Consider the following 72,089-nt stretch of genomic DNA (forward strand, 5'->3'; position numbering starts at 1 on the left):
GACGGGTGAGATGGAGACGTTTTGGAACCCGACGCCGGACCTGAGGCAGACCCGTCTGATCCGCTGCATCGTCCCTCCTGAAGAACAGGGCGAGTTTGAGTCCGAGAGGTAACCATGCTTGTCACCTCATTTACGCAGTGTAGAAAACGTAAAATGTCATGGGAATTGGGTCATTTCTGATGAATAAATCAAAAGTAGGGCTGTAGAATGAACCAACTTGTGAAATGGACTAGTGTCTGTGAATATTAATCCACAAAAAGACTATTAAACTGCAAAATACTACTACTAAAAATAATAATAAAATTATTCAAACTTAAAATTTTCATCCATGCTTTAATTCTAAAAATGAAAGGAAATAAAAGGATTTTTTATTAATTAAATTGTTCATGGTTTTATGCATTAATTTGTTTACTACAGTTTTATTACATTTGTATTAAATTATAAATAAATTAATAAATTGTTTGAGCTTTATGAATTCACTTGATTAGACATGATTTTGATTATTAATATTTTATTAAACCATTAATAATGGTTTAATAAAATCCAGAAAAATAAAAACACAGAATTTGGGACAATTTTAATTAATTAGACATGCTTTTTAAATACTAACCTTTCATATAACCATTAAAAAAGGAATCTAGAAATATGATTTTATATTTTTTTTAAATTATAATTCAAATGGAATCCAGAAACATTAAACCATTAGGGGGGGAAAAAATCCTTAAATTATTTTAATATTTTTTCATTATTAAATATTTAATTGTTGTTTTAAATTAATAAATGTATTATTATATAATTAAATTAAAAATGGAATCCAGAAAAAAATTAAACTGAAAAAAGGTGTCGTGAAAATGTATTTTATGTTCAAGAAAAAAAATAATTTTAAATCATATCTACTAAAACTAAAACAGATTACAAACAACCTAGGAAAAATTTTTACAAATTGAAAAAAAAACCCAAATAGATTTAATAGGGCTCTGCATGATCACTAACGCACAGTAACATGAGAAATAACCCCTAATTAGGAAAATGAACACATTTTCAGAAGTGTTTCTGTGTCATCTTTAGGCTGTGGCAACATGTGACACGGGCCATCAATAACAGGGACCAGACAGAGGCGACCAATGAGAAGTTCATCCTGGAGGAGGCTCAGAGGAAGGCGGCACGCGAGCGCAAGGCCAAGTGTGAGGAGTGGATGCCCGCTCTGTTCGAGCAGGACCCGGCCACCGGAGAGTGGCATTACCGCTACGCCGAGTAAGTCACACCTGCCTGCTCGTTTCCGAACGCCCGTTTCACAATACTCCTTCTGCAGTGCGTATGCAGTCCGTGTGTGTTATGTATGCTGTGCAGAAGCAGCACGGATTCATCGTGCTTTCACGCAGAACCGCAGTCCGCTCCTGATCCACAGCTGTTTGCACAAACACAACATTTGTGACCCTGGAGCACAAAACCAGTCATAAGAAGCACAGGTATATTTGTAGCAATAGCCAACAATACATTGTATGGGTCAAAATTATCGGATCATTAAATCATTAGGATATTAAGTAAAGATCATGTTCTATGAAGATATTTTGTCAATTTCCTACCGTAAATTTATCAAAACTTAATTTTTGATTAGTAATATGCATTGCTAAGAACTTCATTTGGACAACTTTAAAGGCGATTTTCTCAATATTTAGATTTTTTTGCACCCTCAGATTCCAGATTTTCAAATAGTTGTATCTTGGCCAAATATTGTCCGATCCTAACAAACCATACATCAATGGAAAGCTTATTTATATATGATGTATAAATCTCAATTTCACAAAATTCACCCTTATGACTGGTTTTGTGGTCCAGGGTCACATTTATCCATTATTTCAATTTTATCCATTTATCCATTATTCTCTTTTTATACAGTACAGAAATACAGTGTTTCATAGCTTCATTCACGTTTAAGCGCAATAAATATAAGCAACGTTTTATTCAATGCGTTTTACTTCTATTTATAAAAAAAGTTGCTCAAGCAAGTGGCAAAACATTTAAACAGTCTACTTTCCTTGTTTAAAAGTAGCAGGCTATCAAAAACTGTTAAATTAAAACTTACCACTGACTCTCGTGCCTTTTCCTTTGCATTTAAATTTTTAATAAAAGCAATTCTGCAGTTCATAAATAACTTTGTTTTTCGACCTCTACAAATGCCATATTGCCTTGTTCATCTAAAAGTGCACTTTTCCTTGTTTTAAAGCTAGCCAAAAAGCCAAATGTGTTGACTGTGAAACATAGTAGGCTTTAGTTAATTTTAATAATGCGGAAAAAAATATGCACCGCATATGCACTGCTGACGGAGTATGTGTGAAACAAGCTTAACACCTGCTGCCCCCTGCTGGATAGAAAGTTCATTGTTTACTGTGAGGACTGTGTGTTTCTCTGTGTCCTAGCACTCGTCCTTGGGATCCGCTCAACGATCTGATTCAGTTCGAGAAAGACGGCTGTGTTCAGACCAAAGTGCGCCACAGGACGCCTATGGTACGTTCAGCCAGTGTAGTTAGTCTCAGTACCCAGCAGGGCTCCCGGAGGGACAATTACCTGAGCCAGGTACGTCCTTCTGTCCCCACCCCTCCCTCGTTCTACCCACAATCCCTCTCCCTGCTTCCATCTCATCACCGTCTGCTGCCGCCTGCGCTCTCTGTCCATTCTTCAACCAACCAATTACCATTCTGCAAAGCAACCAATCATCTGCTGCCTGACCTGGTCACATGACCGCGGTCTCATTTTCAGCTTTTGTTTTTTCTTTGTGCTCTTTGGCATTTGCAAGTGACTTTTGCATGCTTGCCTGTGTGATCTTTATTTGTTTTTTTGGTTCCATCAGGCATGCGTCTTTGCAGCTAGGGTCCAAAATTAACATTGGTTTGTGAATCTTTGTATGGAAATGCTGCTTTATTCACAATATTTTTAGTGGTATTGTGAAAGATTTTAATAAATAATAATAATAATAAAAAAGGATTAGAAATTATATTTGCATTTCAATAACAAATGTAAAAGATAAATAAATGATTAGAAATTAAATTTGCATTTGCATAGTAAATGTAGTAATAAATAAAAATAAATAGAAATTTAACTTTCAATTACATACTAAATATAGTAATAAATAAATGATTAGAAATTAAATATGCATTTAAAAACACATGTTAAGGTAAATAAATTATACAATTAAATTTGCATTTACATAAATAATAAATGCAGTAATAAATAATTAGTAATTACATTTTTATACAAATAAATTTAATAAAAATGATTAGAAATTATTTTATCGTAGGATATCATATAAAAAGTAAATACATGGAATGATAAAAATAGAAATTAAATATGCAGTTAAATAAAAATGTAAACACAAAAATGATTAGAAATAATAATAATAAATAATAAATGTAATAAAAAGATCAGAAATTAAGTTTATATTTAAATAAATGCAATAATAAAAAACAATTAGAGATTGAATATGCATCTAAATAACAAATTTAAAAATAAATACAAATAATTAGAAATTAAATTTAGATAAATAACAATTAAAATTACACTTTCATTTAAATAATAAATGTAATATTTAAATAAATCTAATAATAGAAATAACAAAAATTTATTTAGCTTTTAAATAAATAATAAATCTAATAATAAAAAAATATATAAATCAAATACGCAACTTGGATGAAAAAAATATCAGTGGCAAAAATATATCAGAGGAAAAACTAATCAATAATCCTATTATTGTAGGGATAATAGTATCTTTTTTTAACCCAAAATACAGCTTCATGACCAGTATTACATATTTATGGCTGGTAAAATAGTTCTTGCCTCATTGCCGTTGGCAGATGTGGAAAAAAGTTCATTTTGGACCCTGTTTGAAGCCTTTCAAAAATTCCAGTGAATCATATACACAATGCAGACTGTCATAACCATAACATAAAGACTGAATCATGTGAATGTCCTGCTCTTGTCGGTGTGTGTGTTTGATTAGGTGACGGGACCAAAGCGGAAACATAAGAGCGACAAACCTAAAAGTCCAGAAAGTGGCTGCTCGTCTCCGGAGCCGGACCGCCAGGACTCTTCAGGCAGCGAGAGTACGTCAAACACACACACAAACATGCGAACAATAATCCAAAAACTCATCATGATCTTTCATTCAGGACACAAGAGCAAACACAACAGCCGCCTCAGAAAGAAAGGAACAGATCTGAGTGAAATCCAAAGTGCCATTGAGTCGATCAGACAAACCCAGGAAGACATTAACAGGTGAAACGGCTTCTCATACTTAATAAATGAATTATTTTTCGGGATGTAACGATATTATCGTGGTCACATGATGATATGAAACGATAGGTCTTCAGGGCAAAAAGCGTAGTTTTTAAAATATATTTAAACTTCTTATTCTAACATAAAAGGTCTTTAAAGTTGTGTTTTGGGCCATTATGCTTTGGCACAGTCTCTGTCAAATGAACTAAAACTTTTTTTCCAATTCTTCATTTGCCTTTTTTTAAATATTGCATCGTGGACTTCATATCACAATATTTTGAGATTTTGATATCGTTGCATTCCTAATTATTATATTAAAAAATGATCAATAAATACTTGAAAAACGACAATATTAACTTTGGTTTGTCTGGTCACGGGTTTCCAGGAACGTCAACGCTTTGAGGAGTCGAGTGGCGAGTCAGTCGTCGACGGAAAGTTCATTCCTGACGCAGAGAGACGTGGCCATCATCCTCTTCCTCATCTTCCTCCAGGTCCTTCTGAACTTCATCTTTAAGTAACGGTCGAGATTGACCCAGAAACCTCACTCCATCCCTTCAGCACTCCATCCTTCAGTCAGTATCGCCTCGTGACACAGACAGTTTCGTTTTTTATGGATTTGTGTTGCGATCGCTGCGAAAGGACAGCCAATATTGGACTGAAGTGCATTGTGGGATGTTTTAGAAATGGCTGTTTACTTTTATTCTTCAAAATGAGGAACTGTCATCAGCCTCATAACCTTTTAGGCCATTGTTTTAATTGATTTTAATAATATTTTTACCCATCATCAGCGCCCCCTGCTGTCGCGGAGGACTTCAGTTGACGTACTAATGAAATATTATCAAACTATTTTTCCCCCTAAAATTAGAAAATAAATATAAATATTTTGCTTAACAAAAACCCTATTCTACACATTTGGTTTCTACTAGTTTTGTTTTTTATGAATTTGTGTTGCGATTGCTGCGAAAGGATGGCCAATATCGGGCTGAAGTGCATTGTGGGATGTTTTAGAAATGACTGTTTACTTCTTTTCTTCAAAACGAGGAAATCTCATCAGCTTCTTAACCATTTAAACCATTGATTTATTTATTTTTATTAAAATGTTTATCCTCCATCAGCGCCCCCTGCTGTAGTGGAGGACATCAGTCGATATACAAACTAAATATGATCAGATCTAGGTCACCCCCCCCCCCCTAAAATTAGGAAAAATATGTATTTTACTTAACAAAAACCCTGTTCTACATATTTTGCATTGTGCTATTATTTTCATGACAAATAAGCACATTTCTCCCCAGACTGTCATGACTAAAGTGCAAACAAAAAAAATCTTGTTCTCTTCACTGTTATCCAAAAAAATATGAATTTTTATTAGTATTTGTACGTAATAGTATTCATTGCACTGCCTGATTTAAATACAATTTTACTGACACGTTACAGCAATGAAAATATGGAAATGCTCTCCTAAAACAAAAATATTTTGATTTCTTAAAATTTTTCGAGGGCTGAAACACAACCAGGACTTTTCTCCCAAGTTTCACTCGCATATAAAACTTAAAAGGGTTCAAGTCTTCTGATGTTACTTGTATTTTATGACATTTTTATTAAACGAATGAAGGATGTTGCGAGTTGAGGTCAAATTTTGTATTATTTAAAACCGTTTCCGGGAACAATTTCACTATAAATCTTAATTTGAACAGCACAGTGTGTGGATCCTGCATTTCATACGTTCCTAAATCGTGTTTGAAGGTAATAATGTTTAATTTATTTGAACGATACCGAAGCGTGTACAGTATAGCGAGCGTCACATTTAATATTACTCTGAGGAAACCGTAGATCTAGGCGTAGTAAACCTGTAGCAGGAAATACTGTTGCGTACTTTTGTAGTTGCTTGACTCTCGTCTGCCACTGTTACATCAGACTAGATGTACGATTAACAAGCCAAATAGTCTGAGAGTAGATTAGCGTGTAAACGTCACTTCTGTATATAGTCAAGAACCGATTTCCTTTTGTACTTCTAGAGAAACGCCGTCACCCATAGCCCACGTGTCTTTGTTCTGCGGGCGTTCGTTTGTTCGCTCGCACAGCGTCCAATCAGATGTTTGAATGTGCTCACGTCGACAATAACTATTAAAAAACCACGTGCCTTTCCAAGCGGGTCTTGCAGCTGGAGTTTGAGGGATTTTGAGCCCGACTGTTGAATTCCTACCATGGTTTGTCTTTCTTTCTCACTTCGAGTGAATGTGCCATATTCAGACGTTTGCGGCTCGGCGTTTTAGATTCGTCCCGGAGCTCGACGCTGCCATAGATCTGCGTGTCTTTAGCCATGCGTCTGCCTCCGAACCAGGGATCAAACTCCACGTGCATCGCGTTCAGTGTTCATGCTTCTAGACCGTGTTCTTTGTCTTTTTTTTTTTTTGCCCAGGCTCTTTTTAAAAAGCGTTTTTACTCCAGTTGATCTTTGTTGGTTTTGTTTTTGTTCTGGATTATTTCCTGCAGCTGTTTCTATGTACAGATGATGCTTTATTTGTAATACAAAAATAACTTCCTGTACGTTTATTGTCACCTGTGACATATCACCAAATAAATGAAAAAGCCCGAACTCCTGCTTCTCCTTTCTTTGCACGCGTCAGTATTGATTTATGTTATTGTGTCAGGGTTATTCTAGTTTTTATTTTTTTATTTTCACACTATTTTTTGTTTATTTCAGTTTCAGTGTATTTCTTTTTTATTTTAGTTTATATTTTATTTGTTTTACTTTTTATTGTGTTTATATTTAGTTTTATTGTTATTTTTCATTAACTTTATTTAACTTTTTTTTTTAAAGTTTATTTCTTTGTTAATTTTTACACTATCCTTGTTTCCGAGTTTATTTTTCAGACTATTATTTTATTTCGTTTGTTTTTTATTTTAATTTTTTTATTATTAATAATGATTTTTAATATTTATTTCATAGTTGATGTGCTAACTAGCATCATTTAAACATTTACAAATATTGAAATTGTGTTAAATATCTTAGCACAGTCTAATAATTGTGTTCAGTTGTAAGGTTTTAAGTTTTATAACAATTTATTAAAAACTAAAATTAGTTGTGTACCTTTTAAGTTACAGAGACATAAAATATTTTAATAATATACCTTCTATTATAATAGGCCATTTATTGAAAACATAAAGTAATTTGTGTTGCTTTTAAGTTACAGAGCCATGAAAATATTTTAATATTTTTTTCTACTATAAAAGACCATTTATTGAAAACATAAATTAACTTGTGGCACTTTTAAGTTGGAGTCATACATTTTAAGTTTTTTATATATATATATTTTTTGGTAACACTTTACAATAAGGTTCATTAGTTAACTACATTAGTTAACATTAACTAATAATAAACTGCACTTATACAGCGTTTATTAATCTTTGTTAATGTTAATTTCAACATTTACTAATACATTATTAAAATCTTGTTAACATTAGTTAATGCACTGTGAACTAACATGAACTAACCATGAACATCTGTATTTTTATTAACTAACGTTAGAGAAGATTAGTAAATACAGTAACAAATGTATTGCTCATGGTTAGTTCATGTTAGTTAATACATTAAGTAATGTTTAACTAATGAACCTCATTGTAAAGTGTTACCATTTTTTTTTTTTATTATAGACCACGTATCAAAATTTAATTTGTGGCCATTTCAAGTTAGTATGAGGGTCATGAAAATATTTTGAATATTTATTATTTAATTTTCTTATGTTTTATTTATTTATTTTATTTTAACTAAAGGCTTTCATTAATGAAACAGTTTTGTGTTCACTCTATCTGTGATGATTTCAGGAATGTGCTAGAAAATTCCTCCTGCTGTCATTTTAGATGCATTTACTCTAATAACCAGCAGAGGGCGCTCAAAGACTTCACATCAATTGAGCTAACATTACGAAAACATTTAAATTACTTACGTCAAACAGCAATATTGGAGAAAATATTTAATAGTAACAAATCAAATAGGACAATATTGTAATAAATAATAATTTATAAATATATATAATTTAAATATAATATAAATATGTAAAAGTGTAATTTATACAACATTAATTTCTAGTCCCCAAATTTGGATCCTATTAAACTAATACAATGTAATTATGCCTTTATGCAAAATCTGGTAACACTTTATTTTAAGGTGTCCTTGTTACACATATTACATGCACATGCACTTGTTACACACATAATTGCATGCAAGTAACCCTAATCCTAACCCTAACCATATAGTAAGTAGGCTACATGTAGTTAATTAATATTACTCAGTACTTAAATGTATAATTACACTGAAACAAGGGCACCTTAAAATAAAGTGTAACCCAAAATCTTCTCTATTTAAGGCATTATGGTTGATGGTAAAGTCAGATTTAGTTGTTTTTGGTAGGTTGGCCTGCTGTAGTTACACAGCACTAGTTTGGTTTTATTCGCACTGGTTGTTGGAGGAGTCTCGGTTGAAGCCCGATGCATGCTGGGACAGCTGCGGGAGCCTGTCATCGGGATGACGTCACAACCCTGGTGAGCTGCATGAGAGTCTCACCGTGTGCATCTGCAGAGAGCATCCAGACATCAGTCAGACCAAGACCTCAGTGCTTTTGTAGCAGGCCTGTGCATTAGAACATCATTCTAATTGAACTTCAAGTATGTAAACTGATATTTTAAAATCCTTTAGTTTAGGCTACAAATCTTTAGTTTATGACCAGATGCTAAACACAATCACATGACGCTGTGGTGGTTTTCAAGGTGCTGCTATGCAGTTGCAGGGTACTATTATTGATATACTAATAGGCCTATAGTTTCAGGTGATATTTTGAATGCAATTTTATTTTTAATTAATTTTTAATTTTTTTTGTTTATTAGTTTTAGCCATTTTATTGCTTATTTTTGCTGCAGGATAAAATAATATATAAATAGTTCATTTGCAAAAACAGATAACTGTAATAATAAAACAGATAATAAAATGTTCAAAAATCATGTTTTTTTTCATTTTAATTTTTTTATCCTGCATTCAGGGGTGCAAACTTGTCACCTTTCGGCGAAATTCGCCGTTTTCACCTTGAAATAGGTCATTCACGTGAATCGTGTAGATCTGTAAAAAAAAAAAAAAATTAATTGGGGGTCGTATCTGCGTGTCATCTGTGTCACGTCACCTGTAGCGTTTTTTCCCCTGTTGGCAAAGGAATGGACCCGCCCTACTCTGCCTCTGATTGGCTTACCTTAATGTCCTTTCCCTCAACCAACCAATCTCACTCCTGAAGCCTAACTTTTAGACGCTGCAGGCATGCTATCCATATTTCCAGAGGCTACGTAAAACGTGTAGGAACAAATGAAGAATGTGCATCAGTGTGTTTTTTCTTTTTTCCGTTTTATTTCATTTATGAAGGTGATGTAAACTGATATGAATTATATATTCTATTATAAGTATATAATAATATTGTGTGTAGGCTATGTAACTTATATAGTTTTCATTTTATTAATTTCGACAACTTTACCGACACTGCATATAATCTTTGGCTGCGTCCATTGCATCCGACACGTTTTTTCACGGACACGCCGCCAAATCGGAAACTCGGGGCTTAAAGAAAATTTCAAGTTTCCCACTCGTAATAACGACTTTGTGGTGGCGTTCATGTGCGTTCAACTCGTACATGTATCTGACATGACTGTAACAGCCTATTTCAAGACGGAGAAACACCTCGCGTTTAGCCCGGCAGCTGCTTCAATAATTCGAGTGCTGAAATAAAGATTTACAGTGGTTTATTTGCCCTGACTAAGTTCATGTATCTTAACAACAGTCCTTGTTGAGTTGTCGCTCAAACGTCTTTTAATCATATAAAGGTGTTTATCCTTGAATGGTGCACTGCAAAAAATGATTTGAGAATTTTTTTGTCTTGTTTCTAGTCCAAATATCTAAAAATTCTTAAATCAAAAAGCATTTTCTAGACAAGTAAAAATTGTCTTGTTTTCAGAAAAAAAATTTGTCAAAATTAAGTTATTTCAAACCGAAAACAAGATCATTTTGACTTTTGACTTATTTTTTTTCTGGAAAAAAACATTATTTGATTTGGGGGGGGTTATATGGTTTTGCAAATAAACTCTTCATATGTTTCAGGTAACTTTTATTTTGAGGTATATGCACCTTATTTTTCCTGTAAGAGAAGGCGTTTGTAAATTTTATGGGTCTGTCTTCCGGTCTCCATCTGCATCGAGCTATTTTTAGCTTGATATTGCAAATCGCTGTGTCTTACCATATTATTTTAATGTATTATTTTAATTATGAACACACTGGTTTGTAGTACGAACAGTTTTACCGTTTACTGCACCTTGTTGCTCTTTTCGTTATTTCTCTATAGCACATGATTATGCAATTATGTATTTCATATTTATTAAGAGGTTTGTTTGAATCATTAAATTGAGCAATGCACTCTTAAAAATAAAGGTGCTTCACGATGCCATAGAAGAACCTTTTTTGTCTAAATGGTTCCATAAAGAACCTTTAACATCTGAAGAACCTTTCTGCTTCACAAAAGCTTCTTTGTGGTGAAAGAAGGTTCTTCAGATTATAAAAAGCTAAGGAAGAGATGGTTCTTTAAAGAACCTTTGACTGAATGGTTCTTCTAATCTATAGAATCGCTGTGAAGAACCTTTTGAAGCACCTTTGTTTTTAAGAGTGTGTGCTTGACATAACATGGTCTATTCATGCAGTTTTTTATGAATAATCAAAAGAACAATTACTGGGTTAGGACATGTTCTGAAGTGTAAGTGTTGCTTTGATAAATGTGCGCAGAGAGAGTGAATCATGTAGTTGATTCTGACTGTATTGTTTACGTGAGGACTGTTGAAGTGCGTGAAGTGGATCCTGATTTAGAGCTGAATACTGAACGATGCTGTTGTTTACTGAACGTGTGAAAGACAAGAAGGTGATTGTCTGAATTTGGCCACTTTGGGTAGACATTTGAAATTTGAAGGGTATTTAGCCTTGCCAGGTGGTTGCTAGGGTGTTGTTAGGTGGTCTAGACAGAGCTGGGTAACTGATTACATGTAATCTGGATTACATAATGAGATTCCAAAAATGAAGTACTCTAATTACAGTAATACTCTAATTAATACTCGCTCAGTCGGTTATTTTACCATGTATTACTTTGGAAGGTGTTAGTCTTTAAAACACATTAAAATGCACAAATTGACCAACTTTTTTTGTACCCCTGGGATTTTAAAATAAATATTTTAATAGTGAATGTTCACGGTTCTCTGAGGTTACGGTGGCATGTGGGTAAATACATAAAATATTTCATTTTTTCAATAAGTGTTTTATTTTGATTATTTTAAAATTATCTGTTTTAATAAAAAAAAAAATAATGATTTAATTAAGTATTAGCTTTTGGTTAAACTCATCCTGCACAAACCCAGTTTGGGAAACCTTGATGTAATATATAAGCACAATATGCATTGTTTAATGCACTTCATGTTGTTGATAACAACAAATAGAATACATTTTCTGACTCTTTGCATTTTTATATCAATGTGGTACAAAATTATGAAAATTTACGTCAATGTGATAAACAAGTTAGGTCAAAAGTGATCTAAAAGTAGTCTGATTAGGCTATATTACCTGTAATGTGTAATGTAATGGATTACGTTACTAACTACAGTTTTTGTCATGCAATTTGGAATCAGTATTTGCTCTGGGTCTAGATGGCTTGGATCCAGTGCAGTCAGAACAGGCAGGTCTGTGCAAAATCAGTGTGTTTTTCTTTATCAGGAAGACAGAAATGTGAAATAAGAGCGCTGAATGTGGAGTCCTCAGAGCTGAAAGATAATCTGCACTCAATTATTAATAGCGAGGCGAGAGACAGATCTAATGCTATGGTCGAATACGTGGGTTTCCTTCAGGTCCGGTGTTCAGAGCGCTCGACTCGTTGTCTCAGTGTTGCTAAGAAACCGTCTCCGCCAGCATCTCAAGACGTTGGGGCTTTTGTCTGATCCTGCAGGACATACGGAGACACGAAACAGGAGAAACAGAGCCAAGCGTGCCGAGGAGAGCGACGCAGACGCGTTATTACGTAATCACGTCATCACACATGCAGCTCCAGTCCTATGCTTTACATAACAGAGCAAAATACACCAGTTATTTTTACCAGAGTTTATTTGGAGCACAAAAAGGCTTAGCCTGATCATCTCATTTGGGTTTCAAATAGACATTTTATGCTTATAAAAGCATCTTATTGCTCTGATTTCAAATGCACAGGATAGGGAGGGATTCTCCAACACCTTTTAAAGTTATGTAATCACTACCACACACACACTCACACACACACACACACACACAAGAATAGGAAAACATGCTCTCACCAGCACAGAACACACTTTGGTTGCTAGATAAGTGTTTGGAAACTAGATAAGTTTCCTCTTCTTTTGATGCATGATGCATGTCTGATCAAAACCCTTAGAATACTTTAGAATATTTGATGCACATCTTTCTGATCAAAATTTTGCCGAATAACCATGATCTACTACATGCCTTCTGTCATCTGATTGATAGTTTAGAGGTTTTTTTGTGTGTAATTGTACAAACGTCCTTCAGCTCATGCTTCACGTGTCTTTTTGCTGTCAAATCTGATTTTTATAAAGTAAATGTAAGAATAACTAGTAATATTTCAAGTTAAACACTTACTGGACTGAAGCGGCTCGGCTTTTCTTGATTGAATCATTTTGTAGAAAAATCAGTGCGTCTCAAATCAGATCATCAGGATCTTTTGAGGAGCGTTTGTTTCCAGAAGCTTTACTTTCACCGTTTCTCAGCGGAGGAATGATCTTCACAAGCCTCCAAAACACCTCACATCTTCTCAATCATCATTGGATTGCATTGCATTATATGTTTGGATCATTCCAATCTCATCTTACTAAGATGTATTATTGGAGATATAGAGTGACCACTGATATTTATACACTCTAAAAAAAAATGGTGCTATATAGCACTAAAAGTGGTTCTTTGGCTCGTAATCATAGGGGCTTGGTGCTTCAGTGGTTCTTTGGGGTGATTAAGGTGCTATATAGCACCACTGCCGTACAAAGAACCTGTTAAGCCCCTTTAAAGGTTCTTTACGAGCCAAAGAACCACTGTCGGTGCTGTTTAGCACCATTTTTGTTGAAGAAATACAGTGCAATATGGCACCTGTTATGGTTCTACATAGCACCATTTGACAAAGATGCTGTATAGCACCTTTAAAGATATGGTGCTATATAGCACCAAAAGTGGTTCCCCTATGATTACATGCCAAGAACCACTTTTAGTGCTATAGCACCGTTTTTTTTTTTTTAGAGTGTAGCTTTTTATGCAAGTATCTGCTGTATACTGTTATAAAGGTCTCACTGATTTACATTACAAGCAGCAGAATTTCATCACTTTTTGGCCATGTTAATATTAGCATCTGCACCAAATTGCATATTTTTGCTCAGTTTGGGCCTCTGAATAAAACTGTGCTGTTTTTTCCTCCATATTCCCACTATATCAGACTACACTGTAAAAAAAAAAAAAAAGTTGAGCCAACTTAAAATTTTAAGGCAACCAGCTTCAGCAGATTTTTGAGTTTGCTCAACTTATTTTTGTGGGAGATTCTCAAATTTGTGTTGTATAAACTTAAAATGACAAGTTGAGAAAACTCAAAAATCTGCTGAAGCTGGTTGCCTTAAAATTTTTTTTTTTTTTCAGTGTATAGGAGCCATAAAAGCTTCTAATTGCTCAACAATAACACACATGCAAACTTTAATTATTTTTTGTTTTTATATATATTTTAATTTAAAAATGTATAATACATTTGTTTTCTATTTAATTGTTTTTTTTTCAAATTATTATTTTTATTCATTTTTTAAATTTATTCATTTTATTTTTTTTGTGTTGCTGTTTAAAGGTTCAATAAGCTGTTCCATTTAAAAAAAAAAAAAAGAGAGAGAGAGAGATTTTTTTTCTGACTATTATTTATTAATGTCAGCCTTTAGAGGATTAATATTGCACTTTTATCACTATTTTTTTTCTAGCTATCTGTGATCAGATCAGACCTGCTGACATTTCTCTTATACAGTCTGCACCAGTAGAGGTTCAGGTCATCGGGTTTGACCTCTTCTGTTTCTTCTCTTTTATCGGACACTGAATGCACTTTAGCAGGGATTCTCCCTCCCTGAACACACACACACACACACACACACACGTCTCTTTAAAAAGCAGGAATGGCCCCGGCCGTCATGAGAGCGCTGCCTCAGCAGAGGCTTTATCCTCGCTGGAATCGCAGCAGATAAAAGAAGTGCTGTGGCCGAGCTCTCTTTCAGCTCAGGGATTTACACAGCATTAGCACAGACGTCTGTCACAATAGCACACGTTTGACCGCTACGCAGTGTGTGCACGAACACATCTGCTTCAGCCTCTGATTATCAAACATATATTCAGACTGTTTGCTTTCACAGCGCTGGGCTCTTGTGATGGTTATAAATAGCGGATGAGTTGCTAAATGAGGTCATTATTAGCTGCCAACTGCGCTTTCCGACTCTCCGTGGCCCAAGTTGAAACGAGCAGGATGTGCTTCAGTCGTCCATTTGCTGTGTTTAATAGAATGTGTAAGTGACTAAAGCATTTGGATTCAGTCGTCCTGATTCAGCCTCATGTCATTTTCCATGTCAAAACTTTTTTTTTTTTTTTTTTAATATAAATACTTTCGGATCATTCAGAGAACATTCAAAAGTAACATTCCCATAATGTTTGCAAAAGCATAAAATGTAATGTTCTCTCTCAGTACTTTGGCTAACGTTCTGACAACGTTCTGAACAATAGTTATCTCCCAATAGTTCAAAGTTATCTCCCAAAAATGTTCTATGCATGTTTTATGAATGAACATTCACATCAAGTTATGAAAAGGTTACACTCTTAAAAATAAAGGTGCTTCACGATGCCATAGAAGAACCTTTTTTTGTCTAAATGGTTCCATAAAGAACCTTTAACATCTGAAGAACCTTTCTGCTTCACAAAAGCTTCTTTTAGGTTCTTCAGATTCTAAAAAGCTAAGGAAGAGATGGTTCTTTAAAGAACCTTTGACTGAATGGTTCTTTGTGGAACCAAAAATGGTTCTTCTATGGCATCGCTGTGAAGAACCTTTTAAGCACCTTTAGTTTTAAGAGCGTGTTTCCGAATGTTCTCTAGACATTCAAAACTTCCAGTTTTTTAAATGTTTTAAAGTCGTTTTTTCTTGGTTATGCGAATGTTAAGGGAAAACTCCATTTTATAATTTTGCAAACGATTAAGTAACGTTAACATTTAACATTCAGAAATGTTTAGTCCAACTAAAAAAATTCAGAAATAAACTGTTCCATGAATGCTACTGTGCTAATGTTTTGAGAACGTTATTAAAGACCAGATAACGCTGGACAAACGTCCTATTAATGTTTGTGGAAGGACGTTTGTTCGTAACTTGGAGAACCTTGCCAGAACATTCAGAGAACATCTTTAATAATGTCATCAAAACTTTAGCACAATAATGTCATTATAATTTTTTATAATCTAATGTTTTTTGAATGTTACTACTTCAGATAACATTCAAAACTAATGTTCGTATAATGGCTGCAAAATTCTAAAATGGAATGTTCATGTAACATTCACATTAAGCTTTTTGATGTTCACAGAACATTCCGAAATAATGTTTCTGAAATAACTTAATAGGAATGTTAGCAAAACGTTCTTTTGTTAGCTGAGAAGTATTCAACTTTTTAAAGGAAATCTGAGTGATATCTAGAGCCCAGAACATCATGTAAAGATGATAAACTGCTCTAAAAAGCGTATTCGCCTCATGAAGGCAGCTTGTACATGGGCGAGCAACACTCATGCGTTCATATTTATATTTCAACGTGACAAAAAATTACTCAAGACATCTTTTGGATCCAAAAAAAGGTGGTTCCTGGTCTTGTGAATCAGTTGTAGTCATGTTGCTAATCTCTCTCTCTTCAAGGTGCATGCTGGGCTTCATTGTGAGTGAATTAGTGTGACCGAACAACCTGGTTTGTTCATTTCTCTGCTGGACAGTGACTCTCTGTACCTTCAGCTCTTCAAACGACACGGAGCGAAGCGTTCTCCAGTGTCACTTCACATTTGTCTCTCCCCCGCCTTTCGCTTAGGAATAGAGAGAGAGAGTGGGTGAGCCACAAAGACTGAAAGAGATAAAGAGAAATCTTCAGAAGAGCCAGATTCTGGCTGGCACAGACAAGATGGCAAGAGAGAGCGAATCTCCACGGGCAGCTCGGATGAAACGCACAATATTGCACATTCTGCCCACCTAAAACAAAAAAGAAACTCTGAATGTGAATGCATTAATTCTTCAGCGTGTTCAAGCTCTTACGGCCTGTTGAAGTCGAGAGCAGATCTCTGGAAGACCTCATGATATCAAAATGACGTTTAATATATTTGAGCTCGTATATACGCTAGTGTAAATGTTTTTAATATAGGCCTATGTTTTAAACTTTTATAGTTATTTTTAGCAGAAAAGTAAGCCATTTAATTTAGTTTATTTTGCAATTGGCCTATGCTCCATTCTTTTGCTCCAAATGCCCATTAATACCTCCACAAACGACTTGCAGTCAACCTAAACATGATTTTCATTCACAATAAACAATAGGCCTAAAAAATTTGATGTTTGTAACTTACTTTCAGCTCCATTAATCAAATCATCTGATTTCTCAGCTTGAGTCAAACCAAACCAATTCAATGACTCACTGAATCAGTAAGCTGTTGACCAACTCGCAAATGAACCGTTGTGTGAATCCAACAGGTTCGTAACTCATAAGAATGATTCATTCGCGATCAGTTCAGAATAATGAGGAAACGATTCATAGGTTTATTTCGCTTGTTTTCTTGCAATTTTATATATGCTCCATCCTTCAACTCAAAATACCAATTAATTGACCAGATTTACTTCACAAACTACAGTACAGTCAACCTGATTTCATTCACAATAAACGATGCTAAAAGCATATTCAGTCTAATCGTTCAAATATTCAAGCGTTTTGATCAAATCAAATCAATTCAGAGACTCGCTTTGAATGGATCACTGAATTAGTTCATTGTATTGACTCGATAACATCCGCAATAGATCAGTCCAGCTTGCAAATGCATCTTTCAGAGCCTTGTGTGAACCAATCCAGCAGATTCATGAAAAAGAATCAGCTCAGAAAAATGATTCGTTTGTGAATTGGAAATCGCGCCACGCTCGATTTGTTCAGTTTAAAATTAGGAGGAAACGATTCATGTTAATTCTGCTTGTTTTCTTGCAATTTTATAGCCTGTGCTCCAACCTTCAGCTCAAAATAGCCTACACACCTCAGATTTAGTTCACAAACAACGTACAGTGCTGTAGACATAAATATGATTTTCATTCACAATGATTATTCATTCACAATACTAAAATTTGACATTAGTGATTCATTTTAACTCCATCAGTCAAATTGTCTGATATGCGTTGTGTTTCGGATCAGTCCGATTCGCGAATTAATCGCTTGTGTGAACCGATTCAACAGTTTCTCAGAAGATTCATCTCTTAAGAATGATTCATTCAAGAGTCAATTTTCCAGTTGAAAATAACGAAAAAGCGATTTTTAAAAATGTAAAAAGTCATTTTTTATTAAATGTAAAAAGTAAATTATTATACTTTACTTCAAATCTTTTTTATTGGTATTTTGTGTGACAATACTACGACGGCGTTTTAGTGCCACTTTAAAAATAAAAAATCTGAGATTAAAGTCGTAATATTTCGAGAATAAAGTCGAAATATTTCGAGGTTAAAGTCTAAATGTTTTAAGAATAAATTCGAAATGTTTCGAGAATAAAGATTATTATAATATTTTGAGATAGGCTATTCTAGTCTTTTGCTCATGTAAATGGCCCGGATTTAGACCACCGGGAGATATTCCAAACCTCAGTTTTCCAAATCTGTCAGTTTTATAGTGAAATACAAACAATATGTAGGCTATACTGCAATAATGTGTTTGTCAAGCGGCATGTGAGTCGATCATCTTTCCGATTACAATAACGAACGAGACATTATTTTCATTATAAATTAGGCTAAACTGTTTTTTTTTTTCATGCCTTATGATGTTCATTCACTTTATATGAATGAATGAATGAATGAGGCATTTATATAGCGCTTTATTATGTATTGCAATACACCCATATCCTAAGGCACCCACATATACCTATATGCAATACACATTGCTATAAACTTGAAATAAAGAGCACAAAACACATTTATAATTTGTATTTTGTTATAAAACTGACAGAATTTGAAAGCTGAGCTGTGTGTAAAAGCAACAAAGCACAAAATTGTTGTGATTACTGGTTGGGTGGCGCGCTACAAATAATGACGTTAAATATTATGTCCTCATTTACAGTATACCATGAATAAAACAGTTTGTGAATAGTCACTTAACGTTTACAGCAGAAAAGACAACAATATAACGTATGTTAACAAATTTGAGTCTACTTCAACCTTTAAAACGTTTTATTGCTGTTTAATTAAACAGGCTGTGTGAGGAATGAAGGTTTGGACGCCACAGATGTTTCTGCGGAGCAGGTGGAATTTTCACAATAATTTAATGAATTGATTCACATAAATACAGCGATCTGTCACGCCACATTAAAGAGCTTGAAAATCACATTATTGTTAGACACATCATTTGTGTTTCGCTATGAAACTGATTTTGAAAGCTGAGACTTTGTTTTATATTAAAAGCACTAAAAGCACAAAGCTTAAGCTATTGCTATTGTGTGGCTGGCGCACTACAAATAACGACATGAAATATTATTTCCAAGCATACTGTCCCCACGGGTATGACACATGGCATGATTTCTGCTAATAATCCCACATATATAGAGTGGTGGAACTATGATGTCACTTTGTAGGCAAAAACATAGCATTTTAGCGCTTCCGGTTCCATCGTCCCAGAGTCAATGGGTTTTTTGAATGGGATTTTGGTTAAATCCCTTAAATAAGGTCCGTGGTTCACACAAGCTCAAGATACTTTCAAGTTTTATTCTACAACATAAAACACACCAGTTACACCACACTTGTGATTTTTTTTTTAAAACTGTTATGTTTCTTTAAAAAGACAGTTGCTAACAATTTGCTAAACGGGACTACAGGCGTTGTCGGAGACATTCAACGTCATCACGCCGAACAGTTTATCAATTTACAGTATTTTCCAATCGTAGTATAATTTGTAATTCAATTAATTGTAGAAGAACCAATGAATAGTTTCCCGCATTTTATATTGTTGCTCGACAATGTTTTTTTGCTTTGCCCTGAAATGCGACACAAGTCTTCGGATGGAAGATGCTCGAGTTTATCGCTTTCCTACTGATTCGGAGACTCTGAGTTCAGACCATAAAGTAAACTCATATTACGATTAATCCATGTAAACACCACATTTACCGGCTTTACGTGGTGAAAGTGAAACTTTAATGAGGCATAGTGCTTACAGCCACCTTAAAATTAAATGTTTACGGCCACAAGAAGCTTTTCAGCAAGGATAAAATAACGTTTTGTGTACCATTCCTAACAAAACGATAGCTGAAATGTAGTACTTTGTTCACTAAAATAAGTTTAATCTTACCATATCCAAAAACTCGCTCACTCTGCTGTTATTTAATAGATTAAATGTGCTAGAATTTTATTGAATAGTACATGGAGACACGTTTTTAGTTCAAATATTCATATTAATCAAGGATTTATTGACTTTTAATGCACCTAATTTCGAAATGTACAGAAACACGTGCTTTCAAATGTCCTTTAGTTATGATTATTTCATTTATTCACTATACTATTTATTACTAATGTCTCATTTCAGTTTTAGTTTGTCTCTAATTTTGTATTTATTCCAGTTTATATGAAAAGGTTCATGTAGCGTGGATTAACATTCATATACAGAGTAAATCCTTCACTGAACATGTTAAAAATAAGTTATCGGGAGCGCGGCGGTGGTGCTGTAGTTCGTTTATAGCCTAAATTTAGCTTTTCAGTTCTGGCGCTTTTATTTAGGCTTCAAAATTCATAGAAGTTATATTATTTTGTGAAGATTAGCTTGATGGACAAAATGTGTAAGTTTCATGAACTATGATTGAACACAAGAGCTTATTTATTCAAAAGCCTATGGAAAAATCCCATTGGTTTTTTGTCGAGGAACCAGTTTCATGCTAACCGCCCATCCGCATACAAAGTGACGTCAAAGTGACTTTATTCTCGAAATATTACGACTTTAATCTCGTAATCTTAGATTTTTTTTTATTTTTAACGTGGCACTAAAACACCGTCGTACTAATGATAACAAGGTGAGTAAATGATTATGCTTTGAAAAGTAGCAACGAGTAAAAGCATCCCAAAATGAAAAATAGCCTATAGGCCTACTGAAAATATCACAACATCTTCAAAACAAAAAACTCCTCCCAAGCAATAAAAGACTCAGGCTATTAATAAATTGCTTGTCTTTAAGATGATTTTTGTTTGATGGTTTGAAAAGAATCTGGTATGTTTGTGTTAAAAACCTAAAAATTGGTTTCTGAAGCAAAACCAGCTGAGATCCATTGAATCATAAGACAACTGTTCTTCACCAGCCATCCAACATTGTGACATTAACATGCTGTGCAGAAAAGAACTATTTGTCCATTAATTAGTCCATAATTAACACCACAGAAATGTGTTGATTCATGTGGCATATGGACTGCAGACTCCGAGTTAAATGAATTATTCATGGAAAACAGAAAACACTCCGGTGTGAAGGACTCTTTGAATGGTGATGCAGCGTTCAAGCTGCTCTTTCATGCTGATGCTGACAGCTATTTTCAGCCCAGGGTTCATGAGCAAACGCTCTGTACGCTGCTGAGCCGCTTCATCAGACAGATCTGTGTTTGTCAAGCATATTTAACCCTATATACAGAGGAAGGAAGGAGGTCAGTTTCTAGACGTGACTCCTACCTGCAGCCAGAGAGAGATGCGTGTGAGAGTGCAAAAAACAAATCTGCATGAATAAGTCATGAGGTGCTGGCCGGTGACATCTCACGGCATCTACAGGGGAAACACCTTCTGATACAGCAGAAATACCACCAGAAATATCAACACCCACCCCGAACCCTCATCTGTGCTGCTCACCCACACTACTAACACGCTTCTGCTCCAGCCCACACTGAACTCCAGCAGCCGAAGTCTGTTTACCAAACACTGAAGTCCATTTATCCACCTGAGAAAGCTGAGGAGTGAAGGTTTGGCCAGAACCAATACATCCCTGCTGGCCAATGTCATAGCTATACCACCTGTCTAAAAAATGCCAAAAAAAAAATGATTTCAAGCAACATAATATTTAAATGTATATGTTTTTATTTTAATGTTTTGTTTTATTTGTTGTTTTAATTTATGTTAGCACTTGAAAGCTCATTACATATTTTTGATTTCTTATTATATCTTATTTTAATTTAATTTATTATAGCACTTGAATGCTTTTATTTTATTTTATTTTATTTTATTTTATTTTATTTTATTTTATTTTATTTTATTTTATTTTATTTTATTTTATTTTATTTTATTTTATTTTATTTTATTTTATTTTATTTTATTTTATTTTATTTTATTTTATTTTATTTTATTTTAGCTAATTCCCATGTATTCTCAGGTAACTTGTGCTTGAATGCTCACTATTTAAATTTGATTTTAATTTAATTTAATGCTGGCCCAGCTAATGCCCATGTGTGTTCTCAGGTAACTTATGCTTGAATGCTCATTATTTTATTTTGTTTTGTTTTATTTTTTATTTTTTAAAAGTCTGATCCAACTAATGACCCATTGCACTCTTCGTATTTTTTGTAACACATCCACAGTAGACAAAAATGCCGCACTGTGCAAGTTATATTCTGGTGGTGTATCCAAAAGGAGAAATACTTAAACAAAACTGCCATCTCTTCCTCTTGAGTCAGTAGTGAGTTGCAGTGAGAACAGCTGCTGCTATACTCACACTGATGATGCAAACACAATACAATTATATGCAAATAATACAATGGGAAAAGAAACCGGCATAACCATTGAAAAGAAAATGCATTTCACATGCAAAAGGTTTGATCTCTCAAAATAACAATATTTTAGCCTCACTGATTGGCTATCTTAAGCTCCTGTAACAGTGATGTCATATTTCCTCATCTCGGCCGGGCGTGTTGCCATGGGGACGGTGCAGTACCACTCCGCCATGTCCTCCAAATGCTCTAAGATTATCCCATCATCCCGTCTGGCGGGGGAATCCTGTTTACACTCTAACTCTTTTTCAGAGGGCCGTCGATATTTGAACACATGCCATCTTGCTCATTCTGCTTTGCAGACGTGCAGATACACAAAGGTGTGATGTTTCCACGCCTCCCACCTGCAGAGCATTAAAATCCCCTGGAAGTGCTTCAGGAGGGGGTGGATGGAGACCTTCCTGTTGTGTTTGCGCAGTGGGCGCTCTGTGAATGTCCTGTGCCGCTGGATTATGTTGCACTGAGGGCCGTGTAACATTGACAAATCAAACAAGGCTTCTGCTGAGTCTGTTATTATTGGACCTCATCTGTTCTATCCTGACAAACACCTTGTGGTCAAATCTTTGAGCCACAAACAGATCAGTGATTCCAGTGAAAAACATGTAGGGGTCGTGTTGGGTCATAGATACTCTAACAGGCATCAGTGGTATCAAGAGAATAGTACTGCTGCTTGTTTATGTAATGTATAATATATATTGTTTGTACAATATATAATGCATGCATTCCTTTCATTTCAAATTTATTTCACCAAATGTTTTTTTTTTAATTATTATAATTTTTGCATTTTTTAAAATTAATTTATTTTATTAGGCTGTTTGTATAATATATTACTCATGCATTCTGTTTTTAATTCATGCTAACAATGATTTTACATTTTCTGAAAAAACATGAGTGGCGGCTGAAATTGCAACATGCCTCAGTGAATTCGGTTTTATTTCTATTTTGAGTGTTTATTTCATTTTTATTATGTTGTGTTCATTTTATTTTTTGTTTTGTTTTAGTAATTTTGTTGTGTGTTTTTGTCATTATTATTATTATTTTTAACATGTTTATACAGTTTTTATTTATTTTTATTTCAGTTTTAGTTTTATATATTTTACTACATCAAGTTAACTTATGAAAATCGAAATTTTTCTTTTGGCAACTAGATTAAATAAAATAAGAATTTCTAAAATTTACATAAACTTATTAAAAATATAAATTATTATTATTAGATTTTATAAATATTTACATAAATATTTTATTAATGTTTTATGAATATTTTATTATCTCAGTTAATCTTTAAGTAAGAGCATTGAGTAACCTGAAAGCAGTAATTAGATCTAAATCATGAAGGCCTGTTTTGCTCACATTGATCAGGTGTTTTGCATCTATTTCTGTATGTCTATGAAGCATGTGTTTGGATGAACACCTGTCCTCTTCTCTTATGTAACCCTGTCACTAAGTGACAGTGTGAGTGTTACAGATACAGCCGCTGATGGGTTAACTGTGTCTCTGTCACTGCATTAATTTTTAAAAACTGTGGGCATCTATATGTCAGCTCCTCTTACTGTCAGCAGGATATCGAGTGGGCAGGGTTGAAGTCTCAGCGCTAGATGATAGTTACAGAGGAACAATAAAGGGTGAGAGGGCGACACGCGCTTTCATTCCCCGAGTCACAGATGCTATTAGCTGAAATATTCAGTTTAAATAAGAGTTCAGCGCACAAGTCATGCTTCAATAGAATGCCTGAATCCCATCTGATTTTAGAAATTCCTTTAAAGGGATAGTTCACCAAAAAAACGAATATTCTGTCATTTACTCACCCTGACGTTGTTTCAAACCTGTATGAGTTTCTTTCTTCTGTTGAACACAAAAAAAGGTGTTTTAAAGAATGCTGGTAACCAAACAGTTGACGGTAGCCATCGACCTCCATTGTATTTTTTGTCTATACTATGGAAGTCAGTGGCTACCGTCAACTGTTTGGTCAGCAAAAGAAAGAAACACAGGTTTGGAACAACTAAGTAAATGATGACAGAATTCTCATTTTTGGGTGAACTATCCCTTCGAAAGATTTTGTTACCAGCTAACAGAGAATGTTCTCAGAACATTCTGGCAAGGTTCTCTCAACAAAGGTTATGAACAAACATTCTTTCAGTAACTTTAATAGAATCTTCATTCAAAGTTATTTAATAATGTTCTAATAAAAGGTATTTATTACATCATTCATGGGACGTTTCTCACGTTGTATGTTCGTCTAACGTTTTTTAAATGTTACCACTTGTTTCAGAATGTTCAGGGAACATTCAAATGTAACGTTCCCATAATATGTGCAAAATTATCAAATGGAATGTTCTTATAAGAAAAAAAATATTTTTAAAATATTCAAAATACTGGACATTTTGAACATTCAGAGAACATTCAAAAATAATGTTTTCATAACTCACTGGGACCGTAGCTAATATTTTTGTTGGCTGTGAGTCAGTCTCTGCTACCTGTGTCTGCAGTAAACTGTGGATGCTGATTAAAAGGTCATGTGTAGGTTATTAAATATCAGCTGTCTCACTATGAATGTCCTCCCTTGAAGTAATGAAACAGCCTGTTTTTCTCCAGATGATGTGATCCCAGCTAACAAAAATATGCTCTAACATTTTGCTAACATTCGGGTTAACATTATTTTTAAATGTTCTCTGAACAGCAGTAACATTTAAACTAGGCGCTTTTGAGAACGCTATAAAAGACCAGATAACTTGGAACGAACGTTGATATCTCTGCATTAAGAATACTTAGTTATGCAATTATGTGTCTTAATGAAGGATATCATGCATGTCTCTTCAGGTTTAAATAATAATTTCTAAGCCTCAATATTCAGGCAACCATTTTTGTCTCTGATCTAAGATTCTAGGCTCATTTGCATATCATAAGCTGATTAAAAGGCTAACGAGAATGTGCTAAATAAATAAAACATTATAAGTAAATAAATAAATAGGTGTGCACTGACGTCATCTCTCCTGATCTTTAATATTATTTCTTCTGTTGCATGGTGGTTTTTTGCAGTCTGTTTGGTGCGAGTCTCTTTCCTCAGAGCATTTATAATATTTAAGGATGCTTTTAAACTCAACATTTCTTTCTGTTGCCTGTTTTGTTTTTTTCTTCTTCTTTTTTTTTGTTTTCCCCAGTTTCACGCCTCTTAGAGCAACAATCGATGAGTGTCAGAAATCGCTGTGGCTCAATGAAGTCAAGTCAGAGGTCTTTAGGTTTTATAGAAACTCTACCAAAACCAGTTGTTTCAAAAGATCAAGGCTTATTAATATTAAGTTTAATACTGCACTTTCTGCCATGTATTTTAGTTTTTCTAAGTGAAATCAGTGCCATTTAGTGCAAAATAACCTTAATTTCTAAGCGGAGTAGTTTTTTGCTCCAGGTTTCTGGCATTCCAGTCTTATTTCTTCTAAGCGCACAGAACAATGACTCTATTTATAATCTTACAAATTTGATAGTGCCCAGGAATGCTTTAACACATTGCCTTCCAAGAATAAGTGTTATCAAATTTTCACAGAATTAGTTTCTTTCAACAAAATGTTTCCAAGTTTGTTTTGCCAGATAGATTGATAGATAGATAGATATAGATATTTTAGTTTGAAAATATTTCGTAGCAAACGCTTTGGCGGGAACCTCCACCCCATCCCGCTCTGGAACAATGGCATTCCCCCCTAAACCATTTCCGGCAGCCCCTCCCTTTGCGCTCGCCGTTGTCCTAGTGGCATATTTCCAAATCCTACTATGGCCAAGGCTACGCTTATGAATATTAATTAGCTAACGTGCAAGACCCTTGCGTGCCAACGTCTTCCTTTCAACCAATGAGATTAGCGCTAGCGGCCGAACATCGCGGTGCGTAATTAATATTCATGAGCCTAGCCTTCGCCGTAGTAGGATTAGTAAAAGCGCGACCTGTGTTACGTGGTGACGCCAGATGTATATGAGCGCACGCGGCGGGATCTCTTTCCCTTTTAGCGCCATCAGAGCGGGAGTCTCGCGCTGTTCACTGCGCAGCAGCACCGCCTCAGACAGACCTCTGCACATCGGGCTCTCGGTAAGAACACATACCGCCGAGGGACTGTTTATAAACCTCTTTTTGTACATTTAGAAGATAAATCAGTACTTGAGTCGAGATTTAACACGAATCGAGATGTTTACGTTAGCTCGCGAGCTAAGCGCTCAGTCCGTCAGTCAGCAGCCATTGAGACAGACTCCTCCATGATGGAGATGAAAATGGCTGTTCGTCTTTTAAATATCGAATAAATTCGGGTTTAGCCGTTAAACGGACAAACCAAATTGGGGTTTTAATGTTTAAAGGTTTGTTTGATTGGTTACAATAGTTGGAAATGTTGTCTTGAGCGTATTTTTTTTTGTTGGGAGGAGGATGATGATGATAGTTGGTCTGATCTGGCGGGTAAGTTTTTTTTTTTTTTTTTTTTTTTTTTTTTTTTTGGGAGGGGTGGGGAGGAGGTCTGATCACGTTGTCGGAAAAAATTGAAATATCCGGTTTATTTAACTAATTAATCTATTTTTAATGAGAATTGGATGTGGAGATGTAAGTATGGCACATGTTCGAGCATGATTAGGATGAAATTATCCGATGTCTGTAACGTTACACATGCTAGTTCAAGTTCCGACGTTTTTCTGATAAGCTAGTCTTTAGCGCTTTGGTAAGTTAATGTTATTAGTCTTCTCTAGTTGAGATGGGTTGGTTATAAGGATGCTGTGTTGCTAGCAGCTTTAGCCGGTGGATCTGTGGAGGAAACACGTGGTGATGTGGCCTGGTGGGAACTGACCACTGCACTGACCCGTGGATCAAATCCAAGATCATTAACCCAGTTAGTTAAACAGCTGTTTTAGATAGTAGCTTCAGGAATGCCTGGACAGAGTTGGTTAGTTTGATGTTTAATTCCTCACATCTGTATGAAATGTGGTTGGTGGGTTGCCAGAGGCTCTTATTGAATAGAATAATGCTGTGTAATTGAAGTCAGTCAGTATTACCATGTTTCATCTGCTATTTATTTTATTGTATATTTCTGAGTGGCTTATTTTTGTGAGTCTCTTGTTACGATTGTTGACGCGGTTTTTTTTTTGCATTAGAGTTTGATCAATTATATTGTTTTGAAAATGTATAAATAAGAAAAAATAAAGAATTGTTTAAAATATTTACGTAAATAATAAACAAATATATTTAGAAGTAAATATAAATTAAATGCATTTTATCTGATAACAAATAATAATAATTGTTTGTTTTCCTTCCAGTCATTTCTGTGTTGGAAAGGCATTGTTTTGTGTTTGGTTTTGTTGCTGCAAATTTTTTTATTATTTATAAAATTAGTTAATTTTATGGTAACTTAGTAAATTTTATTGTGTAAATTTTGCACAATTCATGGAGCGGACCTGACTTACATTTCACTGCTGGTTATGTATCTCATATAACTACGTATGTGACAAATGAAATCTTGAATCTTGTTTTATCACAGATAATGCGTTATTTTCCCCAGAGCTGAAATTGAGAGCGACTGGTTATGTAGAAAAATGTAAATATCAGTCAAACTGATTTTATGTTGATCTCTAGTTTGGTTGAATGCGTCTTATTTGCTTCTGCTTTCTTTTAAATTTGTGCATGAATTAGTGACAAGATGGGCTTCTTACGACACTGAAAAACCAGTGAATTTTTAAAGTTGTGATCTGTAGGTGTGGGAAAAGTCGTGCACATCTAGTCTAAATTGTAGACCTGAAATTGCTATTGACTGCAATCTAAGTCACGACTGACTGGAGTGAATCATGGCGGAGTTTTGGAAATGTGTTGGTCATAAGGTTTGGGAAGCCTAAAGAGGTTTTAACAAGTACGTTGAACCTTTGCTCCCGGGTTGGCTAGATTTTGCAAGGTTTAAAGGCTTGCCGTCAGCTTTCATTGCTGAAGAATGGTTATCAGAGTCTGAAGGATATGTGCCAGGAACTTTGTCCCGGTATTGTGACGTCTTGTTGTGAAATAAGGTGATCTGTTGCTGCTATGGTTTGGGAAACTCTTATGTGTGTGTATTGACGGGTTTCAGCTGTCTGATCTTGACGTAGACAGAAAGAGGAAGAGATTAACCTTCAAATCTGTCAAGAATGGATGCTGCCAGGGTGGTGTCAGGTGTTCATGTTATTGATCTTCTACAGGCGAAGAGCAGAGGAGGCTGAGAATATTCTGTCTGTAGCAATCAGCTCGAGAATGAATGAAGTTGCTCGCTCTTGCCGCTGGAGGTCTGGATGTGGGCGTCTGAGCCCGTGTTTGATCTAACTGTGCGTTGGAGTTGGCTCGTATGCAGGTCGGGCTCTGACAAATGGATCCAGTCAGATTCGGAGCTGAAGATAGTGGTTCACACCTTTGAAGTTTCAAGCTAATCTATCCCATAAACCCCCAGGGGTTGAATCTCTACCACTGAAGTTTTCTATCACGAGGATGGCAGCGTGATGGCGTTTCAATACATTTACACCATCATTGGACATTTTGACACATCTGGATACTACTGTTATGCATCTAAATGGTTAAACTTGTGCATATTGGCTGTCCGAGTCATCCTAATACAGTCACCTGACCGACAAGGCCATTAGCGACCCGAATTTAGCTTGAGGCTGTTGAACATAATGGACAGCATTAACATTTTCCTTTCTGTTTTTTCCCTCTAGGAAACAAAACGGTGAAACAACATGGCAGATCTTGACAAGTAAGTGCTTGTTTGCCTATTAAAGAGCTTTTATTTCTCACTCTGTCATCTCGTTTCCCAGTTTGACAGCTTTATTGTATTGGCGGCCCTTCACATTCTCTGCTTAAATCCTTTTATGTCTGTTGTTTCTGTGGGAAATGGTGCATAAACACCCCTCTTGGCTGATATTTGATTAGCCCTCACATGACCAGTAAAGTAATCTAAACACCCCATCCAGTCCTAACCTCTTTCCTCTCTGTTAGAAACTGTCTAGGGGCAGCAACACATCGTCTGCATGCTTTCACGCTCCATGTGGTGTCCCAAGCGTAGGACCCTATGAAATCGTTTTATTTTTTCCCAAATTCCGTTTTTCATTTACATTTTTCTGGACTCGTTTTTAATGGTTAAATTTTATTAATCAAAAAGCATGTCTAATTAATCATGAAACTTAAACAATTTAACAATTTATTAAAAGTTTAACAAAAATTGTGTTTAGGGCCCTATGAAACGTTTTATTTCTTTCCCACTTTTTGTGACAATTCTACATTTTTAGCATGTCTAATTATTTGAATGCATAAAACACATTTGAATTATTCTTACAATAGCCTTATCTAATTTTTTTTTCTTGTCAGAAATTCTGTTTTTTTTTTTTTTGGTTATCAAATGAAGGCGCAAAATATTAATTTATCTTTTAGTTAATGAAAATTAAACTTTATTTTTTTGGCAAATAAGGTGATTTACTATTTCAATTAAAACATGGAAGAAATATTGTATGATTATTCCTTTAAAAAACAAGGTTTTAATAATGAATTTCTGCCGCAATGTCTTCTACTCATATAAAATTGCAAAATGCCCATGAAGTACTCTCAGAGCAGTTCTGGTGATGTTCTTCATGTGTTTGTCCTCATTTAGTGAGATGGCAGACACTGGAAGTGTAATCACCTACTTTTGATTAATTCATCCAAACTTTGACGAATTCCGTGACATTCCGCATTAAACTGTAAATTCCGTTTTTAAAACTGGATTCCGCAATTCCGTCTGCGTTTTCCACATTGCAAAAATCCTAAGGCCCCTACAAACGTCGATGCTATGCTAAACACGTGTTTGCAACCCTACAACCAGGGGTTCAGTCACTCGACACTTCTGTGACACGAGCAATACACCTGTTACTCACCACAGGAACTTCCTGTGTGCTGTAGATGTGATGCTATTTCACACGCACCTGCATTTTGATTTCAGCCAAGATAACAATTGGATATGCTCAGTGCTTCAGACCCTGCCTAACGTTTAACACTGAAGATATAGGTTTAAATGCATGATGATGAACATACTCTAAGAGAAAATGTTGTTTTCTATGCCGAGCTCTTATCAAGTAGGAAATGCTGATTGCTCATGATATGACTTCTCTTAGTCACATTAGCTCTCTCGGGTCTCTTAGTCGCATTAACATTGATGGAACGGAAACGTAAGACCCGCAAAGCTAGTTGGGTAAATGTTTAATCCCTGATTGTGTGTTTTCACAGTAAAGACCAGACTGAAATGGACCCAGCAGATATGGAGGATGTTGAAGAGGTGGAGGAAGAGGAAACTGGGGAAGACAACAGTAAAGGTATGACCTTTTGACTATTTCATGCATTTTTTTTCCCCTTCTCATTTCCTGTGTGAACAAGAGGTTGACCAGTAGTTGGTTTTGCTGATACGAAAATCGGAAAATACAGCCGATGGCTAGCAAATCGCTGTGATATGAATGAAAACCTTTCACTTGTAATGTAAAATAGTACTGAACTTTATTACAAAATTAACAGTAATGACTTAACCATGATGATATTTTGTAATTAAAATACAAAAATTAGCTAAGCTTCATCACTTTATACTTTTTTTTAATTTTATTTTTTTAAACTAAATATTTAAATGTACAAGAAATAATAAGGGATAAATGGGACAAAATCAACTCACCGTCTCTTATTATAAATGTCTACTATGCTCACGTTTTAGATGTGTATACATTTTAACTAGCTTTTGTTTCTTTTGCACATAACTACTTCATAAGTTATTTGTAGGAACACAGAAACATTTGGAAAACTATAAAACAAAGTATCCTTTATTGGCGGTGCATTGCGTATCACTGAGTAAATAAAAACTATTGCTATTGATTTTTACATTAAGTGATAGTTCAGCAAAGCAACTATTTGTGCTGATTAATTGGTAATAACGACCTCTTGTGTAAACCATCGATTATTGCTCCTATTTGAGAGGACGGTTTGATCAGTCAACTTTTGCTATTTGCATTGCAAATCATCACAACCAGGTCAGGTTTGTGTCGCAAGTTGCAGTGACTTCTGATACTTGAAACTATACAGCTTAATTGAAAGCATTGATAAAACCGCAGTGTCTGATCACTTAATGTCAAATGCTAAGTAGATACGCATGGAGCGACAGTCCGAATGCAAATTTCTTTCAGGAAGTTTCTAGAGATGATCCGATTGGCTAAAATGAATCAGATTTCTCATCACTCTCCATCAGTGAGTTCATGGTGTGTTTTTATCGTCTAGACTCCAGAGTCTCTTTGCTCTGGTTTTCTTCACTAGGCCGCTGTGGAGGAAAAGTAAATGCCGTCTGTCATGGATTCCTATTGCTGACTCATATTAGGAAAAGGCCATGCACACTTTTTTTTTTGTTTTTTTGTGTTTAGTAACAGGATATCAGTCCGTAACCTCAGTGACCTTAGCTGTGTTTAGCAATTGGACCGACCCGTTGGGCAGGACCATGAGTATTAGAGGGTTTAATACTAAATAATATAGGGCAGGGCTATTCAATTGGCGGCCTGCGGGCCCAATCCGGCCCGCTAATCATCTTCATCCGGCCCGAGGAAGAGTACGCACATTCGCCTTGAATTGTTCTTGCACGAATTAGTTTGTCCACAAGGTGGCAACACTGGCCCGGGCCAGCCAAAAAGAAAAGGGAGAGACGCAATAACAATAATCTACCGGAGACTAAACATCAATAGATCACAGCGTTGACAAACGCTCATGTGAGGGAGTTATGAGATATCCACAATTCTAACGTTAGTTTAAACAAGTTTAAAGACCGTGTTATCTGTCATAACTTCTGGCGAGAAATAGAGCCGACACTGGACGAAGATTTTTATCAAAGCAGGAAGTATAGTTTGAAAATCTGCGCGTTTGTCTGTACTCATAAACTGAGCCGCTTTAGACAAGCGCGCCAGCGCTTCAATGGACAAAACCACACACAATTATGTAAAAATACGTGGTTTTGGCGAGTTGCCTCTTAAACACAGTCTTATTTAGGATTTTATAACTGATATGACTGTAAAGAGTTTGGAGAAAATTGGATATGCGTCACATCCGTGTCATGTTGTATCAGGTTTTATTAAAGAAACGGTGCTGCTTTTAAAGTGAAACCTGCTGCAGTCTGTGATTGATGTGAATCAAAGAACTAAAGAAAAAGAGAAATCACTCGACTGCTCTGCTCGCTGATTAGCTTTTGTAGCTTCAATAAAGAATAATCAATATAGCTTATGCATACAATTTATAGTTTGTGAAGATTGTTTTAAGTTCACATCAAAAAGTTGTAATATTTTTCAAAGCCCATTACATGTTAAAAATAATATAACATTTCAATAATACTGTAATATTAAATGGCTATAATTAATGGCTAAAATTAAAGGAAAAAATGGATTTAGTAGAGACACAGTAACATTATTTGTATCAATGATACTTCATTAATAAGCTAATAAATTATGCCATTAAACACATTTAAAATATACCATCTTTATGTTGTTTCTATATTAATTTGGAAGTTCAGTGTGAAAATGACAACACAAATACATTAATGTTTAGTCACATTTTTTAAATGAATTACAGAAAAATGTGATTATTTTAATTGAATGTCAGACAGCACTAATGTTAACCTTTTATAGATGTTACTGTTGGTAATATTAGTTAATCTTACTGCTGAATATGCATTTAAATTTAATTTCCAATTTGATAGATGTCTGATGAAGGCCTTGGTAATGGCCGAAACGTCATTTTAATTAAAGTTTTCATCTCGTCAAGAGTGAGTGCTGCACCTTTTTCAGTTGATACAATTTTATCAACCTTTTTCAGTTGATACAATTTTATAGGTCCCCCCAGAAAAAGATCGGGACAACCCCCCCCCCACCCCCACCCCCCTTGGCCCCTTTCAAATGTTCAATTCGATAATCCGGCCCTCAAATGAAGTTCATTGAATAGCCCTGATATAGGGACTGGGGGCACGCTTGCTCATTAAAGATAGCTTCAGTCCCGTTGACCTCGCCTCTGTTTGCTGCTGTTTATTTTTGGGATGAAAAGAGCATCATTTTTTTTTGACCCTTGGTGAAGAAGGTGCCCTAGATCTGAGAGACGTATTACAGGATTGTGGATTTTATTTATTTTATTTTTTTAAATAGATTTAAAATGTCTTTTATTATTAATATTCTTCTTTTTAATTTCTTTGGATTACTTGGCACCTCATTTGCTTTTTTTGTTATTGGATATTTATTTTTCAGATACACCTTATTTTAAGATGTCCTCGTTACAGTGGGGTTTTTTTCATTAAAAAGTATGTGGTGATATTAACTACATGTACTTGCTATATGGTTTGGGTTTGAGTTGGGCTACTTGCATGTAATCATGCAAGTAAGTACATAATAGTAAGTACATGTAACGTGTGTAACAAGGACACCTTAAAGTGTATTTTTCTTTTAATTTTGTATATGAGTTGTCAATATTGTATGTAAACCTGATTCAATTTCAAGTACTTTACTGGCATGGTTAATAGAGATCGACCGATTTACCGATGTTTTCCCTGATATTTAAGCATTTTACCATAATCGGATATCGGTTTTGTAATATCGGATTCACTGATAAACGCCGCCATCTTGTGGGTGTTTTGAGAATTGCGTGCCAGATAGCTATTGCAGCGCGTCTGAGGGGAGACGAGACAACGGCGTGCAGGTACTTGATTTGCTGTAGTTAGTAAACTTTATTTAACATAACAGCCATCAATGCACAAATTAGATGTATTACATAAATTCCTGATGTGCAGTTTATGCAGCTTGGCTCTAAGAAATCGAGACAAACTCATGGAGTCATGTAAGATAAGCTGTCAGTCTGTCCCAATAAAGACGTAACTTTGCCTGAATTAAATAATATGCAGCCATGAATGAGCGCATGTTGGAAATAAATAAAATTATATTAACATTTACTATATAACCATTATTTCATTAATAAACATCTAAAATACATCTATGGAAATTATTTATCTCCGCGAGTGATCGCAATTTGAGTATAGTTCTGTGTAAATGCATAGATAAACCGCACCGTCTGCTGGTATTTCATAATCTAGAATGACAAAAGCATATTAATAATTCTGATATAACATACCAGTTGAGAAATGCGATTAAAATACGGCGTTTTGTTTGTTTTATTTCAATATTCCAGAGAATATTATTCAGTGAATTAACACTATCCAGTGAATTATTCTGCACTCTCTAACCTATTAAACAGCTTATAAACCTAAAACTGTAGTTTAAAAGTGTAGTTTGAAATTATGACTCCTGTTCATTTATTTTCTCCATTTGAAAACATTAGACATTCTACATTTATTTTGCTTATTGTTAATATCAGTGTTGACACTGATGCTTTTTTAAATATTTTTATTGTTGTAATATGAAGATTAAATTTAACATGAAAGACTGTTAATTTTCAACCTTTTTTTAAGATGACTGAAAGGAGGAAAAACCAAAGTGAAGTATGGATTGACTTCACTCAGTTATTTATTTACTTTATAACCGTAAATATCGGTTCTGAATATCGGTTATCGGGCACATAAACATGCAAATAATTGGTATCGGTTATATATAAAAGAAAAAAAAAATAGCGGTCGATCACTAATGGTTAATATAAATGTCAGTCTCCGCCCTTCGTTATTCTTTGGTGCTTCTGTGATGCTGAGCGTGATTTGTAATGGCTTCCTGCTGTGAGCGTCAGTTGATGGGTGTTCGCTCTGATTTTAGCACGTCAGCTGACGATGCAGATGATGCAGAACCCTCAGATTCTTGCGGCGCTGCAGGAGAGATTGGATGGGCTCGTGGGATCTCCCTCAGGGTACATGGAGAGGTACGTGCCCACGCAGAGCACAACTTCAAATAGCTCCTTTGTTTCCCATTGGCTGCATCTAATTTCCCTACTTTGCCAACACCGACTGAATTAAATGTTTCTAATTTTGGCTCGATCCTGTTCCCTGAATCCTTTCTGGAAGGTGCCAACCAAATGTCAAGCATCTCTTTTTACTCACTCCATACAAAACAATGGTCCTGAGTCATTCATGAATCATCAGCAGTGTGTCATTTGTACCGTGTGACATTGTTTGTGGTGTCTGCGCAGCTTACCAAAGGTGGTGAAGAGACGTGTTAATGCCCTTAAGAACCTCCAGGTCAAATGCGCTCACATCGAAGCAAAGTTCTACGAAGAAGTGCACGAACTGGAGCGAAAATATGCCGCATTGTATCAGCCTCTCTTCGACAAGGTGAGATTTAAAAACCAATGCATTTCTGCTGCCCATCCTCCAAAATGAAAAACTGTGGCTTTGTTCTTGGAAGAGGTGCGATTTAAGATGTGTGCCAGAAGGCTGACGGTACAGTACGGTAAAGCAGTTATATTGACCTGCTGTTTCAGCGTTTCCAACTGCAGCAAACACCAAGTGGTCAATCAAGGACACTAGAGACAAACGGCAGCCAGAGAGATGTCTTACAGAAAATAAAACCTGAGCTATAGCTGTTTATCCTCTCTTGTAGCTCTCGCTCACACTCCCAGTGGAATAGTGATGTCTGAGAGGCTCAATTAAAAGATGGCCTCCTTCAAAATAAAATTTAAAACAAGTTTACTGACTTTAAGTCTTACAGTACAAGTGTATTTTTGTGTCAGCATAAAGTCTAGTTCATGTGGCGGTTTATTCTTATGCATGTATATAAATTTATTTTCTGCTGTTATTTTAGTTTTAGTAATTTGTTGTTTTTGCAGTTTATTTTTTATAATTGAACTTTTTTTTTATTATTATTAGGAGTGAATGTTTATTTATTTTTTTTTCCCCAAGTAATATTTTTGTATATATGTGACCCTGGACCACAAAACCAGTCATAAATGTCAATTTTTCAAAATTGAGATTTATAAATTATCTGAAAGCTGAATAAATAAGCTTTCCATTGATGTATGGTTTGTTAGGATCGGACAATATTTGGTCAAGATACGATTATTTGAAAATCTGGAATCTGAGGGTGCAAAAAAAAATCTAAATATTGAGAAAATTGCTTTTAAAGTTGTCCAAATGAAGCTCTTAGCAATGCATATTACTAATCAAAAATTATGTTTTGATATTTACAGAAGGAAATTTACAAAATATCTTCATGGAACATGATCTTTACTTAATGTCCTAATGATTTTTGGCATGAAAGAAAAATCAATAATTTTGACCCACACAATGTATTTTTGGCTATTGCTACAAATATACCCCAGCGACTTGAGACTGGTTTTGTGGTCCAGGGTCACACATTTTTTTAGTTCATATTCATTTAATTGTTTTAGGTTTATTTATTGAATATGAGTTCATGTTTGTGAAGGGCCAGTAATATTCTTTTGAGTTTATTTTTGTTAGTAAAGCAAATTTTATTATGACAATAACCCTGCTTGGACATAAACCGTACAGCGACGTCGGTTTATTTTTTGTGTAGTTGATTTAAATAGTTTAATTCACTACATTTTAAATAGTTTAGTTTTAACTTCTAGAAAAGCCTCATTAATGTTTAAAAACTGTCTTTAGCGGAGTGATATCGTGAGAGCAGCATACGAACCCACAGATGAGGAGTGTGAGTGGAAACCAGATGAAGAGGAAGAGCTGACAGTAAGTAAGCAGGTACAGGTGATCCATACCTGCATGCTTTCAAATACCACCTCATTTACGTAATACTGTATAATATGCTGTGTTGTTCAGTCATAGCTTGACTCTATATATTGGTCTTTGTCCTCATCAGGAGGAAATGAAGGAAAAGGCCAAAGTGGAGGAAGAGAAGAAAGATGAGGAGAAGGAAGACCCGAAAGGAATCCCAGAATTCTGGCTCACAGTTTTCAAGAACGTTGACCTTCTCAGCGAAATGTTGCAGGTAGGGGAGAACGGGCAAACGCGGGCACATGAGGGAGAGATTGTGAGTGTAGTAGTGTTCAAAAGCAGGTCATGCATCATGGGTATTTACAGTGGGAGATTTCTCTTTGGAAAATGTCCTTGCTGCCATCTTGTGGTGCAAAAGTGCACCATGCATCCTTTTTAGCTGAAGATACAGACATGGTGAAGCTGTTTGCCTCTAATGATGCAACTGTGTTCTGTTTCACTCAATTTAATGTTTAATTTAATTTTGGCTGGTTAATGTCACTTACATTTTTGTTAAATATCGTTTTCTTTAGAACAGTTGTGTCCAAACTTTAATACAAATGGTCATATATCAAACTTGATTAAAGGCCGTAGGCCAAAAGTAAATGTTATATCAACTGTATTATAATATATAGTCTGTAATATATATGTTGTGTATATATTTTTAAATTATATTTAATATTTATATAGTTTAAAAAAAAAAAAAAAATTATATTTAAATGCAAAGATATTAATTAGAAATGAATATATTTTTCACAAATATCAAAGACCAAAAGTAAATATTGTAGTAATCAATCATAATGTTATATAGCTGAAAGTTTTATTTTTTTTTATGTGTGAGGGATGTGTAAGGGATGTGTGCTACGACTAATTTGACTGTCGTTTAAATGGAAGTTTTTTTATCCGACTAGTCTAAAAGCTAGAAACCCCCAAAAAATGGCAAAAGAAAAAAACTGAGTGTCTATATAACAGCTTACACTTGAAATACTTCATCTTTGAATCACGCTGTCAAATCCCTCAATGAATTCTGCTAAAAATAGGTCACGATTATGCCGTATGTTTGCCTCGTGTTATTTAATTTTAGGCGGTCGTTCAACAGAAAAGGGAAGAGCATACACTCAACATAAACCAGTGCATAGCTTATTTATTCAGATCGGCTGGAGCAATGCAGAAATGGCAAATCAGTCAATAGACTGACAGAATTCATTTTCATATAACGTTAGCCAACACATTAAAACACAAGTCAAAAACAATAGGAAAGTTTATAAAGGAATAGCATTAAAACGGCTTTTAAAAATGTACTTCATGTTGGCTATATTGTCTAAAAACAAAACAATGCTCGTCTTACTCGGACCATGTGCATTTGTTCAGTGAATTTAACGTGGTCTGGCGAAAGACGGGACTAGAGGCGATTCTGCACTTGGAAAAAAAACAAAAAACACGCTTGGCAGGAACTGAAGTCACAGGCACGCAGAGAGATAACTACAAGCAAGCAGACAGTTTCGAAAAGAGCCTGGAAATCCCACACCAGCACCGACGTGGGTCTTCGTTTAGAGGAATAGACGGCGCGGATGGGATCGTGGACCGCAGCGGCGGGTTGTAGTGTATGACATGATTGACATTTGCTGGCTTTGGCTGCCTCCAAGCTAACACATACGTGCCTGTATTGAATATGATTACGCAATCATAGTTATTGTAAGCCAATTTGACATTACAGTTTACACAACTTTTCCCTTTCCATCTAATTCAAAATAATCCCACACCTTGCTGGTTCTTCGCTGGTCATTTCGTGCTTGCCGCAACTGACATGAAGAGAACGAGTTTCCGCCCAGATACGCTTTTAAAGAGATTTGTTTAAATATTTTGATATGTATTTTTCAAAAGTTTAACTTATTTAAAATGTTTTAAATGTAACGTTAAAATGATGGTAATTTGATAAGATCATTTTTTTTTAGTTTATTTTTTTTTCTCTCTCTCGTGAAATCGACTTGTTTTCAGTGTCGACTAGTAGGAGCTGTACCGTCTAGTCGACTAGACCCGCACTCTCTCTCTCTCTCTCTCTATCTCTCTCCCTATCTCTCTCTCTATCTCTATCTCTCTCTGCACTGATTGACTCTCATGCACGAAGTGCTCTTGGCATGGTTGATGGAAATGGAAGAAGTGTTGTATATTTAACTAATTCATAGGGTCTAGTGTAGGTCATTAATAGATATGAAACAGGGCAGTAAAGCCTGACAAATTTCGACGTTTCACCGGAAAAGAATACTCAAGTTTGACACGTTCATTTCGGAGAAGAATAAAAATAATAAACACAGCAGGAAGTGTCTAATATCTATCTATCTATCTACTTTAGAATGTTTTTTTTAAGAACTTATGGAACTGATTTTAGTATTTAGAAGAGTTTCATTTATTTTGTTTTTCCTATCCAGGAACATGATGAACCAATCCTTAAGCACTTACAAGATATTAAAGTAAAATTCTCAGATGCAGGCCAACCAATGGTGAGTCTGACAGTCTCTTTCTCTCCTGTCTGATGTCTTAATCTCACAGTTTACTCACAGTTTGGTCTCTTTTCAGAGTTTCACATTAGAGTTCCACTTTGAACCCAACGATTTCTTCACAAACACAGTCCTGACAAAGACCTACAAAATGAGGTCTGAGCCAGACGAGTCGGATCCCTTCTCTTTCGATGGACCAGAGATTATGGGCTGCACGGGGTACGGCTCAACCCTTGACTTTCACTCTGTTAGCTTTGACAACATTAGTTACAATAGAGACTTACTCTGTTTTCAGGTGCACGATTGACTGGGTTAAGGGAAAGAACGTCACATTGAAAACCATTAAGAAGAAACAGAAACATAAGGGACGTGGCACAGTGAGGACGGTCACCAAGACGGTACCCAATGATTCCTTCTTCAATTTCTTCTCTCCGCCTGAAGGTAACTACCACATCACTGATTATCCATGTGTCAGTTTGTTTACTTGTTTATATTATTTTAGTAGAATAGCATTTGCTGATAATAAACTTTCTTTTCTTTACAGTTCCAGAAAGTGGTGAACTGGTGAGTAACTGATTTTATTCCTAGCCATGAAATTAATTAATGTTTGGTCACACTTTTTTTTTTTTTTTTTTTTTTAACCTAAATGGACAACGATTTTATAACTGATGTATTTTAAAGTATCACCTTAATATTTAGCCTTATGTAGCTTCTTGTTAATTGTGTGACTTGAATTTACTCTGTTTTCGCAGAGTAAAATTAATACACTTAAATTTTGATATGCATGGCCAGGGCCAAAAACTAACTTTTTGCCACATCTTCCAATGGCAATTGACTTCAGAGAATTTACTGGCCATGAAACCATTTCATTTCATTTCTTTTTTTCTTTTTTTTTTTTAGAGGGCATAACAAATTAGGGAAATGTGTAATTGCTGCTATAACTATTTTTATTATGATTATTTAATCACACAATTTTATCAAAGAAATAACACTGTAAAACTGTTGAACTAAAGTATTTCCGATTCATTTTAATTTGTATGATACTGCTTATTACTAGTATTATTTATTTTATTTTTTTAATATAACAGTAAAATAATTCATGACTTTCAAACATTAATTTCAAATGTTAACCTTATTTTGGCGCAAAATCAAAGGGCAACATCTTTTGAATTGCTTCTCTTATGTTGATAACATTTATTAACTTTTCTCATTACAAGTTTGGGAAGACGTTTGGCTCACGTTGCATTTTCAAATCCATGTTGTAAGAGACTCAAACTCGCATATGTATACATTACGATGCAGTCTTTGCAATTTGATAATCACACTAAACGGTTGCATTGCTAGAATTATCAAAAGATGTTATCAGCCAACTGCTGAGTAACACAGTTTCATACACTTGCTGTTTTTTTTTTTTGTTTTTTACCTCCTATTTGGTGCTTGGTGAGTGTTAATTCTAGGCCCTGTGCATGACTGATTTATCAGATTGCTGAATGTTATTTTGGCTGGTAATCATGAAGTCTCACTGTTATAAGAGTCTCTGATGGTTTGTTTTTGCTGTGTGTTCAGGACGAGGACTCAGAGGCCGTGTTAGCAGCAGACTTTGAGATCGGTCACTTCATCCGCGAGCGAATCGTGCCCAGGGCAGTGCTATACTTCACTGGCGAGGCCATCGAAGATGACGACGATGACGTGAGTGAACAGCAGCCTTCCTCTGTCATGAAGTCAAACGATGCTTTATTTCCAACCATCTGACCCCGCTGTGTTTGTGTTTTTTAGTATGACGAGGAGGGAGAGGAAGCTGATGATGAGGTTAGTTGTCTTCTGTTTGTCTGTTTTTATCAGCGTTATTCCTCTAGATGTTTGTAAACTGATGCGTTTGTAACTTGCAGGAGGGTGAAGAGGAGGCCGACGAGGAGAATGATCCAGACTATGAGCCCAAGGTAAGAGTCCAGACGTCCATCAGTGCTCCTCACGGCAGGCTGGTACTGAGATCTCAACATACAGAATACATACCGTCACCTCCACTCATGCATCTCTGCCTCTCTCACCCTCAAACGCTGATTTCCTGCCAAAAAACAGTTCTTCACAATTTATTAACTTCTGCTTTATTTACTGTCATTTTGAGAGAGAAATCCAACTGAGAACAGATCATTTTCTGCCGAGTAGATAAATGACCGCAGTGTTTGCAGCAGCTCTGTGAACGTCAGACCTTTAACCCTGATTTATAAATACTACACTGCAGTTCTGTGGGTATTTTTGTTTCTCTGCTCTAAAACTCCTAGTAGCACATCTAAAGCAACAGCATTGAATATACACTGCTCTACGGAGGTCAATTTTAATGGTCCATTTTCACCCTCCTTTTCCCTTTTTAATTAATTTTTTATTTTTAGTTAATTTTTTTTTCTTCCTCTGAATCTGAGCATAGTTGAGTAATGCACCAGTGCTTTCTTCAAGGGGTCAAAGTTCAGGGTCGGAATGTTAATGGATGCTTTTCTTCCATTGTTACTGAACTCATCATTTGTAGGGCTGCATGATTTGGGGACAAATGAAATTGAAATTTTATTTATTTTTTTGGTTGTGATTTGAGAGGCTTGCTTGTTGGGTTGCACTTTTTTTGACAATCGATATAGCTATGTTGTAGTAATAATAACAAAAATAATAAAAATATGAATAACAAAATATAGAAATTAATTGAGCAAACAATATTACTTGAAATAGTAGACTTAAGTTAACTTTCAGAAATTATTTCTTATGCTCAATTTGTATAATTTTACAGTGAGATTACAATAGTAATATTTTAAAAATATAAATAAATACAAAGTATTGCTGTAATAGTATTTCACTGTAAAATTTAAATGGGAAATTTTATTTTCTATTATTGTATTAAATGTAATTTTAAACAATTATAATAGTAATATTTTTTTGTATATTTTTATTAATTTAAATACTCCATTTTAATTTCACTGTAAATTTAGTATTAAGAGATGATGATGAACTTGAGTATTTAAGAAATGTAATATTTTTAAACCATAAAGTTACAATGCTAATATATATGGCTGACTTAATTTCTTAATTTAACTCTTCACTCTGCAAAAGTAAACTTTAATTTCTTTGCATATTGCAATTTCGTTTTTATTTCAGTTCATCGTGCAGCTCTACCTTCTTGGTTTAATTTGAGAATATTATACACAATACTTCACTGTTCAACCAAATGTCTGTTCTGGATGGGATTGAAGCATCACTGCAGGTTTATCTTCTCGGCATTGTTCACGAACATCTGTCTAAAGCATGCCAGTCTCATCTTTACTCAAAGCATGCACTTGACTAATCAAACAGAATTACAGTAGGATTGACTTTTGTAAGCGAAGACATGATTAACATGTTAACATTTCAAGCACTTTGGCACCTCTCTGAATTTGAGTTCCTCTCTAAATTTCTCCTCACTAGGTATAAGTGATGTCTGTAGTAACCCTGCCCTGGTAGGTAACGCTCATGAATTAATGTGACCCTCCTGTTGCGTTTGAATCCCTTCCCATCATTCCCCACACTGACCACTAACACTTGTGCTTGTTTCCTCTCTTTAACCATCGTGAGTTTCCATTAGCATCTGTATTGTTTCTGTATGTTGAAGCATCCGGTTTGCTCTCCAAATGAAACCCCGGTTTGACTTGTTCCCCGCTGGAGTCTTTTCACACTGAGGGTGGAAAAGACCGGCTGCGCTCGTTCTGTCATGCCATTGGTGGAAACCAGTGTCAGTCATTGCTGTGCCATCCCTAGGGCCCTATGAATCGGTTTCATTGCCCCCCTCCCCCCAAATTCATTTCTTATTTCCGTTTTAATTTTTCTGCGTCGTCATTTAATGGTTAAATTGTATTAATCAAGAATTGTCTAGTTTATCAAGTAGTTTTCCTCAGTTTCTTAAGTTTGACTAATTACATTCGAGGCCTTATGAAATCCATTTTTGTTTCTCAAATTGTTTAATTTTTGTAATTTAAAAAGTATGTCTTGATAACATGAAACTTATGCAATTTAAGTTTAACATTTTTGTGCCTTATAAAATCCATTTTTATTATCCCTTATTTTATTTGTCTTATTCCAATTTTCAATTTAATTACATTTTGTTTAGTTCTGAAAAGTCTAATTAATCCGATACAATTTAACAACTTATTCTGTTCAACAAATTATATTTTAGGGCCTTATGAAATCCATTTTTATTATCCCTGATTTATCTTTTTATTTATTTCAACTTTTCTGGATGCCCCATTTTAAATAAATTTACATTTTTAGGGGTTCTGCTTAAACTAATTAGTAATTACATTTTTGTAGTTATAAAAAAAAAAAAGTTGTTCAAATTATTTTACGGCCTTATGAAATCCATTTTTACTTGACCTCAAATTAAATTTTTTGACTTAACATTTTCTGCATTCTCATTTATTTTTACAGTAATTTTAATAAATGGTTAATCTCCTCAGAAATTATTTAGAGATCTGGTTTTATGCAATGCAAATTAATCAAATGGGGGTGATCAAACAAAGGTGTGAAACATTAGCAATTTAAAATGAGAATTAAAGTTTCTTAGTTGCACATCAGGTTTACTTTTAAAATTAAAACATGGGGGAAGAATTGATTATTCCTTGTTTTAATAATTTGAGAAGTTTGAAAAGTGCTGGTGAAAGGTTGCACAGACCCCTTTTGTGTATATGTGGTGATTATCAAACAAGGGTAAAATGCTTATGAAGTTACACTGTAAATTCCACTTGTGACTAAATTCCGCAATTTCTCCCATCACATAAATCATAGGGCCCTACGACCCTTAATTTGTTGCCGTGTGATTTGATTGGCTGAAACACTTAGGGACTCAAAGCCTGAGCTGTTTTAACAATGGAAATACTTTGTCTGCAAAATACGTAACTCTTCCTCGCTCTGTTGGTTTGTTTCACAGAAGGATGCCAACCCTCCAGAGGAGTGCAAACAGCAGTGATGGCGGCACCACCTCCTTCAGGATCCCCTACACTGTAACGGCTTCAAACAAACATAGTTACTTACCGCCTTACAATGTTTTGTATTTTTCTTGGTAGAAATAATTGAAAAATTAAATAAAAGGGTTTCGAGATTTTTGTTACAAAAAAAAGAAAAAAACCACCACACACAACTCCTCTATCGGGAGCCACGGCTCATGACGCATAGTATTTTACTAGACCGGTTTCTTTCATTTTCCTTTTTCTCTGTATAAATAGTTAGAATGCAGAAAATCCCTCGACGCATGACACTCGTTTCTTCACCGCTAAACTAGTTGGGTTCTCGTGAAGTCTTTTGTATTGCTCTTAGACAACAGCTGTGGAAAGACGGTCCGGTTTACAGCGATTCATTCAGTTAACATTCCACGAAAACGTTGGCTGTTTTAGGTTGGGAGGCCGTTTAAAGCTCGGTGGAGACTGATGCACATTCCACATCCGTTCCGTCGGCGCTCTGCTGCATGACTCCTTTCTTTTCTATGAGCACTTTGTATTTTTGTCATGTGTCCGTAAAGTTTATTTTATTTTTTTCCCGTCGATTCGACCAATGCTTAACTTTCAGCTGGCTTGCCGTTCTTCAGGTGGGTTCTCTGCTCCACGGAATGTGCTCGCAACGATCCGAGCGACCTCATTGGAGGATTAGACTTTGAAGGAGAGAACCTGATTGGAGGAGCCAGTTTAGCTAGTCTCTGATTGGCTGCTTTCTGAGCTCGGCCCTGAGTGATGTTTGTGGTGAAACACCACCTCTGTTTGGCAGGCCTATCACTGTGAAGGGGTGTGTGTGTTTGTGTGAGAGAGATTGTGTGTGTGTATGTGTTCAGAGGAAGGTCGTCTTCGTCTCCTCTCACTCGTAGCGCAGCCCAGCAGGTCTGAAGCAGATAGAGCAATATTTTCACCCGGAAAGCCCCACCGCCGCAGTATCCCGTGTCTCATGGCCCGGCTCTGTCCGGATCGCCGGTTAGTTAGTTGTGTCTGGTGAGCGGTTGAAGCAGCAGGGGTCTTTCTGGTTCCCCTCAACAGCTGTTGTCAAAGCAAAATGCCATGCTACAAAATACTAATGTACTCAATAACTGTACGTGGATGTATATTCATGAAAAATAAATTGGTAAAACGTGCAAGCCTTGGTCTGTCTCCTTCTGTTCATGTGTAAAGCTTATTAGTTTAACCAAAGACTTAAGGTTGTAATTTAAGCACCAGTTTTATGATGATTTGTTAATGGGTGAATATTTGTAATCATTCAATGGCGCCACTAGGCGGCAACGTGGAGTTTAAATTGCCTGAATTAAATTTGAGCACTCATGATCAATTTTGACTTCATTCTATAATAAAGATGTAATGGGTTTGTTACTTATTTCAAAAGATGCAATTAAATGAGTAATTGGTTTATATATCATTAATGTTGCTAAGAATACCAAATGATCATCTCTGTGTAAATTTGTAATGGAAGGAGGGGGATTGCACTTGTCCACAATGATTTAATAACTTTAATTTTTTTGGCTTGTGGTCTCATGGAGAATGCAGTATTTATTTGAATCATAAACATTGCAAAAGTGTTAAATTAGGATGGTTTTACATAGTCTTGTTAAAATGAGCTGTATTTCGTTTATTTTTTACCAGTGCTTTTATAGTATTTAGATACTATTATTGTTTTTGCTAATGTTTTTAATCTTGTTTTATTTTTTCCATTTTCATTAAGTTCAGAGCATTGTTTTCCCTTTTAAAAAATTTTTTTTTTTTTTTTTGTTTAGTACACTAATTGACGTTAAGCTGGAATATTATTTAAATTTTATTTCAGTTTATGGGATTTTTATGGTTTTAATTTAAGTTCTGGTTTGCGTTAATTATAATAACCCTGATGAGCGCACATTATTAAATCCTCTTTGTATTGCCATTTAGTATTTTATAACTATTTAAATCTGGGGAAAAACTAAAATGATTTTGTTTTAAAATAGTTGGGTTTTAAATGTAACATTGTTTATTGGTATTTTTTATTCCGATATTAGTTTAAAATCGTACTGTTTTATATAGTGCTGTTGCAGTATTTAATTTATGTAGTATTACGCTTTCAAAATGTTTTTTTATTGTTCCCATTAAGTTACATAATATCCATGATGAACTCGAGAGTGTGTGTATGTGTTTACTTGTTTATGCTACACTGATGGGACCAAATGTCCCCACAAGGATAGTAAAACCTCGAATTTTTGACATTGTGGGGAACGGCCTGCAGTCTTCACGAGGGGGAAAAAAATTGATTAAAAATAGTAAATGTTTATTTGAAAGTGTAACAATGCAAACATGTTTTCTGTAAGGGTTAGGGGATAAAAAATATCGTTTGGTCAGTATAAAAGTAATAGAAGTCCCCACAATTCACAGAAACAAACGTGTGTGTATGTGCGTGCGCGCTGATGTTGCTGAGTTGAGCGCGTGCAGTGGGCGGTCCTCGCGTGAGAGAAAACCCCCGTGCGCGCTCCGTTCCGATCATCACACTCCTCTCAGACCTCCGTCAATCCATCCATCCATCGGCTCAAACCTACCCACCCTCAGTCCAAAACCCGGAGCGTTTGATGCGCGATCGGAGGCGATGCTGGAGTCCGGCGGCGGCGGCGCGGTGCTGAAGGAGGGCGCGCTGGAGAAGCGCAGCGACGGTCTGCTGCAGCTGTGGAAGAAGAAGCGCTGCGTGCTGACCGAAGAAGGACTGGTGCTTCACCCACCCAAACACCAGCACCACCACGACACCGGCTGCAAGGCGAAGGAGCTGCACTTCGCCAACATGAAGACGGTGGACTGCGTGGAGCGCAAGGGCAAGTACGTGTACTTCACGGTGGTGATGTCCGAGGGCCGAGAGATCGACTTCAGATGCCCGCAGGACGAGGGCTGGAACGCGGAGATCACGCTGCAGATGGTCCAGTACAAGAACCGCCAGGCGATCCTGGCCGTCAAGTCAAGCCGGCAGAAGCAGCAGCAGCTGCTCGTGGTCTCCGCGCAGAAGATTCTCCGAAACGCGCAGTAGGACGCCGGAGAGCGGCGATATCGACGGACGTTACCGCGCGTAAAAAGCGCTGGATGCTCATTACGGACGTCGCTTTTTAGTGTCACCTTGCGCGCACGGACGCTCTTCGTGCATTGAAAGACATCACGGCTGAATTAGCACCGGGAATATCTACTCTCAGAGGGTGTACGGGGGCCGGGGCAAGTTGTCACAGCGACGTTCAGAGTGGAAAATCCGTTTGCATGAACGCATAAACATATAGTACAAAACAGATTTAAATTAGGATCAGTTTTGTGAATTCTGCCGTCCAAATGAGAGATTTATTTTGGGGTAGTAGGCGTTTGGTGAACTGTGAAACCACAATGGGATTTGTGATCCTGGACCATAAAATCGGTCATAAGTAGCACAGGTATAACTGTAGCAATAGCTACACTGTATGGGTTAAAATGACCGATTTTTCTTTTATGCCAAAAATCATTAGGATATTATGTAAATATATTTTGTAAATTCCCTACCGTAAATATATCAAAACTTAATTTTTGATTAGTAATATGCATTGCTAAGAACTTCTGTTGGACAACTTTAAAGGCGATTTTCTCAATGCTTAGATTTTTTGCACCCTCAGATTCCAGATTTTCAAATAATTGTGTATCGGCCAAATATTGTCCGATCCTAACAAACCATACATCAATGGAAAAAAATTGACCCTTATGACTGGTTTCGTGGTCCATGGTCACATTTATTTATAAGGTAAGAGTCAAATATAAAGGCTTGATTTCAGGTAAATTGGGACACTTTTGCCATTGAGCTGACTGGGAAAAACGTCCCAATTATCTTGAATTAACTCCTAATGAAGGTAGATTTGAAACCGTCTTTTCAGGGCAGTAGAACTTTACAAAAATGTCAGGTTGGGGCAAGTTTTTTTGGCTCTTTCTTGAATTGTTTTGTTTGACAAATTATGAATTGTTTTGTATATTTTTTTCTACTATATTTTTTTTTTTACTATACCCCCCAGATCAGTGTCAGACAAAAAGAATGTTCCCATTGTGACAACATGCCCCACTTTATTCATTTAATGAACTGTATTTTCTAGACAGGAATGGTGTACATGCTCATATGATTTTTGTTGCAATGACTTTAGAGTCTGTATTCATTGACTGACTGGAGTACGCTGGAGTAAAAGGTGTGACAACTAGCCCCGGTCTCCCTTACATGTTCATGGGTTGTATATGTGAAATGCCTTCAATACGTCATTGTTCGTCTGGCTCGGACAGAAATGCCACCATTACTTTCCATTTCAGCGCAGTTGCATTTGTCAGGTTTGTGCGGCTCCAGACATGCAATCGATATCTTCCGGGAGACCTGAAAGGCCAATCTGTTCCGGTCCAGATCGCAGTCTGCATGCGTGTTTGCAGGGATTTTATAGAGACTCAGTGTCACACTGGAAAACTGCAGACTGATCCTGACAGATCCACCACCATTCATTCATTCACAGTCTCTCACTGGAGATGCACAGCGTTGAATGTGGCCATGAACTCTGCATCCGATTATGTATTTATTTGTACATATTTTTTGTAACAGGTCATTTGCATATCTGAATGTTGGGTTATGTTTTTTAAAGTACACTTGATGCATTTCAGAATCTCAGAATAAGCTTTTGATTTTCATTTTTTTTGTTTGACCAACTGTTTTTTGTTGTTATTCAAACCAAAGAATGTCAAAACATTTGCATCTACATCATGTTGACATGACGTAACTTGTACTTTAAGGTTCAATCATTGCAACCTCTGATCTCAGTCAGTGTAGACGCCATATGTGATGCAGTGAAAACAAGACTGTGCAGAAATGGGAAGAATGCTGGAAAAGTCACGTTTTTATTTCCACCATATTAATTGTGGCCTCTATCCTGACTGAGCATGTTGATCTGATCAATATTGTGTTGCATAAATCTTTTCTAAGTCAAATGCATGGCGACGGATGTCGACTGGATGTTGTTGATTCATCAGAAATGTCCCGATGCTCTGCTGTCGAGTCTTGCGTGCGATCGAGCTGAAGTTTGCTTGTGTGAAAATGGTGTTTTGTTAATGGAACGCCATCGTTCCCTGAGCTGGTGCGAATGCCACTTTCATACCTTTGAAATATACATTCCATTTCAAATGAACATTGCATCTTTGTCTTTGCTTAGTGTGGTGTGTTTTAGGGATTTTGTGGTTACTTTAAAGGAATAGTGAAAATTTACTCACCCACAGGCCATCCAAGATGTAGATGAGTTTGTTTCTTCATCAGATTTGCAGAAATGTAGCATTCCATCACTTGCTCACCAATGGATCCTCTGCAGTGAATGGGTGCCGTCAGAATGAGAGTCCAAAGAGCTGATAAAAACATCACAATCATCCAAAAGTAATCCACAACTCTCCAGTCCATCAGTTAACATAAAGCTGCATGTTTGTAAGAAACAACTCCATCATTAATGCACTTTAACTTCAAACGGTCACTTCTGGCCAAAATATGAGTCCATGATCCATAATAACACTTCCTCCAGTAAAGACAAAAAAAGTGCATCTCAAAATCCACAAACATATTTATTACGAACTGTTTAGGACTGTTTTTCGTTTTTTTTAAACGGTGCTCGATCTCTGCAGATTTCTCTCCTGATTCAGACAAGACGGCTTTTTCACTGGAGGAAGAGTTATTATGGACAGGGACTCTTATTTTAGCCATTTTGATGTTAAAAACATCTGAATGATGGATTTGTTTCTTACACAAACGCAGCTTTTGGCTTCTGAAGTCATTAATTGATGGACTGGACTGGAGTGGTGTGGATTATTGTGATGTTTTTATCAGCTGTTTGGACCCTCATTCTGACGGCACCCATTCACTGCAGAGCATCCATTGCTGAGCGAGTGATAGAATGCTACATTTCTCCAAATCTGATGAAGAAATAAACTCATCTACATCTTTGATGGCCTTGAGGGTGAGTAAACATTCAGCAAATTTTCATTTTAGGGTGAACTATTCCCTTTAACTAGGCTGGCTTGAAAATGAGTCGTAGAAGGCGGCCGTTCACGCTTGCTGCGTTGCTGAAAATGCAAATCACACATTGCGTTGCACTCGTTTTTTTCAGTGTTTCGGGTCTCCTCGTTCACGTTTCCAGCATGTCTCGTGTCTCCTCTGTGAAGCACTCACCCGTCTTCCTGAGCTATAAGTGGAAGCCCTTTCTTAGAATAATATTTCACTGTCAGAGCTGTCAGTAAGACGAAGCGTCGGCCGCGCATCTCCGGCTCCGACGCACCCGGCTAACTTAATTAAAACCCAGCCGTTAAATCAGAGCGAGGACCACCGTGAAGGATGCATGTGTGTGTTATTGGATCCACATGACCTTTATAGACGAGGGCGGTTCATTGGTTCATTACATCACACACACTGTACTTTTGTGTCATATAATAGTTCCTGTGTCGATTTGGGACGTGATCAGCAGCAGATGCATGTGAAGTCATGCTGACAGATGCATGTGTGTGTTTCAGTACATGCGACTGCTTCACTCCGCATGGCTGAGATTCTTTCAAAGGCCTTGCAGGGCATTATGGGAGTGAGTGTGTAAAAACGGCAGACTGACTCACTCTCTGTCCAGTGCGTACACACCCTGATCCTCTATTTTTAGGCTCGTACACCTCTGTAATCGGAGTTGTGTGCCAGGATCGTCACTCTTATAGCCGCTGATCTCATGTGTTTACTAACCACATCCGTTCGTCACATTATACCGCAGTAAATGTATGGCATTTCAAACATATTACAAAAAATCTGATTTGAACTGGATTTCAGGCCACGTATTTGACTTTTTAATTAGTTTAAAACCATTAAAAATGTTACTTGAAATAAACTTTAAGCTAAATAATATAGAAAATAAAATAATAATAATGAATAAATTTATTTTAGTTATTTTATTTTTAAATAAAAATGTAATAAAATATTTTTTATTATTTCTTGGTAAAACTACGTTTTTGACGTTATTAACAAAATTAGTTGACAATGACAAATAGGCTATAAATTAATCTCAGTTAATGTTAGTTTCAACATTTTCACAACTAAATCCATAGTTTATTTTGTTGATATTATTTAATGGACTTGGGCTAACAATGAACATTTGTATTTTTATTAACTAACATCATCAAAGATGAATAAATACTATAACAAATGTATTGTTCGTTGTTAGTAAATGCATGGGACTTTTGTACTAAAATAGCCTAACTAAAACCCAAATAAAAAAAATATGAAAAAAAAATATACAAAACTAATAAAAATGACAAACATATTACACAATTACTAAAACTTTAACAAAATTTTTAATGAAAATGTAAAATATATATACAGTGGGGGGGGGGGGGGATTATTTGATCCCCTGCTGATTTTGTCCGTTTGCCCACTGACAAAGAAATCATCAGGCTATAATTTTAATGGTAGGTTTATTTGAACAGCGAGAGACAGAATAACAACAAAAAAATCCAGAAAAATGCATTTAAAAAAAGTTATAAATTGATTTGCATTTTAATGAGTCAAATAAGTATTTGACCCCTTTGCAAAACATGACTTAGTATTTGGTGGCAAAACCCTTGTTGGCAATCACAGAGGTCAGATGTTTCTTGTAGTTGGCCACCAGGTTTGCACACATCTCAGGAGGGATTTTATCCCACTCCTCTTTACAGATCCTCTCTAAATCATTAAGGTTTCGAGGCTGACGTTTGGCAACTCGAACCTTCAGCTCCCTCCACAGATTTTCTATGGGCTTAAGGTCTGGAGACTGGCTCGGCCACTCCAGGACCTTAATGTGTTTCTTCTTGAGTCGCTCCTTTGTTGCCTTGGCCGTGTGTTTTGGGTCATTGTCATGCTGAAAGACCCATCCACGACCCATTTTCAATGCCCTGGCTGGCTTCAATGCCCTGACGGTACATGACCCCGTCCATCGTCCCTTTGATGCAGTGCAGTTGTTCTGTCCACTTAGCAGAAAAACACCCCCAAAGCATAATGTCTCCACCTCCATGTTTGACGGTGGGGATGGTGTTCTTGGGGTCATAGATAGCATTCCTCCTCCTCCAAACACGGCGAGTTGAGTTGATGCCAAAAAGCTCGACATCTGACCACAACACTTTCACCGAGTTCTCCTCTCATTTATTGGCAAACTTCAGACGGGCTGTACGTGTGCTTTCTTGAGCAGGGGGACCTTGGGGGCGCTGCAGTGTTTCAGTCCTTCACGGCGTAGTGTGTTACCAATTGTTTTCTTGGTGACTATGGTCCCAGCTGCCTTGAGATCATTGGCAAGATCCTCCCGTGTAGTTCTGGGCTGATTCCTCACCGTTCTCATGATCATTGAAACTCCACGAGGTGAGATCTTACATGGAGCCCCAGTCCAAGGGAGACTGACAGTTATTTTCTTCCATTTGTGAATAATCGCACCAACTGTTGTCACTTTCTCACCGAGCTGCTTGGCGATGGTCTTGTAGCCCATTCCAGCCTTGTGTAGGTCTACAATCTTGTCCCTGACATCCTTGGACAGCTCTTTGGTCTTATCCATGGTGGAGAGTTTGGAATCTAAATGATTGATTGCTTCTCCATTTCAGCTCCTTACCTGTATAAAAGACACCTGGGAGCCAGAAATCTTGCTGATTGATGGGATCAAATACTTATTTGGCTCATTAAAATGCAAATCAATTTATAACTTTTTTGAAATGCGTTTTTCTGAATTTTTTTGTTTTTATTCTGTCTCTCATTGTTCAAATAAACCTATATAGACTGATCATTTCCTTGTCAGTGGGCAAACATACAAAATCAGCAGAGGATCAAATAATTTTCCCCACTATATATATATATATATACAGTCAGACATCAAAAATAAAACCTAAAACAAAATCTTAATACACTGTAAAAAGTGATAATTTGACTTAACTTAAAAAAAATTTAGGAAATCCGTTGCCTTAAAATTTTTAAGTAAATGATAATTAAAAAAATAAGTTAATTGAATTGTCAAGTTCACTTAACTTTTTTTTTTTTAATTATTATGTACTTAATTTTAAGGCAAGGGGTTTCCTAAGTTAAGTCTTTCACTTTTTACAGTGTAAAAGCTAATAGTTTCTCAATGATTCTGAAATAACACCACTATAAACAACATTAATTCATTAATTAATTCTCTTGAGTATATTTTTATCCACAATCAGCTCCTAAAATAATCAAATGTTAGATGTTAGACATCGTTGTAGCAGAAAACACTGGCTCGTTACTGTAGATTGTAGTTTTGGCCGGAGATTCAGCAGTGTTTCTGCTACAAAATCATTGTAATTTTCTAATTGGCGGTTAATCTGTGTAATCATTTACTCCTTCCAGCAGTGGTGTGGAATTAAACCAGAGCTAATTATCAGAGCGGTAGGTGCAGAGACGAGCTATAAACGAGCCAGTGACTGTTTCACATGCACATTCCTGCTTTAATGTATATAATTTATATATATATATATATATATATATATATATATATATATATATGAAGGATTTTAACTCCGTTCCAAAACTCATCCTGACTGAAACTGAATTTGGTCACACAAATAGCACACATGGCAATACACAAAAATGTTGGGTAAATAGTGCATATTTAATTGGGACTGAACTGTTTTATTAATACTTTAAAAAGAACAATAGGCCTATCAGAAAATAACTATTTGCAACAACTATAATTTGGTTTCAGTCTCTATTCTTGGTCCAAACCGTCACAAATCCTTGTGAATGTCAGCGGATGACAATGATTGTCATATTAACCAGCTAAAATCCCCAGCTGGGTCGCTGGTTAGAGATTTGCTGTGAAAGGATATTTGTTATTAACTTCATGGCTGATGAAAAAGCTGACAAAGACACATCAGGTATGTTTTCCTCCTGTTCTTGTAGGAAGTCACCTGCCAGTCGAATGAAGAACAAAGTTAATGAATAGTGTCTGTTCCCCAAAAAACCCAAAACAAGCAAACATGTGAACCAAGTATCATCTTTAATAACCTCAATATTTGCTAATATACAACTATTTGATTGCATTTGAGGAGACACTGGGCCATAAATTATAAATTAGTAATTAGTGACGTCACCATGTAAAAAAACTAAATGTGTTATTTTTTCCCCTTTTTTCTTTTCTTTTCCTTTTCTTTTTTATTTAGGTAAACTCTTGTGAGATGTATGAATTTGTACTCATTTTCTACAAAAAATAAAATATAAATCGGTTATCTGAACCGATCATTGAGTCGAATAGTTTGAAGGAACCGGTTCCCACAAATGAATAATTGAGTCGAGTCATACGAAAGAACAGGTTCGCGGAAATGACTCAATTCGTCTCAGTGAACCGATTCAAATAACCGAGGCCAGTCCCATTTTTGTAACCGATATCTTGACTGAAATAAATCTTAAAGATCTGATGTTCAGGAAGTTTTATCACAGTTACAGCGACACGAGTTCAGTCGAATCGAGTTCATTGAGCATTTGAGTCGAGCGCAGAATACAAAACAAACCGGAAGTTCCTGTGGACGACAGAGATGTAAAACCGTCATTACACACAAGCGTCGTCTTTGTAAGTTACCGAAAACAATTAACAAACACACATTGTGTGCGGTTTAAAGTAATTACAGCATTGAACATGCGTTTATGAGTCCTTAAAAACAAACAGTGTGAACCTATAGCCTATTAAACAACCAAATACCGCTGCCGCTGGCCTTCAGTCTGTGAAAACAAACAAAACATTGTGAAATTAAGAAATCCGAAGCTTGTATTTTGGTGAATATAGTGAAATATGTCATAACAATCATATTTATATTAAATTAATAGGCTACCTCTTCAAAAGAATTGAGCTATAACAGACTATATTTTTGGATATTCAAAGTAGGCTATTATAATGGTGTCAAAAATTAATCATGCTTTTTTTTTAATTTGTTTTTTAGATATTACATTAATAGATGTGCGTTTTCTAATAGCAATCTCTTTTCTCCGTCGTCTTTAAGTACACTATTCAAACTAGTGTTAATATAAAAGCTATAAAAACTGTTCACTTATGCTCTGTCTTTAAAATCTTTGAATAATTCAATGGTCATGTGTCTATATGTGTTATGTATACACATTGTTGTAATGTGTTCTTGTTTAAAGCATAATAATAAATAAAAAAACAAACAAGCTCTTCTTTAGATTGTCCTGTTGTTTAACAACATACCAAATGTTCAGCGTCTTTAAAAATAAACTTTCAGTTGACAAAAACTTCATAAATCGGTTTTGTGAGTTGTGAAAATTACATGATTTACGACTTTTACGGTGTGTGCCAATGTAAAGATTGTAAGGCTCGTTTTTGTACTTCAGTACAATATAATCGTGATTTGAACTGTAATAGTCTCAGTTTTTCCTTTAAGAATATTCCTTGTAATACTTAAAGGGCTAGTTCACCCAAAAATTAAAATTCTGTCATTAATTACTCACCCTCATGTCGTTCCAAAACCCGTAAGACCTTCATTCATCTTCGGAACACAATTTAAGATATTTTTGATGAAATCTGAGAGCTTTCTGACCCTGCATAGACAGCAATGCAACTGAAATGTTCCCAGGTCCAGAAACGTAGTAAGGACATAAATATCTTAAAATATCTTAATTTGTGTTCCACTGTGACATGAGTTTCCCTTTGGGATTAATAAAGTCAGTCAATTAATGACAGAAATTTAATTGGGTGAACTAACCCTTTAAGATGTATTATGAAGTATTCTGGCTGAAAGACTAAATGAAATGATCCCCTCTTGAACAGTAAACCTTAAATTTCCTGTCGTAACACTTGACTTTGCCACGGGTCCTGCCCTTGTGTCTGTTATTATGGGTGAGTGATTTCTCGAACAGAGAGCCCTTTCTCTCTCTCTCTTTCCTCCAGCCTGCACCTGTTCCCGTTCACCCTGCAGCCAGTCACACCAGCCTTCATTAGTGCAGCTGCTGCCGCCCCTCAGCCCTCAAGTCAGGAAGTCCGATTAGATACAGAATGTCACCTTGCCCATATCAAGCGCTGGCGACCAGAATAAGACACATGACGCCGCTGCTGATTTACATCAGTGAGTGAGTAAACACACAGTTTACACAGCCAAATTAAAGCTCAAAATTCACTGTAAAAATTCAATGCTGCATAAAAGCCAGACTAAATTATGTCTGCTCCAGTGTCGGGGAAAGTAACTTTTAAAATTAATGCATTACAATATTGTGTTACTCCAGGCCCGGCGCCAGGATGCACGACTTAGGGGGGGGTTTCAAGTAAATGCACAAAATGCACTACTTAGGTAACACTTTACAATAATTCACTAACACTTAAATTAAACAGAAAAGCAAGCAGGTGCATGATTTGGCATGGCAGCCAATACAAATAATTAATAACCGTGTCCTTATCTAAATCCTGCATTTGGACCATGCAGGCTCGGTTGCAGAATCACTTCAATCTGTGCTTCTGAAATTATTATCTTGATCCATATAGTGTAGTAGTTAGCTATCTCTGTGTCGTAGGTGATCGCTTGTCAAGCATGAAAAACAAGTTTTATTTAAATTCAGAATTTATTATCGTATACAGCATGCAAAGATCATCACGATCTTACAAAGTTCCGTTTTAACCAATGAATGTGACCACACAATGAAACTTTTAAAAAATATATATTTTTAATGAATGCATGATAGAACTCGACGCTGGACAAAAAGTGGCAAGTGCTTGGATTCCAACCTAAACACCTCTGATTGGCCATTGCGTTGTAGAAATCAACAAACATGTCTGCGATTGGCTACTTTGCTCCCCTCTGCGAAAATCCATTGTAAAATCATTTGACGTGTTCCAAAGCAGAAGATACACTGGATTGTTTGCCAAATCTATTTCGTTATGCTATTATTACAAAGAAAACAGATCCTAGACCAGGAGTTATGGGCAGTTTTTCCATCTAAAAGCAATCAGTTAGACTATTTTACACTATGAGTTCGTCATTTTTGTTTTCATTCATTTTGAGGAATACCGAATCTGTTTTTGTGCAGGTGAGATGAGTAAATACATGTTCATATTTAGTCTTAAACTACAGTAACATCATGTTCACACACAACGCCTTTACACTTACTCCCAATTGCTCTCAACATGGCAGCACAAGAGTCAGTCAATACATGGAAAACAATGTAACAAGCGTTACTTATTTGAAAAAAGAACTCAGATATTTCCTTCTAAATTCTAAAAATGCGTTACTTTACCAGTTACTTAAAAAGTAATCTGATTACGTAACTCGAGTTACTTGTAATGCAATACCCCCAACACTGGTCTGCTCAGACCAACCTCAGCCGCTAACGTCAAAGCATACAGCTGTAATTGCTGTGTAAATGCATCCATGCCATCTCTGTGCAGCATTAAACAGCCTGTGTAAAGACTCCTAAATGCCACTTCTGAAGCGCTTCTGTGTCACATTTGCAGTGTAAATTTAGCATAGGAGTAAATACAGAAATAAGCCTCTATTAAAATGTTGGTAATGCATTATTTGAGAACTATGTATAATTCATTTTAAAAATGCGTTATATATTTTCATAAATAACTGTAATCAAAGTGCATTAAAATGCATTATATTTGCAGATATGTTACATTTGAAACTGATTATTTGTCATGTTTAATTTTTAAATATTTAATCATCATTTCTGTGTAACAGTAAATAGATAAATATTATAATGTATCAATTATTAATGAGATCACATATTGCATTAAAAGGTGCATTACAAGGCATTATATATAAAGGCTACAAGTGTTACCAAAATGTAACTGCAAGAAACTATGAAACATTTTGGACATTTTTAAGGGAAATGATTAAAAAAAATAAAAATAAATAAATAAATCCCCCTAAAACTGACAAATGAAAATGCTTAAAACAAGAATATTATTACATAAGAACTTGAAATTTAGTTTTCTGATAAATGCATATATATGTATATGTTTAAGTTTATGCTTAAAACAAGAACAAATATCCCACAATGGGGTCAGAAATAGTCGAGTTTTGCTTTGAATTCAGTTTTATGAAGTTTTATGACATTTTTTCTGAGCCCATTTACAGATATTTGTTCTTGTTTTATGCATAAACTCACTTAATTTTGATGCTTTTGTCACTTAATATTTTATGCCATTTTGTATGTCCGATAAATATATCTTGATTTAAGAATGTTTAGATATTTGTACTGGAAAATACTGAGAAAGAAAATCATTTTTGCAGTGTGTAGATTTCGAAATCTAGTGCTTGACTTGAGTTTTGTGAATTTTTTGCCCTTAGAAGAAAAAACAAACTCTCAGGTGATTGTTTTTGACTTAGTTTCAGCGTTTGTCAGCAGAAGTGAGTTGAAGTGCTTCTGTGTGTGTGTGTGTGTTGAGTATCAGTGTTTTCACACACCCACACAGCCCAGGTGTTGCTTACTTCACAAGTCCGTTGTATTTCACAGCAAATCGCTCAAGGTCACTGATAAGATGGCGCTTGAGAGGAACACGCTGGACACGTCTTTGTAGCCGAAGAAAATCAACTGTGTCTTTTCCCAAATGAAACATGCACAACAATCAGGAATGATTTTCTCATCCGTCCATTTTTTTAGACTTAAATAACCAACTAAAGCACATTATTGGACAGACGGACGGACGATTCACATCCGATAGAGTTTCAGCTCTGAAATGAGGCGAGAGTGCTTGACATTTCAGAATATTACAGCTTCTCTCTGCCTATAAGGTTTCTGGGTAATTAAATAACTCCCAAACAGACCCATTCAAATTATCTTTTGACATTTAAATCAGTTGAGGTTTCCCTTCAGAACTGCCGAGATGATTTGAATAACAGACCAAAGAAACCTGCCAGGCGAGTGTCCTGTACGTTAGTGTGCGTTACAGTGGAATATCAATATCCAGAAGAAAATTTTGCATGTATAGCAAGGTTCCCACACTCGTAGTGAATATCATTTTAATGAAGTAAAATCCGTTGTGTGGAAAGTGGCTTTTGATGGTGACAAATGAGACACCCATGATCAATAAATAATTACATTTAAGTGTTGTTTGTGCAATGCAGAACACACCACCAAGATGTAGATTAGTTTGTTTCTTCATCAGATTTGGAGAAATGTAGCATTGCATCACTTGCTCACCAATTGATCCTTTGCAGTGAATGGGTGCCGTCAGAATGAGAGTCCAAACAGCTGATAAAAACATCACAATAATCCACACCACTCCAGTCCAGCAATTAACATAAAAGTGCGTGTTTGTAAGAAACAACTCCTTCATTAACTAACATCACTTTAACTTCAAACGGTCACTTCTGGCCAAAATATGAGTCCATGATCCATAATAACGCTTCCTTCCATCTCCTGTTGTCTCTCAAAATCCACAAACATATTTATTAAGAACTGTTTAGGACTGTTTTTTGCTTTTAAACGGTGCTCAATCTGTGCAGATTTCTCTCCTGATTCAGACAAGACAACGTTTTCACTGGAGGAAGTGTTATTATGGACAGGGGACTCTATTTTAGCCATTTTGACGTTAAAAACATCTGAATGATGGATTTGTGTCTTACAAACACACAGCTTTTGTCTTGTGAAGCCAAAAGCTGTGTGTTTGTAAGAATCAAACCCATCAACTTCAAACTGTTGCTTAAATACTATCCATAATATGAACATGTTTGAATCAGGAGCGAAACCTGCACAGATCAAGCAGCGTTTACAAGATAAAACAGTTCAAAACAAATATGTGGGTGGATTTTGATGTGAGAGACAACAGGAGATGGACTTTTTCACTGGTGGAAGTGTTATTATGGATTATAGACTCATATTGTAGCCAGAAGTGAAGGTTTGAAGTTAAAAAGGTCTTATTTATTTCTTACAAACACGCAGCTTTATGTTAATTGTTGGACTCTCATTCTGACGGCACCCATTCACTGCAGAGGATCCATTGGTGAGCAAGTGATAGAATGCTACATTTCTCCAAATCTGATGAAGAAACAAACTCATCTACATCTTGGATGACCTGAGAGGGAGTAGCTACATTTTCAGCAAATTTGATTTAATGAACTATTTCTGCTGAGATGAGAGACAGTCTGTTCATATGAAGGGTTAATAATTTCATTCTGCAATGATTGTAACTGCTGTTTCTTAGACGTGTGTTTGATGTGTGGAGGCCACTGGTTTGGTGAGTCGGTTGGGAGATGAGCGGTTGTTTATACAGGAGTCTGGTGGTGTTTTGAATGAGGGGTGTGTTTCCTCAGCGGGACGCTCCCACCCTTTCCTCTGTGATCGTCTCCCACTCATAACCACTGCTCAAAAACACCGGCTTTGTACCTTTAAGCCCTTAGAGGATAGATACTGTATATTCATCTGTGTTCATAATGACCAACAGCATCCTTTACAATGCAGAAAATGGCTTTTTTTCATCCGTTTGGACTTGAAAAATATGTGTAATGTCCTAATTCAATCTGCTCTTAAGTGGAGGCATCATCAGGAGTCATGTGCGTTTTGTTGAGGATCAGATGAGCTCAGATCATCTGAGGATAACGCTGCTCTGTCGTAAGCAGAAGCTTTCATTGTTTGTCTAAGCGCTGTGCGATCTGTGTTTAAATAAGCAGTCAGAGACGAGCAGGTACAGTGTTAATGGTCATAAAGCTGACACACTGTGCGTTCTGCAGATGAAGTGTGTTTGTTTTGAAGGTGTGAGCGTCTGACTGGGAGGAAGTGACTCCAACGGAATGTTTCGAGACTGGCTCCGTTCCAATCCTCAGTGACTGGCCTACCTAGATGGCATCACTCCCAACCTGAAAACCCCTTTTCCCTAAGCACTGGTTATGATTATATAATTACTAATTGACATATATTAATATAACATTAATATATTAATTAATATCATATTTAAAATCAATTAATATCAATTAATGAATAATGTCTTAATACCAATATTATATATATTAATTAAAATGAATATATATTTGTACTTTATATATATATATATATATATATATATATATATATATATATATATATATATATATATATATATATATATATATATATATATATATATATATATATATATATATATATATATATATATATATATATATATATATATATATGTATATATATATATATATATTTTAATATTTATAAAATATATAAAAATATTAGTGCTGTCAAATGATTAATCGCATCCAAAATAAAAGTTTTTGTTTACATAATATATGTGTGTGCACTGTGTATATTTATTATGTATTTATAAATACACACACATGCATGTATATATTTAAGAAACATTTTTATGTTTATACATTTAAAATATTTGTATATAATATCAATTTAGGAATATAAATGGAAATACAGTGGTGTGAAAAAGTGTTGGCCCCCTTCCTGATTTTTTGCATGTTTGTCACACTTTAATGTTTCAGATCATCAAACTAATTTAAATATTAATCAAAGATAACACAAGTAAACACAACATGCAGTTTTTAAATGAAGTTTTTTATTATGAAGGGAAAACAAAATCCAAACCCACATGGCCCTGTGTGAAAAAGTGCTTGCCCCCTAAAGCTAATAACTGGTTGTGCCACCCTTAGCAGCAACAACTGCAATCAAGCGTTTATGATAACTGGCAATGAGTCTTTCACATCGCTGTGGAGGAATTTTGGCCCACTCTTCTTTGTAGAATTGTTGTAATTCAGCCACATTGGAGGGTTTTCGAGCATGAATGGACTGTTTAAGGTCATGCCACAACATTTCAATTGGATTTAAGTCCAGACATTGATTTGGCCTCTCCAAAACCTTAATTTTGTTTTTCTTGAGACATTCAGAGGTGGACTTGCTGCTGTGTTTGGGATCATTGTCCTGCTGCATAACCCAAGTGCACTTGAGCTTGAGGTCACAAACTGATGGCCAGACATTCTCCTTCAGGATTTTCTGATAGAGAGCAGAATTCATGGTTCCATCAATTATGGCAAGTCATCCAGGTTCTGAAGTTGCAAAGCAGCCTCAGACCATCACACTACCACCACCATGTTTGACTGTTGGTATGATGTTCTTTTTATGAAATGCTGTCTTGGTTTTACGCCAGATGTAACGGGACACACACCTTCCAAAAAGTTCACAGAATATTTGACCAAAAGTCTTGGGGATAATCAAGATATTTTTTGGCAAATGTGAGACGAGCCTTTGTGTTCTTTTTGGTCAGCTATGGCTTTTGCCTTGGAACTCTCCCATGCATGCTGTTTTTGCCCAGTCTCTTTCTTATTGTTGAATCATGAACACTGACCTTAATTGAGGCAAGTGAGGCCTGCAGTTCTTTAGATGTTGTTCTGGGTTCTTTTATGACCTCCTGGATGAGTCGTCTTTGTGCTCTTGGAGTAATTTTGGTAGGCCGGCCACTCCTGGGAAGGTTTAACCACTGTTCCAAGTTTTCTCCATTTGTGGATAATGGCTCTGACCATGGTTTGCTGGAGTCCCAAAGCCTTAGAAATGGCTTTATATCCCTTTCCAGACTGATACATGTCAACTATTTTGTTTCTCATCCGTTTATGAATTTCTTAAGATCGCGGAATGATGTGTTGCTCTTTAAACATGCTTCACTTTGTCAGACAGGCTCTATTTAAGTGATTTCTTGATTCAACAGGTCTGGCAGTAATCAGGCCTGGGTTTGGCTAGTGAAATTTAACTCAGCTTTCTAAAATAATGTGGTTAATCACAGTTCTTTCATGATTTAATTGGAGGGGGCAATTAATTTTTCACGTAGGGCCAGGTAGGTTTGGACAGCTTTTTTCCCTTAATAAATGAAATCATCATTTAAAAACTGCATTTTGTATTTACTTGCATTATCTTTGTGTAATATTAACATTTGTTTGATGATCTGAATCTTTTAAGTGTGACAAATATGCAAAAAAATTAAAAATCAGGAAGGAGGCCACAAATACACACACACACACACAAAAAATTTATGTATATATTCTAAGAAATTATATTAAACATTAGTATTTCTTATGTATAAAGTAACAGATACTCAAACACCGTCTATTAAGTAAACCATATTGAAGTGGTTTATAGTCTACACTTTGGGTTCCGTGTGGACTAATTAGTATTAGGTCATAAATGTGAACCTCCTCCTCAAGTAAATTACATTTTCATGAGTTAGAGATTCATAAAAAGCACCACGAGGGCCTATTAGCTCCCTTTGTAGGCAGCAGACACAAGACAGTTCTGTTTAGTTCCCCAACAGAAATGCTCACACTGTGAAATACAGTAAACTGGCAGCGGCGCTGCTGGAGGAGAAACTCTCAGACGCACCAGCACACGCTGCCAATCAGGGATCAAAGCGCAGGAAGTGGATTAGAGGGGCGGTGAGGGTGCATGCTGGGAGATTAGAGGGCGTGATGTGTCTCAGCCAAGAGCCCTTAAAATACTTCAACATGTCCAGCTGCAAACACACACACACACACACACACACACACACGCCCACACACACACTGTGTCGTCTCGTGCTCCTAAGGACAATTAGATCATTCAAACAACGCTCGAGCCAAACAGGAAGACTCAATACCACAGCATCCTGGGAGTGTGTGTGTGTGTGTGTGTGTGTGTTTCTGAAGAACTGGCAGTGAAGTTCACTCACACACACTCTTTTAGCACCTGCTGTCAGACATGCTGAGCCGAGAAGAGATTTGTGGCTCTTCTCAGCACAAGCTCAGGCGCCATTCAATCACACAGACGCCCCATCAGCACCGGCGATAAACTCACTTCTGCTGCTCCACCTCTCACACACTTCTTACTCACAGATAAAGCGGCCACTAAATATCGTGAGGCCAGAAACATGCTTTATGCAAGTACACAAACATGTGTGCAAGTGCATGAAGTCCAAGTGCATTTTTAACATGCTCTCAAGAAAAAGGTATAAAAAAGCTGTCACTGCGGCTGTACCTTTTCAGAATTTGCAATTATGTACCATTTAGGTACTAATATGTACACTTTAGGTGCTAATATGTACCTTTAGAGGTAAATAGGTGAAAGGTACTGCCCCACTTACAACATTTGTACCTTTTTTTTTCTGTGTGTTGCATGTGGAATGGAATAATACTGTAGTGCACTGCATACTGTACAACATATAAAGTATACTTTTTAAAATATAGTATATGAGTATGCATTATACCACGACAAACATTTAAAAACAGTAGTATATGCCTGTTCAATTCAGCAAGTGACATCTATCTTACTTGCTTATATAAATGGTGGTGAAATTTACAAATGAGATCTAAAATCTCAAAAAATGCTAAATGTTATTGTTACTACTTCATGAAAGCTAGTTTTACATCGTTTCATGTAAAATAAAAAAGTCCACTAATTAATTTTCATAAAAAGTGTTACGTTAATAGGTAAATAGATATAGATGTTATAGAAATAGATGTTACGTAAATAGATGTAACGTTTCGACAAATTTTAATTTTAGACATTTATTGGTGCATGTCAAACAAATACTTAAATGAAATTAAGATAGTTATTTATTATTGTGATATACAATTAAGAATTAATTTTTTTTTTGTATGTGTAGAAAGAAGAGTCAGTAAAATACTTATTGAGCAGCTAATGTGAAAAGCTTAGGAGGGTTAGAATAGTATGTGAAAAAGTATGCAGTATGCAAAGATAAACATTTCAAACGGTAATATGCAAATATGCAACTTTTAGTCTTTTATGCATGTTTAATTCAGTAAGTGATGTCTAGTTATATTTACACATACAAATGATAGTAAAATATAGAAATTTGTACATAAATAAGATCTAAATATATAAACAGTATGCAAAGATAAACATTTCAAACAGTAGTATGCAATGTTTAGTCATTTTTTATGCATATTAAATTCAGCAAGTCATGTTTAGTTAGTAATCAAAGTTGTTTGTATGATTGTGAAATAGATACGTTGATGTAAATTAAATCCAAATAAGGTCTAAATATATGAAATGGTATGCAGTATGCTAAGACATATATATATACAAGTATGCAAAAAAAAAAAAAAAAACTTTCAAAAAGTACTATGCAAGGTTTAGTCATCTTTTTATGCATATTAAATTCAGCAAGTGGCATCTAGTTATCATATTTGCTTATACAAATGATGGTAAAATGGGGACATTACGCATAAATAAGATCTAAATGACCTTAAATCCAAAAAAGAAGTTCAAAATGTTATTGTCAACACTTTAGGGAAATATGTTTTATATTATTTAATTTAACTGAAAAGCCAATTTGTAGCCCTTTTCAATAAGCTTAGTGGTTAAAAATAATATATGAAATATTATGCAGTATGCAAACATTTCAAAGTAATATGCAATATTTGTGTCACCTTTTTTATGCATGTTTAATTCAGCAGTTGGCATCTAGTTATTGTTATCATATCTTCTTGTACACATGATGAGGAAATTTACACATAAATAAGATATAAATAAGATCTAAAATCTCAAAACTATAGTATGCAATGTTTTTGTCTAGTTATCATTTGGGAAATATTTGGATTTTTTTTTTAAAACCAATTTTATTAAAAAATGTATTAACTTTTTAGTCTGATCAAATACTGAACAGGTGAATTAAACAGTTAACGGTTAATTAATTAATTAATTCGTTTATTTATTTATTTTGAGAACTTTAAAGACAGAAAATGATTTTTTGGGGGTTTATGATGTTCTCATGCCATGTCTTTAATTTTGAAGTTCAGTTTTATGTTCATACTTCTTTTTTGTGTTCGGTGTGGTTTGTATTGTCGTTGTATTGCCACTAAATAGTGAAAATCTAGTTTCAAGTCAATTTGTTTGTGATTGGTTCATTTGTCCTTTTGCATGTTGTTAGACTTCTTAGTTTTGGTGTATTAAGGCCTCAGGTCTTCTTTTCCTCCATAACCAGGTTAGTTTGCTGAGTTTTAATGTCTTGTCACATTGCTCAGTATTTTTGTTTGGAAATAAATCTGCACTTGGGTTCAATCCTCAGCTGTCCCACCGTGTTTCAGATGCATCAGGCTCTCTGTCTTTCCTCCTTCTGATACCACACTGAGTCCATCAACTATTGTTTCCTGTTTGTCTCTGCTCTTCTTTTTCACTCCAGCTTTTTCCTTGTACTTTTCCACAGACTGCCGTTTCTATGGAAACAAAGAGTGAGAGGCCGGCCTGGGTTTGATGGAGCGCTGTCAGACAGCGAGGAGGAGGTCGGATCTTGTGTGTCTGTGTGTGTGTGTGTGGCCCTGAGGTATCCTGAGCACTCTGCTCTATAGAAGCGGTGAAGCTTCAGAAGAAGGCGTGCTGCGTTGAGTCGGTTCTCCTTCAGCGCCTCCCTCTCGCTCACAACCTCCACGGCGGGTTTCAGTTTTATTCATGGGTCACAGAAACAGCTGAACCCATAGGAAATATCTGAAATGTTTCTCCTAGACAGCTCTCAGAGTAAGCAGAGATGTTTCTCCTGAGCAAAATGGCTCTAGAAATATCATGTCTCACTGATAGTATGAAAGGAGGTCTCAAATTGTGCTCCGATTGTCTCAATAATTATCAAATTATCTGGACCGCGCTGTCAAATTTTTGTTGTTGTAAACTCTGTGGGTGGATCTCATAAAGAAATTAAATTAAGCATTTTTTTGACTGTTATGTAAAACAATTTAAAAAGTCACACACTTTTTTCAAGTTTTTTTTTCTTTTTTATTATTTAGGAAATATGAAATAAATATTTTATATAAGATATTTTCATATATGTACATATGCAACATTGTTATATGAAACATTTCATATAAAAAATTTTTTATATTGTTTTAACATTTTCAAAGTAATACAGAAATGCAATTGTATTATGGTATGTACAGAAAGCATTTTTTAAAATTTATTATTTATTATTATTTTTAAAGAAAAAAAAAAGAAAAAAAAATATGAAAATGAAACAATACAAAATAATAATAATAGTAATAATTGGCATTTTTGAACCGATATGTTTTTTATTCAATTGTTATTATTATTTTAGAAAAATGTAATATAATATACATAAAAAATTGTTATAGTGTTTGAACAAAAGCAAAAAAAATTTTAAGGTATGTAATTTTTTTTGCATTACAGCAGTGAGAATTTTGGTTGGAAATATGCTTAATTGTTATGAAAATGTCACAATGCAAAAAAAACAACAAAAGCAATTAATGGTCTGAACGGTTGGCTTAATTTAATTTGTGTAAAATGTAATTTGTCACTCTTTGTCAGCACTAATCATCTCATTTGTGTCAAAGAGCCTAAAGACTACCAGGAGAAACATCTGAAATGAAGTTAAATGATAAACGAGAGCTCAATTATGTCTCGTGAGCTATAAAAAAGCAACTTCTGAGCAATAAAGTGTCCTTTTGTTAGATAATAGAGGAGCCTAAAGCCACTGAGCGCAGTGATCAGGAACAGTCCATGAGACCGATTGTGTTAAAAGACAATAATTACGTTACAGAAACGTCCATTTATCATCCACTTCCTCCTCAGTGCTAATAGACCGGGGTATCTGTTGAGCCCGAGGCACGTGTGCCACATGTTTGCTGTGTTTAAATGACAATCAGCCCACAGCTGCTGCGCGGCGATCAGCTGGACCGTAAACTCATAAACATCTTCAAAGTTTCATCTTCACACACTCTCTCGCTTTTATATACTGTATATGGTCTCAAAACTCAAACATTCAATGATTTGATCAAAATATTTGCTCTGTGTATATTTACTATTTAACCTAAACAAACAAACTTGGTGGTGACATGTAGGGGTGGGTGATATGACCAAACTCTTATATCACGATATGAGTCATTTTATTTCATGATAACGATATATATAACAATATAGATATTTTTTGCTTTAAATAAGATCTTTATGATATCAAAATTGTTGATAGCATAGAAATTTCATAGTACTTGTCCCCAGTGTTAATATCACAAAAAACTAACATTAGCCTTAAAAAAACAAAAAACAAAAAAATTAGACTGCTGTCACTTTAAGAGCCGGTTCTGATATACTGTTACACATGCGTTTTTTTTCTCTCAGCTGATTGCTTTCACTTTTTGTCTCTTAAATGGGTCATGAACTGTGAAACCAAAATTCCCTTCATCTTTTGACACATCTATGTCCAGGGCCTGTATGTACAAAACTTCTCAGAAATGCTCTTAGGTATAGTCTTAAGCTTTGACTTAAGTGTCAAAAAATTCTTAGTAAAAAGTAGGACGTTTCTAAGAGTAGGAGACTTTTATAAAGAAGCTAAAAGCAACTTTCAGTAAAGTCTAAGACTGATTCTTAAGTGTTGACTGAATCAGCCAATAGTGAGCCTGCTCATGTGAAGTCACAGCAGCACAACACCAATCATTTAATGTAACTACAATAAAATCATTTAATTACGACACTGAAATATTTTAATATTTAAATGTATTTAAAAAAAAATTCTTTGCATGGTGCAAAATGATCACAAATTATTACTGATGCTTGGTTTTCTATTGATATGTCTCCTCGTTTGGAGCAATGATGTGAACATGAGTGATCCAACAACTTCAAAGCCCACAATCCTCATAAAAGTGGCTTGTTTTTGCAATATAGTTTGACGGTCAGTTGGAAAGTCAATAAACTGGCCAAAAGTGATGTCTGGCCTAGGAGATTGGACATCTTCACCCTTAATTAAAAATAAAACAAAAGTGCAAGATTTTGTAAGCATATTGCTGTTGCTTAGAGTCAGTTGTTTTATTTGTGATAATAATGAAATGAAACATGCCAAATTGTGCGGTCATAATTTTTGGCCATACTGTCATACAAAGAAATTATGAACGTATGCAAAAACAAGAGGACCAATGAAATATTAATATCAATTTCTTGGACAAACCTTACCTACATTCCGAGACTCTCCCATGACGTCATAAAGGCAAGTTCACTGATCGAAATAAATATAGATCAGAGAACTCACCTTTATGAGCTTATCTAGCAACATTAAGTGACTAGTTTTAGCTACTTTTAGTCAGGTTTTTTTTTTTTTTTTTTTTTTTGTATTTTGATGGTTTAAATGAAATGTGGGGTCATACACATGCGAGAAATGTGTGTGTTTTTAATCCATACATCACTTTTGGCCACTGTTGTGTTTGGTGGGGTTAGTCTTACAATATGCAAGACCCTGCTTACAGTGTACAGTGCATTGCTGCATTTTTCCAATTTTCCAGGCAAAAAACAAAAACAAAAAATTAGACTGCTGTCACTTTAAGAGCCGGTTCTGATATACTGTTACACATGCGTTTTTTTTTTCTCAGCTGATTGCTTTCACTTTTTGTCTCTTAAATGGGTCATGAACTGTGAAACCAAAATTCCTTCATCTTTTGACACATCTATGTCCAGGGCCTGTATGTACAAAACTTCTCAGAAATGCTCTTAGGTATAGTCTTAAGCTTTGACTTAAGTGTCAAAAATTCTTAGTAAAAAGTAGGACGTTTCTAAGAGTAGGAGACTTTTATAAAGAAGCTAAAAGCAACTTTCAGTAAAGTCTAAGACTGATTCTTAAGTGTTGACTGAATCAGCCAATAGTGAGCCTGCTCATGTGAAGTCACAGCAGCACAACACCAATCATTTAATGTAACTACAATAAAATCATTTAATTACGACACTGAAATATTTTAATATTTAAATGTATTTAAAAAAAAATTCTTTGCATGGTGCAAAATGATCACAAATTATTACTGATGCTTGGTTTTCTATTGATATGTCTCCTCGTTTGGAGCAATGATGTGAACATGAGTGATCCAACAACTTCAAAGCCCACAATCCTCATAAAAGTGGCTTGTTTTTGCAATATAGTTTGACGGTCAGTTGGAAAGTCAATAAACTGGCCAAAAGTGATGTCTGGCCTAGGAGATTGGACATCTTCACCCTTAATTAAAAATAAAACAAAAGTGCAAGATTTTGTAAGCATATTGCTGTTGCTTAGAGTCAGTTGTTTTATTTGTGATAATAATGAAATGAAACATGCCAAATTGTGCGGTCATAATTTTTGGCCATACTGTCATACAAAGAAATTATGAACGATGCAAAAACAAGAGGACCAATGAAATATTAATATCAATTTCTTGGACAAACCTTACCTACATTCCGAGACTCTCCCATGACGTCATAAAGGCAAGTTCACTGATCGAAATAAATATAGATCAGAGAACTCACCTTTATGAGCTTATCTAGCAACATTAAGTGACTAGTTTTAGCTACTTTTAGTCAGGTTTTTTTTTTTTTTTTTTTTGTATTTTGATGGTTTAAATGAAATGTGGGGTCATACACATGCGAGAAATGTGTGTGTTTTTTAATCCATACATCACTTTTGGCCACTGTTGTGTTTGGTGGGGTTAGTCTTACAATATGCAAGACCCTGCTTACAGTGTACAGTGCATTGCTGCATTTTTCCAATTTTCCAGGCAAAAAAAACAAAACAAAACGTATTTAATTTCTGCTGTTCAGATAATCAAGTTTGTATCGTCTTATCAACTCCATATCTTCATATATCTCCAATATGTCATATATTCGCTGGAAAGTGTGTGTCTCCTCTTTGCTGCCATCTTGTTACTCCTAACTATGTCAGGAGACCTCTTCAGCTCTCTTAAATAATTTAGGAGCTGAGAGCTAGTCTTAACACTTAGGAACCTTTATGAATCACTCTTATTCTTAAGTCTAGGAATAAGAGTAAAATTACATCATTCTTAGAATTTTGACACACTTAGGACTAAATTTTACTCTGAGTGGCTTTATACATACGGCCCCAGGTTTTGTTCTGTGTGCATAAAATTACATTTGGATGTAAATGGTCCTTTTCCTGACATAAATGTAAAACACTGAGCTGCTAACGGAGCGTCCTGCGGATCACCTTTATGCATTGTCTGGGTCTGGAGTCATCAAGCATCAGTATCTACATCTGACTTTATTTTGTTTAGGTCCAGATTCCTCTGCAGTTGTTGTATGTTGTAAAAAACGCTAAATATCCATGTACGCCATGCAACCGGCAAGCAGTATATAACATAGGCTATTATCACGCGACAACTTCTTACGCAAATGAGATTGGGGAACCCATTATTAAGTTTGATTTGTATTAATTTATTTACAAAATAACAATTTAAAATATATTAAAATAACTACACTGTGTGCATATTTGCTTTTGAGTTGAAAACATTATTAATTAACAAATATTTAGTAAAATCTTTCAACCGTTAGCTCCACTCTTTGTTCACTTCATTTTACCGCGGATTCGTTTACAAACAAGGCACAATTCGACAGGATTTTCAAAAAGATTGAAACTAAAGGACGATGCTGTGCCGACTGTATTGGATCTGACAGGAATGTCGCAGCACAAGTGTGATTAACTGTTTTCATTACGTGATCATTGCTTTGTCTCTTCTTACCGATCGTATCTACTGAGTATTTATGTGTTTTTGACCTAAATCACAGCAGCGTCCATCTATGAGGAATGTACACAATCAT

At 35.6% G+C, this 72,089-nt stretch overlaps 3 protein-coding genes across 12 annotated transcripts in view; all 3 read left to right on the plus strand.

The window, feature by feature from the left end:
- osbpl8 (oxysterol binding protein-like 8) overlaps positions 1 to 5,888 on the plus strand; it is a 96,786-nt gene extending 90,898 nt beyond the window's left edge. For 6 of the 8 annotated variants that reach the window (XM_058772070.1, XM_058772076.1, XM_058772074.1 and 3 more), the window contains 6 exons: positions 1 to 108; positions 1,069 to 1,254; positions 2,421 to 2,577; positions 3,998 to 4,100; positions 4,167 to 4,272; positions 4,658 to 5,888. The exon at positions 1 to 108 is cut by the window's left edge and continues 29 nt beyond it. In XM_058772070.1, the coding sequence (XP_058628053.1) occupies positions 1 to 108; positions 1,069 to 1,254; positions 2,421 to 2,577; positions 3,998 to 4,100; positions 4,167 to 4,272; positions 4,658 to 4,790 (793 nt within the window). In that variant the 3' untranslated portion in view covers positions 4,791 to 5,888. The remainder of the gene's footprint in view (positions 109 to 1,068; positions 1,255 to 2,420; positions 2,578 to 3,997; positions 4,101 to 4,166; positions 4,273 to 4,657) is intronic. The other 2 variants (XM_058772071.1, XM_058772077.1) reach the window with 1 other exon arrangement.
- Positions 5,889 to 26,334: 20,446 nt separating this feature from the next.
- On the plus strand, positions 26,335 to 45,693 carry nap1l1 (nucleosome assembly protein 1-like 1). 3 transcript variants are annotated; one of them, XM_058773279.1, is made up of 15 exons: positions 26,335 to 26,456; positions 29,081 to 29,118; positions 30,621 to 30,706; positions 35,156 to 35,258; positions 35,526 to 35,667; positions 36,958 to 37,050; positions 37,169 to 37,297; positions 39,492 to 39,563; positions 39,640 to 39,779; positions 39,856 to 40,001; positions 40,105 to 40,124; positions 41,127 to 41,249; positions 41,337 to 41,369; positions 41,450 to 41,500; positions 44,503 to 45,693. In XM_058773279.1, the coding sequence occupies exons 2-15, from the start codon at positions 29,102 to 29,104 to the stop codon at positions 44,539 to 44,541; spliced, it is 1,194 nt and encodes a 397-aa protein (XP_058629262.1). In that variant the 5' UTR covers positions 26,335 to 26,456; positions 29,081 to 29,101; the 3' UTR covers positions 44,542 to 45,693. The 3 variants fall into 3 exon arrangements, with proteins under 3 accessions (XP_058629262.1, XP_058629263.1, XP_058629265.1); XM_058773280.1 differs by having other exon boundaries at positions 36,958 to 37,038; XM_058773282.1 differs by lacking the exon at positions 44,503 to 45,693 and adding an exon at positions 43,008 to 43,028.
- A 1,351-nt stretch (positions 45,694 to 47,044) lies between these two features.
- Positions 47,045 to 49,725, plus strand: phlda1 (pleckstrin homology-like domain, family A, member 1). The gene has a single exon (XM_058773488.1). The coding sequence runs from the start codon at positions 47,157 to 47,159 to the stop codon at positions 47,583 to 47,585; it is 429 nt and encodes a 142-aa protein (XP_058629471.1). The 5' UTR covers positions 47,045 to 47,156; the 3' UTR covers positions 47,586 to 49,725.
- The last annotated feature ends 22,364 nt before the right edge of the window (positions 49,726 to 72,089 follow it).

This window comes from Onychostoma macrolepis, chromosome 04, assembly GCF_012432095.1.
Source record: "Onychostoma macrolepis isolate SWU-2019 chromosome 04, ASM1243209v1, whole genome shotgun sequence".
Taxonomy (NCBI): Eukaryota; Metazoa; Chordata; class Actinopteri; order Cypriniformes; family Cyprinidae; genus Onychostoma; species Onychostoma macrolepis.

Coding starts and splice junctions, on each gene's coding strand:
- nap1l1 (XM_058773279.1), top strand. Junction 30,707..35,155: donor TGGGGAAGACAACAGTAAAG/GTATGACCTTTT, acceptor CTCTGATTTTAG/CACGTCAGCTGACGATGCAG. Junction 41,370..41,449: donor GAGAGGAAGCTGATGATGAG/GTTAGTTGTCTT, acceptor TGTAACTTGCAG/GAGGGTGAAGAGGAGGCCGA.
- phlda1 (XM_058773488.1), top strand. CDS start 47,157: ATGCTGGAGTCCGGCGGCGGCGGCGCGGTGCTGAAGGAGGGCGCGCTG.